Source organism: Rosa chinensis, chromosome 3, assembly GCF_002994745.2.
Source record: "Rosa chinensis cultivar Old Blush chromosome 3, RchiOBHm-V2, whole genome shotgun sequence".
NCBI classification, from domain to species: Eukaryota; Viridiplantae; Streptophyta; class Magnoliopsida; order Rosales; family Rosaceae; genus Rosa; species Rosa chinensis.
Genome location: NC_037090.1, coordinates 46,926,561 through 46,998,649, shown reverse-complemented (window position 1 = coordinate 46,998,649; position 72,089 = coordinate 46,926,561). Strand labels below are relative to the sequence as shown.

The 72,089-nt window shown below is 37.8% G+C and overlaps 4 protein-coding genes across 9 annotated transcripts; 2 read left to right on the top strand and 2 right to left on the bottom strand.

The window, feature by feature from the left end:
- Positions 1–6,893: 6,893 nt before the first annotated feature.
- Positions 6,894–8,440, bottom strand: LOC112193263 (isocitrate dehydrogenase [NADP]). 2 transcript variants are annotated; one of them, XM_040516741.1, is made up of 7 exons: positions 8,302–8,440; positions 8,110–8,219; positions 7,580–7,617; positions 7,369–7,446; positions 7,229–7,282; positions 7,055–7,156; positions 6,894–6,950 (listed from the first exon to the last, which is right to left on the bottom strand). In XM_040516741.1, exons 1-7 carry the CDS (start codon positions 8,368–8,370, stop codon positions 6,925–6,927), a joined length of 477 nt encoding a protein of 158 aa, XP_040372675.1. In that variant the 5' UTR covers positions 8,371–8,440; the 3' UTR covers positions 6,894–6,924. The 2 variants fall into 2 exon arrangements, with proteins under 2 accessions (XP_040372675.1, XP_024189106.2); XM_024333338.2 differs by having other exon boundaries at positions 6,929–6,975.
- Positions 8,441–27,422: 18,982 nt separating this feature from the next.
- On the top strand, positions 27,423–33,299 carry LOC112191825 (probable inactive leucine-rich repeat receptor-like protein kinase At3g03770). 4 transcript variants are annotated; one of them, XM_024331245.2, is made up of 9 exons: positions 27,428–27,885; positions 27,994–28,116; positions 28,487–29,961; positions 30,332–30,465; positions 31,033–31,273; positions 31,682–31,887; positions 31,961–32,031; positions 32,391–32,502; positions 32,765–33,299. In XM_024331245.2, the coding sequence occupies exons 3-9, from the start codon at positions 28,626–28,628 to the stop codon at positions 33,035–33,037; spliced, it is 2,373 nt and encodes a 790-aa protein (XP_024187013.1). In that variant the 5' UTR covers positions 27,428–27,885; positions 27,994–28,116; positions 28,487–28,625; the 3' UTR covers positions 33,038–33,299. The 4 variants fall into 4 exon arrangements, with proteins under 4 accessions (XP_024187018.1, XP_024187019.1, XP_024187013.1 ...); XM_024331247.2 differs by having other exon boundaries at positions 27,433–27,885; positions 31,979–32,031; XM_024331250.2 differs by lacking the exon at positions 32,765–33,299 and having other exon boundaries at positions 27,423–27,885; positions 32,383–32,489.
- A 1,134-nt stretch (positions 33,300–34,433) lies between these two features.
- Positions 34,434–35,606, top strand: LOC112191828 (LOB domain-containing protein 20). The gene is made up of 2 exons (XM_024331255.2): positions 34,434–34,850; positions 34,930–35,606. Exons 1-2 carry the CDS (start codon positions 34,434–34,436, stop codon positions 35,251–35,253), a joined length of 741 nt encoding a protein of 246 aa, XP_024187023.1. The 3' UTR covers positions 35,254–35,606.
- A 173-nt stretch (positions 35,607–35,779) lies between these two features.
- LOC112191826 (probable zinc metalloprotease EGY1, chloroplastic) lies at positions 35,780–40,538 on the bottom strand. 2 transcript variants are annotated; one of them, XM_024331252.2, is made up of 10 exons: positions 40,158–40,538; positions 39,456–39,920; positions 39,223–39,363; positions 38,035–38,136; positions 37,432–37,643; positions 37,181–37,231; positions 37,032–37,101; positions 36,557–36,625; positions 36,170–36,220; positions 35,780–36,087 (listed from the first exon to the last, which is right to left on the bottom strand). In XM_024331252.2, the coding sequence occupies exons 1-10, from the start codon at positions 40,410–40,412 to the stop codon at positions 35,929–35,931; spliced, it is 1,575 nt and encodes a 524-aa protein (XP_024187020.1). In that variant the 5' UTR covers positions 40,413–40,538; the 3' UTR covers positions 35,780–35,928. The 2 variants fall into 2 exon arrangements, with proteins under 2 accessions (XP_024187020.1, XP_024187022.1); XM_024331254.2 differs by lacking the exons at positions 35,780–36,087; positions 36,170–36,220 and having other exon boundaries at positions 36,625–36,699.
- Positions 40,539–72,089: the final 31,551 nt, after the last annotated feature.

Below are 72,089 nucleotides of genomic sequence, written 5' to 3'. Positions count from 1 at the left end.
GCAGCATATTTGTCTGATCTCGTCACTTTTATAGGGATCGAGATGAGACATAGTGGGGACAGGCCATGACAATTCCTGTCATTCCTCCTGAACATCCGTGTTCTTATCTCCCCCTAACGACAGGAAGACTGTCTCATCAAATTGACAACCCGCAAAACTAGAGGTAATGAGATCGCCTTGCAAGGGCATTAAGTGGCGAACGATTGTTGGAGTCTCAAATCCAACATAGTTGCCCATTCGTCTTGTAAGGACCCATCATAGAGCGTTGTGGCGGGGCATTTGGCACATAAATGGCTCACTCAAATATGCGTAAGTACGATACTTGTACCCAATCACTAGCTGTAACGCAGAGGTACATTGAGTGGCGGTGGGTCGTAGACGAATTAGCATAGCTGCATGCGATATTGTATCACCCGAAGTGGATATAAGGAGATTGGTGCGCATTACCAATGTCCGGACTATCATCGTAGTCGTTTCCGTAAGACCATTTGGGTGTGTACATGGGAATATGATGTCCAACATTAGTCCCATTGCAATATCCATCGAAAGTCTTTCGATGTAAACTCTCTAGCATAGTCAAATCCAATTGACTGAATAGGATGATCTGGGGAGTGAGCCCGTTCTCATATGATATGTGCTAGGAGTGTAGCATAAGCAGCATTTATAAGTGGACAATGGCACAACACGTGACCAGCATGTTTGTGTGTCAACCAATATCATGAAATATTGAAGTGTCCGCAAGTTGGTTGAATCAATCCACAGAATCTCCATGGATTCATGTAAGAACATAATGAGTATGTTCATTTCCTTTGCATAGGACGGTCTTAGTCCTAATTTCCCTAAGGAACGGGCTTTGTAAAATGAGCGAGAGGCTTTAGAAGTAACCAATGAGAATTTTGGTTAGGCCTGAGCGTCTGAAATGCTATTTGAAGCAAGTTGGTGATTACAGCATCACCTGGGGCGCCATCACCATGATGGACGCTATCCATGGTGTCATGGATAGGGACTGTGCCAGCCCCAGGCTGGTGGTGGACGGAGGCGGTGCCCTAGGCAGCAGCGTCGGTCACACTTAGTCCAGAAATCAACTTTTGATTCATGCTTCGTTTCGCTCGAAAGTAATGATGTCCATGTGAAGTCTTTAGTAGACGGATCATCATATCATGACTAGGATGATCTATCATGTCGTGACAAAGCTAATATGTGTCTAAATCCAAGAGATCTTCTCTTATAACTTTATTGTATTAATAGCTCGAATAGTGACATAGAATCCACTAGAGAGACACATAAACTTCTCTAAGATGCGCCTTTGTTCGCAATCATTAGAGATATTGCAAAGGAACTCATTTCTGTTCTCTACATGCGCTTTCGCATGGAATCCGTTGGCTATTCATAGGTGTGATTCGCCCTAGAGGCGTAGAGATTTTCTGTGACAGTAATTAAGGTACCATTTGGCAAGTGGAACTTGGGCTATTCCATGTCCTTGAATTAATACTAATGGCCCAGCCATTGTAGTCACAAAAGTCATATGCTCAGAATCAAAATGGAGTCATAAAAAAACTCGAAATTTTATTCATAAGCCAATGGAGTTACATCTTTGTCTCTTTGACTAAACAAAATCTAATCCAAAATGATAGCTAATACAAAACAATGGTAGTCGTCTAACTTCTTTCGGTAATTCAAAAATAAATGTGACCAGGTGAGTAGAGAGATGTCGGTGGAGCAAGGCTCGCTTAAGTACCACTAATCTCATAACCTTCCTAGACGTCACACTTACTTTGAGTGAGCCTACTGTGAAGAAAAGCTAAACCATTGGCATTTACTACAAAAATATATGGCAATTACCTTACATCTCTTGGAAAAATAAAGACTTAAACAGAATTGGCGATCTATTGATCCCAGCCAGATTTGTAGTCTTTAACCCTTCACTCTAGATCATCTTCTTGATCTTCTTGTTCCATATAGTGAGCTTCTCTTGCTTCACAATATGCTTTGTAGGCGATGACAATTTCTCCATGAGCTCTACAAATGTGTGCCCAATGATCAGACACTCCACATCAAGAACATACATCTCTTTGCTCAAACTCCATTGATTGAGGTGCTTTGAAAGCGTCATTTAGATGGCTCTTAGTGTTGGTGGAGCCACCAACATGGCCAGAGGCGTTGCCTCCCTCTCTCTTTCCACGTTTACCTCTTCGGTTCCGTGTTCACCTATTTTTGGCGATTACCTTCCCAAGTAGAGCAATTATATGGACCAGAACGTCCAAATGTATTCCTAAGATTAAGGTTTCGCTCTTGGCACCCTCTCTTTAGGGCGCGACTATAATTGGATTGCGGAATATGCTCTGTTCCCACGGATCTCTAATTATAGTTCTTCACAAGGATGTTGTCATGCTTTTCAGCGACATTCATAGCTCTAATGAGCTCATGAAACCTTGTAATTCGTCTTGTAGTGACATCAATTCGATAGTTCTTAGCAACCATCAATGCAGAGACAGGGAAAGTAGAGAGAGTCTTCTCAATCAACATCGCATTTGTGATCTCTTTACCACAAAATTCCATTAAGGATTTAATGCGAAGTGCTTCAGAGTTGTAGTCAAGAACTGACTTGAAATCACAGAAGCGGAGGCTATGCCATCTCACTTCTAGGTCAGGAAGCAGGGAGTCACGGACGTTGCCAAATCTATCTTCGAGTGAGACCCACTGCCTTCTGGGGTCTTCTTCATTCATACACTCGTACTGGAGCGAATCATCCATATGACGAGTCATTAGGATGATAGCTTTCGCCTTATTTGCCTCTAAGGCTGCTCTATTTGCTTCCAAAGCCTGAGCTTGCTCAACAGTTAGCACGTCCTGGCTAGGCTCGAGAATCGTATCCAAGATTCCATCGGCCTTGAGATGCTGGCAGATATCACGAACCCACCTGTGATATTCAGAGCCAGTTGTTCCCAATGGATCAAAGTCCAATTTGTTTAGGCTACTCATCCTGAAAGAGAACAAGGAATTAGGGTCAGTTTCAGAGCGAAAAAGGCTACCACGAAAATAAATAAACTTTCTGAGCGTAGTTGCTTCCAAGAAATTAGGAATTTCCGAGCGTAGTCGCTTCCAAGAAATTCGATTCCAAGAGGGGTTGGATTAGATCGAAACAATGATGTTTGTGGTCGATCGTTTTATCTTGACAAACTCTAAGTTTGGAGTACTCTACAAGCTCCAAGCTTGGAGTGAGCACGAACCCTCACAGTTCTGCTTAATTTGGTCTCCCCTATGATAAAGAAAGGGGGGTAGAAGAAAGGATGTTGCAAGTCCCGGAAAAAGAAGAGAAATTGAATTTAAAAACTCTAAAAACAGGAACGTTTAATAAAAAATACCTCGAAATAGGTCACCAGAAAAATTGGTCAGAAAAAGTCGCCCAAAAAGTGGCCGGAAAGTTGTTGACTGGAGGTTGATCGTTGACCATTGACTGTTGACCTATGCTGACGTGGCAGTGGGTCAATGTATGCTGATGTGGCAGTGGGTCAATGTATGCTGACGTGGCAGTGGGTCAGGGTGCTGATGTGGCAGTGGGTCAGGGGGCTGACGTGGCGGTGGGGTCTGCATCAGTGGGCTTGGGCTTCTGGCCTTCTGGGCTTCTTTTGCTCTCTCCTGTTTTTTTCTTTTCTTTTCTTCTCTTCTTCTTTTTTGCCGGTTCAAGATGCAGCAGCTCAGGTGGCCCGTTCACGCCTTTTTAGGTCGGTTTTTTTACTTTTTCTTCCGGTTCCTGAAACGTCAGATCAATAGGCTTCTGCTACCAAAATTTGGTGGAAATTGGAGGTCTGGAAGATGGTGAACCGGTGGAATATTTGCTACGAGTTGTATGGAGCTTCCGGTGGCCGGTTCGGTAAGTTTCCGGCCAGTTCTTCGGGTGGGGCCGCCGGTTCTGGACTCCTGGGATCGAGTTCTTCAATGTGTGAGGTGGAGGCAGAAAAGGGTTCAAGGTTTTGTATTCGGATTCAAGGTTTTTAGCTTCTTGAATCAGGGTTTGGCTATTTGTTTCAGGGTTAGGGCTTCGTACTGATAATATGTTTTAGGGAATCAGAAATTGAGAGAAATTTGCTGTGTAGTCTCATTGATAATAGGGGCCTCTTTATATAGAGGATTACAATGCATAGAATCTCAATCATACAAGGAAAGTAATCGTACATTGAATAGGAATCTAAATCCTTCTAATTTCACTACTACAATAAGTTAATCAGACGACGGGTATTTGTAGTTGTGTGATGACCAGCCTTACTGTGGTCTAAACGAGTGTTGTATGATTGAAAAATCAGACAACGGTGATTTCACCGTTCTGTGACAATACTTTGCTCAACAGAATATCTGTTTCCGTTGTGTGAATTCTGCGCAGGCATGTGCCTAGCATGGCATGCGCGGGGATGTGCCGGTACATTCAGACAACAGAAGAAGGAATTAACCGTTGTGTGAGATTCATAACACACAACAGATATAACTCATTCTTTGTTGTCTGAGGTTCATAACACACAACAGATATTACTCATTCTTTGTTGTCTGAGATATGTAACACACAACAGATATTACTCATCCTTTGTTGTCTGATATTAATAACACACAACTGAAGTGAAATGATCTCCCTTGTCTGTTGATTACTCAGACAACAAAGATGATTTCATTTCTGTTGTGTGTTATGAATCTCACACAACAGAACTTTGTTTTCTTTTGTTGTTGGTTGTTAGTTCACACAACCAATATATTTGGTTAGCTATGGTGTGAATATTGTAATAAGATTGGCTAATAGCCAATTACTGTTGTAGGAGAAGCCTTAATTTTAAACTCGTTTACAATCATACAATACATTGTTTTGTATTGTGTTGTATGAGATCAATGCTAGGTGAAATCATCCAAAATCAATGCTAGAGATTATTACCAATGAACAATAATTTTATATTAATGCTAAAAGTAACTTAGATACGTAAAAACAAACTCCAATCGATTCACTATATACAATTTTATAAGCATTTAAACATGTCATTGAACGAAGCCTTCCAATTTCATAAGCTATACAAGACTATGTTCGATCCTCACCCACAAGCAATGTTGCAATACGAGCAATCCAATTTCCATCTTGTGCAGCATATGTTCGATCCTCCAAGAATGATCCTTCGCCTATCAAATTCAGGTAACCTCCCCGGCAAACTTGACTGTCGCACAAACAATCTGATGCTTCATATTCTTCCTTACTCTGTAAAAAAAATAGACTTCAATTGTCAAATACAGTCATGTAAATTGCAATCGAGTAACACATGAGACCCATAGGCAAAAGAGTCAGACCTCTTTAATAGAGTTGTAGTCTAATGTGATCTCTTCACTGTATTGAATCTTACGTACAGTGTAGATTCCAATCTGGTAACGATCATCTACAGCAGTAACTCTACATTAACGAAAGTGTAAATGTTTATAGAACTAGTAGTCAAAGTTTGGCCAGACTAAATTCTAGGATTAGGATGCCATTGATTACTATAGGTACTTGTGTATATATAAGACATAAAGAACTGCTAATAACACATATCTTGATAGCATACATCAATCTAATTTGTATTTCCGGCGTTCTTAACCACAGTGCTATAATACTTACTGAAATGGCAATCTAAAACTGCATATTCAAAAAATAAATATTCTAAAATGGAAAGTTTTTCTTACACCAAAGTATAAAATAATCTAAACAACATAAAGTACAAAAGCTCGAAGTACGTACAAGCCAAAAGGTAACCGTAAAACATAAGTAGCAACAAAGAACTTTTAACTAGATGCAGCACCATATATCATGGGGATGTAACAATTACTAGTCAAAATCACAACTTCGTACTGCTCTGTAAAATTCCCTATATGCATGGTGGGACGAGGACGGTACGATGACTAACAGAACAAATTTAATAGAACTTACTTTGCTTCACAATTAGGTCGGCACGAGTGACAAATTCTACTTGCATAGGTTGCTTTATGCATGGCATCAACAACAACTAAATCATACCCATCAGCATCACCCTGCCAAACAACAATCAATGATAGGCACAAATCAGTAGAGCAAACAGTAACTACCTATGAACTTGGGCAACAATAAAGCACCTTGAACTCTTTAATCAAGCTTCAATCTCAAACCTTGAGCACTTGATTGAGCCCATGGATATGTCAATTTCAATCATATTTTCTTCCTCATTGATCTCAGCTAAGAACTCAAATAAAGTATGCTGTTGGAAAATGGCCTTCTGTGACAAACCTGACATTTTCTGTTGCAGTCTAAAGATGGACTCTTCTTCCTTGTCATGGCTAACATAATATCCGTCGGGGAGGGATATTTCGATGAGGCTTCAAATCTGGATCTCCAATGAGTTTCATAAATTTCCTGGAAGATGTCCTTGAATCTTCATTATAATCCAAGTGTAAGAAAATGACATAAGCAAGAAAAAAGTTGTGTAGTGCAACATCCTACTGACCCATAATGTAACATAGGTAATTAGTTTTGTCTTGCATATGTAGGACTTTGCACTCCTATGCTAAGGTGCATGAGGGGCTTTAGTGGTTATTTTCCAATGGTAAAAAATAGGACAATAGATTACATAACAAAAGAAGAAAGGAAACACTGCACTGGCATACCTTCCATCATATTTCTTGAGAATAGTATTTTTAGTGCTAAGATAAAGTGGCCACTTTTTCTGGTAGGCAGTATTCATAGATGCATCCGCAAAGGATCAGATAGACTGCTCAGACAGATTAAAACATAAACAATAGCTGTTAGAATTGTCTAGCAACTCATTTATGCCTGTAATAGACATTGGAGGAAAAAAAAAAAGAAGAGCAAGTTTCAACCTCATCAGTGTTATACATTGACAGAGCTACCCCTCCAGCACCAGTAAAGTTGAAAACCTCATATTCTTACTTCTCATTGGACCCATCAGGTACTGCAAATCACGTCACACACAAACACTAAATTTCAACTCCTTTGCAAGAAGTGTCAAAATCAAAACTCAGAATTTTGAGCCTCTTAACGCAGATAATCTATTACCAAAAACTAATTTAAGTTTCCCAGGTCCTTTTATGATTGCATCAGTTGCTTGGTACTGATCACCGAAAGCATGCCTCCCAATGCATATTGGCCTCGTCCAACCTGAAAGAACACAAAACTATTGGCTTTTGCTTTGTTATGGAGGCAAATTTAGAGGAAAAGACTATAGCAAACCTGGAACAAGGCGGGGAACATTTCTGCAGATAATAGGTTCTCTAAAAACAGTACCTGAAAAGGACAGAAAATGCATTTGCTACTTAGAACTGATCAAACACACAACAAAGTTTGTTAATATTAGGGAAAAGTCTACTGACCATTTAAAATGTTCCGGATTGTCCCATTTGGACTCCTCCACATCTGTTTCAAGTTGAACTCCTTAACACGAGTTTCATCTATTGAGATCCCAATAAAATGATTCAGATCGTCAGAATAGTACGTTAGCCAATGATTGTCCATGGAGAAGGATATATATGTAAGTATATAGGCCCGTTCTAGAGAGGACCTCCTCAAACTTGAAGATCATACCAGGAGTTATAGTTGCACACTTGATTGCTACATTGTACCTACAATGACAAGAAACATAGAAAATAAATTATGCAAAGACGATTGATCAACATCTTTTCATGATAAAAAATTGGTTTAACGAATATGAAATGGTCATATAAAATTATGGCAATATTTGCCTTGGCAACCCATGAGCCCTGTAATTCTGGTCAAGTATAATAGAACATAGACAACAATGTCATGCTTAACATATTAGCACATGTCATACGCATGCCGTCTAACCAATTTTACATTGCAGTTTATTCAATTCAATACCAACTTACTTCAATATTTATGATAACCAGAACTACATAGTTCATACAGGAATAAGGTATTAAATGAAACAAGACCAAAATCGAAGCTTTATTTTGTGATTTCTTAAGCAGACTATATCAGTCAACATCAGAGAAAGAGAAAGAGAAAGAAATCAAAAGAAGATAGAGAACATTAGTTTTCTTCAACAGTACTGTAGTCTAGCAAAGGTAACATGAAGGCAGAATGATAAGGCATACTTAAGAGTAGCTTCTGCACTTTCAATTGTGACTCTATCACTGGTGGCATCACGATTAGGGAGGCCAAGATCAAAGTACTTGATATCCAGTTCCAGAAAGGGCAAAATAAGCTGTGAAACATGGAAACAAGTTGCAGATTCATTAAGAACATGAAATGATGAAATCACCTGATGCCATGAATATCACAATTACCTTATCTTTTATAGATTTCCAGAAAATTCGAGTCATTTCATCTCCTGCATCATGGAAACAATGCATCATTGCCACACAAGTAGACTGAGATAACAAGTCTGCCTCAGTTCTTAACTATATATAGATTAGCCATATGGTGATGGGCATTTCCATAATAAGCATATACACTACCAACGCAGGCAAGTGGTATACAATCTCAATTTGGATCTTCGGCCTAACTCCAAATGATGTGCTGGACACACATTCTGGTTTACATGAACAAAATAGGATCGAAACCATTTAAACATATTTGAAACAAGGTCCAAGTTAAACACACCATAGCAGTGATAAGTAAAACTGGAAGATGCCCTTAAAGTAGCCTAACTGTGTAATAGCTAAAGTGATCAAATTTGGTTAAAGAAGTACGTTGACTTTGTGAATTGAACTCAAAGATACATACTTTTAACTTGATGAATGTCTGTTCAAGAAAAAGATATACACTCTTTCTGATTTTCAGATAATCTTGACAAGAGGACGTTCAATTTTCACTCTTTCTGCTTCTCTAAAGCAAAGAAGAGAGCAATTGCAAGCAAGCAAGGTAATTTTTCCCCCAACTGCAAAGCCAAAGCAAAACCTAATTGAGATCTGCAAACCTAAATTCCACAGAATCATTTAACTATGCACACACACACACACACTGTTCTCAAAGTAAATAAATTGAAAGGGTGCCAAGGACCAACCGGTGCTGTAGAGGCCATGGCCGACCAAGAAAATCAACCAAACAACAAGACGAATATAAATACCACAGTAGGGAATGAGATCTGGCGGCTCTGTTTCGGTGGAGCCCGTGCCTCACCGCCATTGCTAATCGATACCTGGAATTCAATCAGCTTCAATAGAAAGGGAAAAAAAAAGGGATTCATTCCCTATTGGATAGAACGATGAGGTGTTCAGAGAATCAGAATCCATCGGTAAAGTAAAACATGAGTGAACCCAGGTGGAGGAGATGTGGGGATTTGGGTCAGTATATCAGGGAAGAAAGTGAAGTGAACCAGATGGAAGATTGAGAGAAAGGTTTCACGAGAGAGAGAGAGAGAGAGAGAGAGAGAGAGAGAGAGAGAGAGAGAGAGAGAGAGAGTGAGTGTGTCGAGAAACCATAGATTGCAGATTGATGATATCGAATACGCCATTGCTAAACCTCCAGGGAAAAACCTCCAACTGAACACTACCTTCAGAGAGAATAGGTTAGGATTGGGGGTTAGGGTTATGAGGTAGAAGGTCTTGGGGACTGTTTGGGGGAGAGGTCGATTCTCGGAGAATGTATGGGATTTAGAGAAATTGAAGTTCTTTCGGGGCCAGATCCATGTTGATTCAAGATAGGTCGAAGCTTTAGGGCCAAAGATCGAAAATTTGGGGGAGATTTGGAGAGAGAGAGAGAGAGAGAGGGGGACAGAAAGAGGGATATTAGGAATGGAAGAAAGATAGTAGAAGAAGAATACAAACAAGAGGTGGCATAAGAAAGGTGGAGTGAACCTTGATCGAGAGTATTGATTTCTATAAAGACTACATAAGTTGTTTAGCACTTTAGTGGGAGACTTCAAGTTTCTCCAACAACAGAAAATTAACGGACCGTTGTATGAGTATATGATTACAAAACAGGCTGAGAGGGAAAATTTGCCGCTTGTGACTCGTTTCATTTGAGTTAAATTAATTTTGCCACGCTGTGCAATTTGCTTCCATGCTCAGACAACATGTAACGTCCCGAACCTAAATCCACGTGTTTACTAGTCATTTGGACGGTAAACGACCTTTACTTTCACGTTTACTTTCGGTTTAGTACTTTTAGTGGCCCTAAAAGTTGACTTTTTGTTCGGGTAAAAAATTTGAGAAAATGTTCTTCATGAAAGTTGTAGGGGACGTTAAACCGAGCGCGTGCATATGTGGTACGTAAAAATCGGACTTCGTATGTGAGAGTTATGACCAAAATTGTAAAGTTACTGTTCATGGTAACTTTTGATAAAAATGGAAAGTTACCCGGGTAGGTTTCCATTTCCGGAAACCACCCCAGCTCTTTCTCTCTCCTCTCCCCCCGAGCTCTCTCTTCTCCGGTTCGGCCTCCTCCTTCCCCCTCCGATTTCCGGCGATTCCGGCCACCACAGGGCGTGCCACCGGTCACCAGAGGAGCGCCTCCTCCCTCCGAGCACCCCAGCAGCCTTGGTTTTCCACGATTTGGCCGGAAAACCACGGATCGAAGCCTAAACCACTCCGGCTGCAGTTTGGGACTTTTGCCGATTCCCGGCGATTTCGGCCACCTCCGGTCCCCATTTCTTCGTCGAAGGTTTGGTTTTTACCACTGATCATTTCCCCTATGGTCTTGTAACGCGATTTGAAGTGTAGAGGCCGGATCGAATTAGGGTTCTTGAAATTTTATGGGTTTGTGTTCTTGGATTGATTTCGACTGTTTCTAGTTGTTATTTGGAATTGTTGTAGTTATGAAGTTGAATCAGTGTGTTGAGTAGGTGTTGTATCTGAAATTTGGTGGTCGGAGGTGGAGGTTGGCCACCGGCGCGTGAAACCCACGCACCGCCACTGTAGGTGGCGCGTGAGACAGGGTTTTGGCCGGGAATTTTGACCTGTTGTAAATGTAATTAATCAATTATACGTCTAGGTTATTAATCGTAGCTTGGAAATGGATTTGGAGTTGAATTGAATATAAATTTTGATGGTTAATCAAAGAATGGTGAAATTGTTAATCGAATTACGAGGAATCCATCCATCGGATTTCCTCGGTTTGGCCTTTGAGCCATACATTAAAGGAATAATATTATTGAAGAAGATTGGGAGAAATTGGGCAATTAAAGTTGATGTTAGGGTTGGTTTTAATTATCCCAATTTAGTTTTCCATCCGGTAATTAAAGTTACGAACGTTATATTGTACAGGACGTGAGGAGGATTCCCTCGAGGAGGGTTTGGATCGACGGCAGGCTTAGCCGTACATTGTGAGTGGACGTTTGTTTTAAATAAGTGATGCATGCATTTATTTATTAAAGCATGTTTTATTTTATCAACATATTATTTTCCGAGCATATAAAGTTGATTGCAAATGATCTTATGGATTTGCTTTTAAATAATAATTCTCATGAACAAGTATGATTTATACCGGTTGTGAGTTTTGGTTATGAAGATGTTATGCTCGGATTCGAATTTATAATTGATGTTGATTTTCGACGAATTATTTCCGAGGTGATTTCCGGAATTATGCTATTTTTATTATATTCCTATTCGTGGATTTGAGATGTTTGGAAAGATTTTCGAAATGGGATTTCGATGGAATTATTTTCTTGTTTATTTATTTGATCATTGGTTTTGGCATTGGGAATGCCTCATTGACAACCTATTTATTCCTTTAGCGTGTGGGACACGCTGTTAATTTATACGACTTTACGAGAATTTCCGGGTACAGTTGGGAATCGTACCCGTGTTTTCTTTGTTCGTGGGATATGGGGAAGCCTTAAAGATTTATGGGATTTTATTAGTTTTTACCCACCATACCTGGGTCGTTATATATATATATTTATTGCTAGCTAGCCTATTAGAACTCCTCCCCACTTACTATGTGTTTGTGGGCGAGTAAGAGCAGAGCATGGGATGCTCCAGAGTGTGGGACACTCCGACCCGAGCCTAAGAGGCTCCCTTATTTCGTATGGTGAAATTTCTTCCCCCTATTTTATTGTTGCTTGACTAGCGGGGCTAGTCCGATTTTTCACTGTATCCAGCGGGGCTGGTCTTATTTTCTTGAGAAATGAGATTTCGGTTTTACGATATAGTTTTCGAATGTGGTGACTAGCGAGGCTAGTCAATTTATCGTTTTGGAATTCTGGGATTTAAAGCTAAATGTATTTTTCTAATTGTTGCATGCATCGGTTATTAAAGAGAATAAACGTGGGAAAGTATGAAATCCTTTTTCCTTTAAATTGTTTATTTTTGTCCACTCACGCTAACGTTTTTCGTCTACTTTCCCCTGGGCCTTTCGGTTTCTAATGCCCAGTTTGCAGGCGAATTAGTGGAGGTCGGGCGTACATGACATTTGAGGCATAGTTGTCACTACTTCCGCAGTGTAGGATCACTTGATCCTTTACTCCTCTGTTATATCCCTGTGTATAGTAGTATTGCTCTGCATAACCTTTGGGATTTGTATATTTGAGTTTTGTGTGTTTTACAGGTTTTCGGGTAGTCCATTTTAGAGGTGACTCTGCCGAATTTTTGGTAGAGTTATCCCTAAGGTGGGCCCCACAGGGCCACCTCGGGTTTCAGGGTGAAATTCGGGGCGGGTCTTGTCAATTTGGTATCAGAGCATTAGGTTGTTAGGTTCTGTAGACTCGTTTCTATTCTGTTACCTTATATACTTGGTGTTGCCCAGTACCTCTCGAGTGATGGCCCGACTGCAGCGGTTCCCCATCGTGTACTCTTCGGTGCTGTGGTATTCATCAAGTGTGTAAGGTACAAAGTCAGTTGGTTTTCTTCTGGTGCTATGCCTCTTGTACGCCGACCTCCTAGGACTTTCTTTGCGTATTCGATTGGTTAACTATCTTGTGCCTATCCCTGGTGATGGTAGAGTAAAACTACTCTACAGTTTCGAGTTGTGCTACGAAATGTGATTCGAGGAAAATGCTGTGCTTGTCTTTTCCTTGATGCCAACAAGTTTGTTGGGGCAGGGATTAAGGTGCGGAAACCAGAGTTCGAGTTGTGTTTGAGTGTCTGAGACGAGCGACAATAGCTTTGGGCTGTCTCTAGATGATATGATTGCTTCGGAAATCAGGATTGTGGGTGGAAATGGACTTGGTAATAATGGTGGTTTTGACTTTGAACCAAGTTTCGGGAAAGGTGTTTTGTGATGTGATTGGTTGTTAAGTAACATTTGAAATATTATTGGAAGTTTTTGGTGGTTCTTTGGGAACCTCAGTGTTGGAACCCATTTACAGAGAAAATTGAATAATTATTCTGGGTTGTTATGGCTAGAGTCTTTGTTTTCAAGTGACTTTGGTCACTGATGATGGCAAGTGAGAAGTGATGATAGTAATTGAGAGATATAAGTAGGACGAGATTTTTAGAAATTGTCATTTTGGGTCGTTGACCTAGCCAAGGTGTATGAGCATAGTTTTGCTCGAAATAAAAGAGATTGATTTTTTGATACCATGACTTACAGTTTTGTCTATCTGAGTCTTGTATGGTAGCGAGTAGGGAGATTAACAAGAATGGGCTTTTGCAGTTATGTGCTTGAAGTGCAAGAATTGGAAGAATGCTTAAGGTTTTATAATAGAGTTACGACTTTGGTCGGTAAATAATTGGGAGAGTTGGAATCAACTCTTCGTATGTGGTATTATGCAAATGGATTCTTTTGTTTATTCATTTATGAGTGAAACGGTTGTACGTAAATTTGGGGAATAGTGATAGTGATATAGTTGGGTGTTCTTAGAAGTTCAAACGGAATTACTTTGTGATACGGAATCTGATTCGAGTTTTGAATCTCAGAGCCTTGAAGGTTGAATTGTGATAAACTCTTAGTGGAAGTTTGCCGGACGAATGGGTTGTGATATGATATTAGTGGATGGTGGAATAACTTTAAGGAAATAAGTTTTCAGTTAGCTCCGGAAATATTTTAAGTCAAGGTTTGATCTGGACCTTGTTATTTTGGGTGGAAGGTATTGTAGCATGCTTTTAAGTGATGTACTTCAGTGATGATTACTTTGAGGAAATTGGATCATTATTGTGGTGGGACCACGTTCGGATCCGGATATCGCTTGGTGTGCTACAAGATGTTGGACGGGTGTCCTATGATTTATATAAAGGAAAGATCTTGTGAATTGTGTTAGCTACCTTGGGGGATTGATTATTGCTTGAAGCAATTATGTGTAATGGATTTCTTTGGAGGAATTGAGCGAACTTTGCCACCCTGGTGACCTTTAATTGGAAATGTATAGGAAGTTGTTGGTATGAGTGAAATCCGGTCACCACTTATCTTAAGTTAAGACAACTTGAACAGGAAGTAGGAGTTGAGTTGAAATAAATTGATTGGGCTTATGTTCTATCAAGGGTTCAATAGATATTTAAGTACTAATTGTTGAGCTACTATGATTGAGTTATGTTATTGGAATAATTCTTGGTGAGAAGATTTGGAAAGTTTTTGGTGCAAATTTGGTTAGCACAGGGAAGTCATAGGAATTCTTGTTGTAGCTGAAATTTTATAAGTTAAGCGTCGATTGAGGAGTGGATTCGTGGTTATCTTATCCTCTTTTCGGTAAGGACAATTGTTGTTTATCAGTTTTGGCCTTAAGTTAAATAAAAGGAGTTGGCTATATTCTAGTACTTGCAAGTTCACCGTTGTTTTACATAACTTATTTCTAGTGATTCTTGTAACATCAGACAATGAACCTCTTCGATATCTTGTTTTCCTGTCTTGGGAAGTAGACTCTGTTTCTATGGTACGCAAAGTGTTATTTGTTTAATTAAGTGACTTTGAGCTTTTCTATTTGGGCTCTTATTCGACTCTCTCCTGGTTGTTTTGAGCAAAAGAGTTTTTGCAAATTGTTGCTTAGGAGTGGATAAGACTTTTTGGTAATGCTTGAGGGCATATCTATACTTTAAAACTGTTGAGTAACTAAAGGATGCTATTTTATTTGAGTTTGATCAGAATTCCAGTCAAGTATTTTATAATACAGATTGTGGTGTTTTGGTTGTGAGAATTACATTGGTATATGAAGTAGAATTATCAATTGTGGCATTAGAGGACAGCGAGAACGACATGAATTTAACCAGATTTCTGACTTATGATTATTAAAGAAGTGTAGCCTTTGTTAAGAACAATTTTAGTGATGCATCTCCTCCTGGATTTGAGTTTTTGGGCTGGAGTAGAGTGAGTAGTAATGGTTTTTGCTTTGCACCGAGTTTCGAACGACTGGGTACTCGTTGCGTACCGTAAGTACTATCATGTGAGGAATTTTAGCAGTTTTGATTGGGGACGTTGGTAATTAGTAGATTCCTTGAAACACATTGAGTCAGAAAAGTTTTCCACCACATTATTTTTATAAGAAGTTTTCAAGAGACAATGTTAGTTAACCAGTTTGAGATACTATAGGTGTGGCCAGCAGGGCAACTATCAATTGAGTTTTCGTAGTCGACTTGGAACATAATTTCAAGGCTGGACCAATGATTTTTAGTCAGATATCAGTGTAACGCAGCAGAAGTGTAGTGGCCCCATAACTACATGATTAAGAACTTATAGGTTGTTCGGAGCTACCTTTGTTATATTTGACAATTGTGGGATCTTTATGTGAATGATATTTGATCAATAATCTGTGCACAACAGGCAAAAGAGGAAGTGTTGTTTTGGACTTGTTGGTTAACAGTGATTATTTTGTGGCATATTAGTAGCGGTTGGGTTACCCCCATGAACGCACGTACGAAGGGAAATGTATTAAGTATGGAATTGATATATTATCACAATATTATTGGAGAACGGGGTGGATCTTCACTGTGTGACGTATTTGAAGAGGTTACGAATGCTACTATTTCGACCGAATGGCTTGTGACGTCAATACCTCGTGCTATCTGAACTATAAGCATGTTTTGATTTGCTTGAGTAGTTGGAATTATAGGAAAATCTTTGGGGTTGTCAAAGTAGTTGACTTGTGATTGTAAGAGAAAAAAATTGACCAAGGATAAGTCGACAAGCTTCAAGGTTTTGGAAACATTGGATGAGATATTGTTTTGATTAGTCTTTTGGGAGACTATGAAAAGAAGTTCATTCTGGTTGTGGGTTATATCGTTATTTCCACATCTTGGTTTTCTTGACGGGCGAGACGATTATTCCTTATGCAGTATTCAAGATTACAGTGACTGGTCATATTTCTACTTGAGGACTGTTCCTTTTTATATGTCGATTCCCTTATTTTATTTGGCCGCCTCTTGGACTAGATCTAAAGTTAGTTTCTACATGAGTTGAGCAGACTTGCATATCGATCGTGCGATATCATCCCCACTTTGTTATGATCTGAGTACTACCTTCGTTGAGGATGTTGCATTGCAGATTAGTACATGTGTGCTACCTCTATTTTAACAATATGAAATTTCGAGGACAAAATTATTATAAGGAGGGGAGATTGTAACGTCCCGAACCTAAATCCACGTGTTTACTAGTCATTTGGACGGTAAACGACGTTTACTTTCGGTTTAGTACTTTTAGTGGCCCTAAAAGTTGACTTTTTGTTCGGGTCAAAAATTTGAGAAAATGTTCTTCATGAAAGTTGTAGGGGACGTTAAACCGAGCGCGTGCATATGTGGTACGTAAAAATCGGACTTCGTATGTGAGAGTTATGACCAAAATTGTAAAGTTACTGTTCATGGTAACTTTTGATAAAAATGGAAAGTTACCCGGGTAGGTTTCCATTTCCGGAAACCACCCCAGCTCTTTCTCTCTCCTCTCCCCCCGAGCTCTCTCTTCTCCGGTTCGGCCTCCTCCTTCCCCCTCCGATTTTCGGCGATTCCGGCCACCACAGGGCGTGCCACCGGTCACCAGAGGAGCGCCTCCTCCCTCCGAGCACCCCAGCAGCCTTGGTTTTCCACGATTTGGCCGGAAAACCACGGATCGAAGCCTAAACCACTCCGGCTGCAGTTTGGGACTTTTGCCGATTCCCGGCGATTTCGGCCACCTCCGGTCCCCATTTCTTCGTCGAAGGTTTGGTTTTTACCACTGATCATTTCCCCTATGGTCTTGTAACGCGATTTGAAGTGTAGAGGCCGGATCGAATTAGGGTTCTTGAAATTTTCTGGGTTTGTGTTCTTGGATTGATTTCGACTGTTTCTAGTTGTTATTTGGAATTGTTGTAGTTATGAAGTTGAATCAGTGTGTTGAGTAGGTGTTGTATCTGAAATTTGGTGGCCGGAGGTGGAGGTTGGCCACCGGCGCGTGAAACCCACGCACCGCCACTGTAGGTGGCGCGTGAGACAGGGTTTTGGCCGGGAATTTTGACCTGTTGTAAATGTAATTAATCAATTATACGTCTAGGTTATTAATCGTAGCTTGGAAATGGATTTGGAGTTGAATTGAATATAAATTTTGATGGTTAATCAAAGAATGGTGAAATTGTTAATCGAATTACGAGGAATCCATCCATCAGATTTCCTCGGTTTGGCCTTTGAGCCATACATTAAAGGAATAATATTATTGAAGAAGATTGGGAGAAATTGGGCAATTAAAGTTGATGTTAGGGTTGGTTTTAATTATCCCAATTTAGTTTTCCATCCGGTAATTAAAGTTACGAACGTTATATTGTACAGGACGTGAGGAGGATTCCCTCGAGGAGGGTTTGGATCGACGGCAGGCTTAGCCGTACATTGTGAGTGGACGTTTGTTTTAAATAAGTGATGCATGCATTTATTTATTAAAGCATGTTTTATTTTATCAACATATTATTTTCCGAGCATATAAAGTTGATTGCAAATGATCTTATGGATTTGCTTTTAAATAATAATTCTCATGAACAAGTATGATTTATACCGGTTGTGAGTTTTGGTTATGAAGATGTTATGCTCGGATTCGAATTTATAATTGATGTTGATTTTCGACGAATTATTTCCGAGGTGATTTCCGGAATTATGCTATTTTTATTATATTCCTATTCGTGGATTTGAGATGTTTGGAAAGATTTTCGAAATGGGATTTCGATGGAATTATTTTCTTGTTTATTTATTTGATCATTGGTTTTGGCATTGGGAATGCCTCATTGACAACCTATTTATTCCTTTAGCGTGTGGGACACGCTGTTAATTTATACGACTTTACGAGAATTTCCGGGTACAGTTGGGAATCGTACCCGTGTTTTCTTTGTTCGTGGGATATGGGGAAGCCTTAAAGATTTATGGGATTTTATTAGTTTTTACCCACCATACCTGGGTCGTTATATATATATATTTATTGCTAGCTAGCCTATTAGAACTCCTCCCCACTTACTATGTGTTTGTGGGCGAGTAAGAGCAGAGCATGGGATGCTCCAGAGTGTGGGACACTCCGACCCGAGCCTAAGAGGCTCCCTTATTTCGTATGGTGAAATTTCTTCCCCCTATTTTATTGTTGCTTGACTAGCGGGGCTAGTCCGATTTTTCACTGTATCCAGCGGGGCTGGTCTTATTCTCTTGAGAAATGAGATTTCGGTTTTACGATATAGTTTTCGAATGTGGTGACTAGCGAGGCTAGTCAATTTATCGTTTTGGAATTCTGGGATTTAAAGCTAAATGTATTTTTCTAATTGTTGCATGCATCGGTTATTAAAGAGAATAAACGTGGGAAAGTATGAAATCCTTTTTCCTTTAAATTGTTTATTTTTGTCCACTCACGCTAACGTTTTTCGTCTACTTTCCCCTGGGCCTTTCGGTTTCTAATGCCCAGTTTGCAGGCGAATTAGTGGAGGTCGGGCGTACATGACATTTGAGGCATAGTTGTCACTACTTCCGCAGTGTAGGATCACTTGATCTTTTACTCCTCTGTTATATCCCTGTGTATAGTAGTATTGCTCTGCATAACCTTTGGGATTTGTATATTTGAGTTTTGTGTGTTTTACAGGTTTTCGGGTAGTCCATTTTAGAGGTGACTCTGCCGAATTTTTGGTAGAGTTATCCCTAAGGTGGGCCCCACAGGGCCAGCTCGGGTTTCAGGGTGAAATTCGGGGCGGGTCCTGTCACAACAGAACTATGACAATCTGTTGTGTAAATTTGTGCAACTTGCACTAGGTGTACCTAGAGGATTTCTCAAGGTTCATGCAACATTCATTATACAACAGATATCAAAAAAACGGTTGTGTGAATAATTCAAATTGAGCTCCTTCTGGGAGGGAATTATGTGCTCATTTCCCTCCATCTAGGCCTCATATTCACACAACGGAAACTTCTTAACTTAGTTGTGCAATACCTTCCTAAGAAAAAAGTTTTCAATTTTCTTACATTCACACAACAGAAACATATTTGTACCGTTGTATGATAGAGTTTGTGTTAACACACAACAGCAAATTTTAGTTCTGTTGTGTGATGAGTGTTGTGTGTTTCGATTTTTGTAGTAGTGTTTAAGCCTATTACTACTAGAGCAAGTAACCTAGAGTTTGGGCCAAACACAAACTAGGGTTTTACTTGAACATCAATAATATTCTTCCGGAACGTAGAGAATATAAGGCCACATTAATGGTAAGTTCAGTACCATTGGACAATGTTAGGTCCATAATTACCTAGTAATTATTCCTCTAATCTTGCACTTTTGCTTAACCTTTATGTTTATTTATATATATTTATTATGTTTTCCTTATCATGGTAGGAAATCATGGAAAAGCTTGGAAATGCCCTAAAAACCCAACTTTAGCACATTTTCCTACTCCGGCTAGGAGAAACCGAGCTATGCAAGGAAGAATGAGCAGCAGACTAACCAAATGAACTCCGAATGAGTTGAAACTTTCTAGATCCATTATAGACATCCTAAGGATCATTTTTTATGATGAGTTTAAGAGCTAGTTCGGAGTGGAAGGCCTTCAAAAGATCGGTCCAATTTTCTGACTAAAAGACTAAAACTGCAAAACAGGACCTATACTGATTCCGGCAGCATTTCCAGCCACACCACAGTGAACTAAGCTCTGAAATTTTACCAGGATGATCTACACTCATGGAGGAACATTTCGTATGAGGAGGTCGGAGCCAATTCCGAAGTATCGGTAGAGATTCAATTGAAGGAAGATAGGAGAAGAAAGTGCGCAAACGGACATTTCCGGCCGAGTTGGCCGATCGAGAACATGTGCGGAGGACATGGAAGATCTTATTAGGGTTAGAGACTTTAGGTCTAGGTTATTTTGAAATTCAAAATTTGAATGATGACAAATAGTTCCATTCTAACACCTTACACTTTTGTCTCCCATTTATTACCTTGTTCCCTTACACATGACCCTTCTACCCTTACTTTTTCTTTTCTCCACGAAAATATCTATGGGCTTTCTAGGTCATTTCTATGTGGAGTTAAAGACTAGATCCACATTTTGTGCTTACACATTTGTCAATCACATCTAGCCCTTCATTTCTTTTGATTTCCACCCTCTATTCATCACTTTTGGCCTATAAAAGCACCCTCCCTTCATTTGGACGTTTTTCATCTTCTCTTCACACATTTCTCTTAGTTTCTTAGCTTTAGTTCATAGTTTCTTAGTTTTGTGTAGAGGAAAGTGTAAAGTGTCTTGGGTTTTTACCCAAAACCGAAGATCCTTTACATCTTTGATCAATCACACCTTAGTTTCATCATTTCAAGCCTTTGTTCTTCAAGTTTCTAAGAGCTTTGTGGATTTGTATGGCAATTTGGGTTTGAGAAAACTGAAATTTCCATATTTTGAAACATCTCTCACTAGTTTTGCATCAAGGGGAGCTAGTTTGGTAACCAACCACTTTCTCCACTCTTCCTCTCTATTGCTTGATGTTATTATGTATATGGGTTTGATTTATGTAACTATGGTTTGTGAGTAGAATAAAATTGGGGCTAGGCCGTAGCCCTAGCCAAACTCATGTATAAAATAGTGTGATCCCATGTTTTTTTTTTTTTTTTTTTTTATGAATATGCATGTTTTGAATCCTTTAGCTACTTTACTTTAATGCTTTCTTACATGTGTTTTTGGATTTGTCACCTAGAAGCATGTTGTAGGAATTAATGAAATCGGAAACTTAAGCTTGACAATCTTTTGTAACCGAGAAGCATGTGTAGCTAATAGGGTGGTGGTCTAGCTTATTCTTACGGGAACAACTAGATTGCTTGGGTTTCTTACCTAGAAATTAAAGCATGATGTTGTCGGTTTCGGTTCCAGAAGAATTTTAGGCTCACGGCACCATAGGCCATTTAGGATCCGGAAGATTTGAATGGTATAAAAGTTGTGTAATTTAGCTTTGCTTCGGAAGAGATTGTTAAATTGCATGACTATTTGGTTTCTTGGTAGCTTCATCAAAGCACTAAGGGGAAATTTATCAAAGCATGTTATTACATTAAATATGGGTTACATTTTGTGCATGAGTAATGTTAGGTGCGATGCCTAAGTCTCTATTATCCTCATTGATTTTGTCTCTACATTTTTATTTGTTTATTTTATTTTATGCAACTTAATTTTCTTTATTTAAATTAAAATCAACCAAGCCGCCCACCACCACAATTGTTAATACCATTCTCATGATCTTTAGCTTCCAAAGGGCTAAGGTTGTGAACTTGTAAAAAGGTAGATTTTACATGTGTTTTCTAGGTTTATTTTCATGGTGATCTAGTTAGGGTAGAGTTACTCAATCCCTTGGGTACGATACTCTTTACTTTTTCCCTTTACTAAAACTTGACCTCCTATAATTGGGAGTAGGACACATCATTCATAAATTGCATACACTTTCATACTCAATGATGTCCCCAATAGACAACATAAAGTGGGCTTTGCCATAGGCCTCTATCAGGTTGGATTGGCTTGATATGGTTGTCACAGAGGTATGAATAAGCAATAAGTTTGAAAAATATCTCCGATTGGGAGTATGGTGTGCGTAATAGCACTTTTAGCCAGACAGCAAACTTCACCACATAATATGCCTATTCATTTATTTAATTTAATGAATCACATGTATAAATAAGTTTACTAAATTAAATATATTCAAACATAACCACATTTACATAATCCAAAATAATTGAAAACACAAATCACCAAGATCTGAAGACAGAAACATCATTCATTAAGATGAAATAGATATGGCATAAGGGGCCAATCATACCTATGTCTTTGAGTTTCTAATCCTCGGTATGTTTAGTAACTGCTTGAAAATCCATGATTTCTAGTGTGGAATCTATAGAAAATGACCCTTCAACAAAGTTGGTATTTCAAGTTCCGCGACCGGCAAAATACTCATCTACTGCTTCTGCTATCGCACCTACTACAGTAGGTGTGGGACCAGCAGTCAATTTATCCACATCGATAACAAAGATCATGCTGATTTTGGTGGCAGCGGGCCAAACCAGTGTTCCTTTCCACTTTGACTTTTTGGGCAGGGGCACTATAACATGGGGCCATGTTTTGGGCCGGTTTTATTGGCCATTTCTAGGCCTACCTCTCTTTCCTCGTCTCGAAAAATCAGACTGTTTGTCCCTTACACGGCTGTAATTTCTCCTTTTGCGATTAGGTTCGCGATGAGTGACATCATTTGCTGCAAGAAAAAGTGCTGCTCAGGTACCAATGGACTTGGCTTGATCATTCCTCAACAGAAGGTTGTTGTTCATTTCAGTGAGCAACAAGATAGCGATCAATTCAGAGAATTAGTAAAGTGCCTCTCCTTGTATTGTTTTTGGCAGATGTGCTTGTTCAATTTCTTGCCAATCATGTCTTGCTTCAGACAAGAAAGCATGCCAACTTTAGATAATTTCTTCCAGAAACTTTCAATTGCTAAAATTTAACATTAAATCGTGGATATTACTCAACCCTTTCGGTAACTCTAATTGAATATGACTAGGTAAGGAATGATGAAGTTTTGGTGGAGCGAGGCTAGCTTAAGTACACAGCCTCATCTGAACCTTACCTAGACATCACATCCAATTGGATGAGCCTACTTGGAGAAGATTCATAACATTTCGTGACTCAATAATGGGAACCTCAGGTTCTATAACATGGCTTGAGAAATCGGATTAAACATGTAAAATCTTCTGGCCTTATCATGTATGGTGAATTTATGTAGGAAATTAAACTTCAAGTTCCTTCTATGGTTTTATCGAAACTACGGATTCGATATTTATGTATAAACTTCTGGTTCATTAAGTACCTACATTTTCTACACATATATTCTAGTGTGAAAATTTAAACAAGTAGCAAAAACAATTATGAACAAAATAAGTTGGAATAACATCTCACAATTGCATAAAAAGAATTCATAACTTAAATGTCACAATTGGAATAAATGATGCTGGCACCCAATATATATAAAATATGGTTCATTAATACTAATGTGCTTAAATAACGCAGTGTAAAGGCAACTGTGTTACATATAGCTATGCTTGGGTTCGAATCCCAGAGATAACAGTCATTTTTTGCCTTTTATTTGGTGGCTCTTCTAGACCAAAGATGGGCTGGGCTCGTTCACTTGATAGTGAAATCTGAATATGCGCAAGACCAAACAGATAGTCTGGGCTCGTTCACTTGATGGTGAAATCTGAATATGCGCAAGACCAAACAGATAGTGGGTTTACTAGGCTCGGCCTGGCTTACTTGCACATGTGGCAAGGACAAAGTGGCGCGTAAGGGCTGCTTGGGCTTGAGCTTCTTATACGGCCTATATTCCTACAGGGATAATCAGCAGCTTGGGCCTGAGCTTCTGGCTTCTCTCACATGGATCTGGGCTTTTAACCTGGGTCCTATATTGCTTAGGACCAGAGCGTGTCAAAGGGTTTCTGGGCCTTCTGGGAGAGTCTTTCATAGTTGATGGAGTTCTCCCATGACAACAGTTGTCACTATAGTAATGGCATGGCGCCATATGAAGTTGTTATGTTGAGCAGAGGTTAGAGATGAGGAATAAATAGAGTCCTAAGTTTGTTCAGGAGACTACTGAGAAGAATCTCGAATCTTCAAAGGCAGGATTCGAACGGATCTGTGTAGACAGAAGGGATTATGCATATTTGAAAAGGGGAGATATGTTGAATTTTACGTGAGTGACTATATGTTCTTGAAGGTCTCACCCATGAAGGGTGTGGTGAGATTTGGCAAGAAAGGAAGGTTATCACCAAGGTTGTCGAACCTTTTGAGATTCATGTAAAAAGGTATGGAGATTCAATGTTTAGGTCAGCTATATCTCCAAGATTTTCTGTGATGTGACATATTTTCTTATGTCTTTGCTGATGATGAAGTCTACATTGGGTCTGGTGTGGTTGATCGTAGTAATTCATTGTTAGTGTTGGATTGCATTCTGTATGGACTACAAGGAAACCTTGATCAAGGATGATTGACTAGTTCAATATCTTGTGGAGGCTTTAAAGGGAGTGCTTTTCTTGCTGGGGAGCAAGAATTGGATTTTGAAGATGAGTTTATCCGTACTTGTTGGTGTGTAGTTCGTTTAAATTTCGGGATGAAATTTCTTTAAGGAGGGTAGAATGTAATACCCCAGAAATTCGTTATTATTTTCAGAGGATTTTTCAGAATTAATTTAGTGGTTGTTGGTATGAGTATGTCGTTCGTGGATAGAGCAAATGTGTTTCAGACGAATTTTTATTCGAAAAGTATGGTTTTAGGGGGGAAGTGGAAAGGTTGACTTTTTATACATTGGGTTTATCCGAAAACTTTCTTCATGAAAGTCGTAGAGCACCTCGATACGAGTTCGTGGACATGCTGCTCGCAAAAATCGGAGTTTGTATAAGAAAGTTATGAGCGATTGAAAATTGAGAAAATTCTATAAAAAGAAGAAAATTCCGGATTTTTTTATACATGAATAGCCACATTAATATTTACAACAAACTAAACTAGGAGTCTAGTGTGATCGAGGATCATAGTAGTGATTGAGGACAAGAAATCATTTGATGGTTTTGTGAAACCTTTTGGGTCTAGTGTGACCGTTGCGAGTAAGTTAGTGACATGTGCGGTGAATTAAAAAAAGTCTCAGAGTATTCTTCCTTTATCGTCCAAGAAGGACTTTGTTGTCTCAAAGGGACTATGATGTAGGCAACATGTGTGGTGATTGTTGTTGTAAAGTGTGTAAGTGGTGATGGAGTTAATTATTTTCATCGTAATCTCCTTAACTAAATTATATGCAGGGATTACGAACTTTCTGAATTGTTTGATTTTAATGTAATCTCCTCTACTAAATTATATGCAGGAATTACTAAGATATTGAATTGTGTGATTTAATGTAATCTCCTGAACTAAATTATATGCATAGATTACATTATGTTTATATTACTTGATTTTGAATTGTGTGTTTTGTGGTGATCTCCTGAACTAATTTTTAATGCAGGGATTACTGGTTTTATTTAATTTAATTTGTGAATGCGGTTGTGGTTGAGACTCGTAGTGAGTTGAAAAATGTTTTATCACGTCATTGTGGTGATAAATGCTTCTTGTCGAGAGGAAAGAAGAGTGAATTCTTGATTTGTTGTTGAGATCTCAAATGATTTGATTTGTCACGGTGGTAACTTGTGTTTTCCTTAAAAATAAAAGAATTTTGATTTTGGAAATAATCATTGTGTTGATTTGTTTCCCTTGAGTAAAAAAGGTGTTTGTTGTGGTTATTTGAGTTTACTCACACGAGCTTGCAAAAGCTTACCGGGTTTATTGTTTCAACTCGGTGCACTATTCCATGGTGTAGGGGTTATTGTGCAGGTCAGAGTAACCGTCATCGAAGCTGAAGTTTTGTTGATGTAGTAGCTTGGATGTAGATGTGTACTTTTGGTTTTAGTCTTCCACTGTGTAATGAGTGTGGTGGGTATGTTACTTATTGAATTGTTGTTCAGTTTAATTTGTAAACACTTGGTGATATAATATGTGACTCTAGAGAATGAGTGGGTATTGACATTTGTGAGTTCGATTTGTTTTATTGTTTTGTTTAAATGAAAAATTTTATGAGTGTTCTTTTTGGGCTTGTTAGGTTGTCGTGTTTCGGATTCGAATTTCTTTATTCGAAATTTGGGGCGTGACACTAGTCCAAATAGGTTTATGTATCCTAGTTGGAATAGGGGCAGAATCTTCTAGATATCCTAGTCTGAATTAGAATACGATTGCTTGTACTCAATGATCGTGCTTGTAATCCCCTATTATCAATGGAATACATAACAAACAACTTATCTTGAATCTCTCTTCTCCCTTTTCCCTTCATTCTACAACACTTACTATGTATTATGAAATTTCATACACTATTTCTTTGATGTATTTTCTCAATTATTAATATTTTTTACGTGTCATTTCTTTTATGTAGCTTATTAATTATTAATTACATATTGGCTAGGTACTAAGAGATGTCTAGAAAATTTATTATCTTATCATTTAGCCAGGTTATTATTTTAGTATACAAGAAAAATTTATTATTTAGTCAAAATTATTAATTTATCGAACGTTCATTTATCAATGTTTTACTATATATTTATTTTAATTATATTAGACAATCATTTAACTACAATATGAATTTATATATCATAAATAAATATATAATAACGTATCATCAGTAATTGAAATTTTCAAATAAATTAATAGGTCCTACATTTATCTTAATTATTTTAGACAATCATTTAACTATTATATGTAGGAGACAGAGAGCTCCTCCTGTCCTTTTCAGGTTATGAAAATCATAAAAACTTGCTTGTAGAATGGGTGATGGCAGTCTTATCACATTGACATTAGAAATGGCCCTAATTATTGATCGAACCACCACCTAGCTTAAACTCATGCAGCCATCCATATCATAAATAATTAACTTATGTAATCAATTATCAATAAATTATTTTATTATTTTATCTTGTGGTTAGACTAAAAAAATTGAATATATATATTTTTATTTTTATTTTCAGAATGCATGAATCTAAGTTATGCATTTTGAATCAAAAGAATTTAGGCATTTCATTTTTAGTTGGATCAATGTCTTTTTTCAGCCATACAAGTTGGGTCTCGCGGCTGGTTCACAGTGTTAATTTGGTTTTCGAATTCGGATTCAATCTCATTTTGAGACTGATTTAAAATGGGTTGGGGACCCATTTTTTAGGACCAAGTCCCATTTTTGCTTTTAACTTTAGAATTGGAGATGCCCTAATAATGCAGCGCACATTGTAGCAAGGAAGGCTTTAAAGGGTTGTGACTTCATCTGTTACTCTTTTAGAAGGAGGTCGGACCACCTTGGTTTCATGAGGCTTTGTTAGTGGATTGTCATGTTTAATGTATCAGAGCGGTACTCTTTTTTATTTGCTCCTATATATTGAGACCAGCTTTAGTTGGAATTGACCACGTTTATTAGTGAAAGTTTTATTCGATAAAGCATTTTTTTTTGGTTCCTGGCCAAAGTACGATGGAAGAGAATTTACTGTTAGCAGAAGAGAAAGAAGGAAAAGGCGGCAAGAGTGGGCCAGACGACATCACAAAGTGACAAGACAATGGAAAGCCAAAGCTTGCCAGTTGCCAGACCCAGAAAGCGAAAGCTTACATTACATTCTGTGCCTGCCTAGCTAGCTTCCTTTAATTCCTGTAGTGCACTCCACAATCAGAGCAGCATTATAGATTTCTTAGGCAGTGAAATAAAGCTACCCTTGTTCCCTGTAAGAATCTCTCTTTTCTCTTTTGCTTTTAGTTCCAGTCCAACTATATGGCTTCCCTTTAGTCTTTACAGGAAGCATATCAGAAAATAAAGAGAGAAGAATGATGGCTTTGTGGAGGTTTAATCTTGAAAGAAAAAGAAAATAGCATGTGGGACTGTTTGTTTGAACCTTGTTTGTCACTGGATAGATTGTCTTGTTGTGACTGTGATGCAAACAGAAAATGACTTCTGGAGAAGAAACCCAGCTTATGTGTCAGCAGCTAGGAAGATATTGAGGCATATCTGAAACAGGTCATCAATTGAACGAGTGGTTCAAATATTATTTGGGTTTGACTAAAGCAGTTAATTTTTCTTTTTCTCTAGCGGTGGTTTTAGAGTTTTTCTTTTCTTTCAATTCAGGGATTCTAGGAACTTGCTGCAGGTGGTCAGTAAGTACCAACTACATTTGCAAGTCACTACAGTTAATTTACCAGAGGGGCTTTGGCAAATGCTTCTGGAGGTGTAACTGGCCAATTCATTGAGGTAAACCTTCATGAATCCTTAATAGCTATGTCCAGTTATGAAATTAATACAAGGCTACTCTAAAGAAACAGACACGGGCAGACGCACAATACTAATTGCTTTCATTAGTTCTGGTACAGATCTTGGTAGAAATATGTTGACATCAAGTTGTTGATAATGTCAAGTTACTTTTGGCACGTACTTTGTTCTCACTGATCTAGGTCCAATACTGACTTAAATACTGAAATCTGACTATATAGAACTACATACACATCGAAAATCTTTATATATGATGCTAATATATGATTGCAGGGGTTTCATAGTACAATATTTGAATTTCAATCTTCAGACATATTAAAAATGATTACATATGATGCTGATATGATTGCAGGGGTCGGTTATGCTGCTAATGAAGCAGAGCTGTACTAATTGGGATCACCAATGCAGAGGATAGTCTCTCATTGAGGTTATCCCCGCAGCTCGTCCAAACTGGAAGCTTGGCCCCTCCATCTGGTTCTGCCTGTAGTGCTATGGCAAGAGTATCTCCCCGTTTGATGCATTTGGTTCTTGTTATCATTCTATTTTCAGTTAGTCATGCCAAAAATAATTCATCCTCCCAAGCTCTGACCCTTTTCAGAATTCAGCGACTTCTAAACCTTCCTGCTGTTTTGAGTAGATCATATAACTACACAGATTTTTGCAACATCGAACCAAGTTTGTCTTTGACCGTCATATGCTATGATGAAAAAATAACCCAGCTGCATATAATTGGTGAAAAAAATGCTCCTCTTTTGCCTAGAAACTTTTCAATTGATTTGTTCGTAACGACTCTTGTCAGACTTCCAAGCTTGAAGGTCCTCACATTGGTCTCTCTTGGTTTATGGGGACCTTTGCCTGGTAAAATCTCACAATTATCAGCACTGGAAATACTTAATGTGACTTCAAATTTCTTTTATGGTGTCATCCCTCAAGAGCTTTCATCACTATCAAGCCTCCAAACGCTCATACTTGATGATAACATGTTTTCTGGACCACTTCAAGATTGGATGAGTTTATTCCCTCTTCTTGCTGTTTTTAGTGTAAAGAAGAATTTGTTGAATGCTTCTTTGCCCAACTCATTCAGTGGTTTGGTAAGTCTTAGAGTTCTTGGGCTTTCTCATAACCACTTCTTTGGGGAAGTTCCTGATCTTAGTACTTTGACAAACCTTCAAGTTCTTGAATTGGAAGATAATGCTTTTGGTCCTCAGTTTCCCAAACTTGGCAAGAAGTTGGTGACCCTTGTACTGAGTAAGAATAAATTTAGGTCTGGCATCCCTGCTGAAGTGAGCTCTTATCATCAGCTAGAACGGCTTGATCTTTCTTTCAATATGTTTGTTGGGCCATTTCCATCATCATTGCTATCTCTACCTTCCATAACTTATCTGAATGTTTCACGAAACAAATTCACAGGAATGCTTTTTGAAAATTTGTCTTGCAATGCTGAGCTTCAGTATGTCGATTTGTCCTCAAATCTGTTGTCTGGAAGCTTACCTACATGTCTTCTGTCAGATTCTAAGGACAGTGTTGTCCTGTATGCTAGGAATTGTTTATCTACTGGAAATCAAAATCAGCATCGACTTCCATTTTGCCGCAACGAAGCATTAGCTGTTGGAATCATCCCTGACAGAAGCAAGCAAAAAAGAGCTTCTAAATCGATTCTGGCATTAGGTATAATTGGAGGAATTTTCGGAGGGGTTGTACTTGTCGGCTTAATTTTCTTTGTATATAGAAGAATGAATACCAACAAGACAATGAAGAAGTCTCCAGCAAGATCAATAACAGAAAATGCATCAACTGGATATAGCTCAAAGTTATTATCAGATGCAAGTAATCTCTCTCTCTCTCTCTCTCTCTCTCTCTCTCTCTCTATATATATATATATATATATATAACACATGGGGACACTAGTAGGCTAAGTGTAATTAGTTTATTCCTGCTCAAATTTGTTCTTGAAAATTTGATACCTTTTGTCTATGGCAGCCTTCTTTCCCAGTACATGAATCTCGTTAGCTTAGCTATATTAATAGTTATGGCTGTAGATTGAAGTTAGAAACGCCCTGATAGTAGGAATACAAATTTAATGATATGAGTGAGACACTTACAAATTTCTCCCCTTTTCCAAGTTATTTATGTTCGACAACTTATAGGCCTCTGAGATTGAAAATTCGGTTAACATTATATTTCCTTTCACCTGAAGGATATATATCACAAACAATGAAGCTGGGAGCGCTTGGCCTACCAAGCTATCGAACGTTTTCGCTGGATGAACTTGAGGAGGCGACAAATAATTTTGATACATCTACGTTCATGGGTGAAGGCTCGCATGGACAGGTATATATTATAAATCTTTGACTTCTGTATTGAAGCAGCATATGGTACTGATGAGTTTTTTATGCTGCTGAGTGCTATTTGGCCCATCAGTTTCTAAAACTTTCTAGAATAAACACTCCTCATAAACCTCAAATAACTTTGATACAACTATGCTCAGCTACTGATCACAATATAGAATTTCTTTACAGCTTAATAAATGACCATCCCCTGTCCCCTGTGCTGTTTTTCTTCTTCTACGTTTAAATTTATTCAGATGCAGATTTTCATAGTCTAAAAAGGATTACTGATTTTGATTTTGAAAAATTAATTAGTTTTATCCTTTGTTTCATTCTGGTGAAGAGATAATTTTGTTTCAAGTCCTTTACCCTTTTTTATTTTTTAAGCTTTTCACCGTCTAAGATTATGTTATTCATGGAGTGTATCTGGAAAGCATCCATTCTTCCGGTTTGGACTACCAGAACTATCTTTAGATTTCTACTATAGGAAAAATAAAATAAATTGTTGAAACTTGAGAGTAGTAGCCTCATTAGAGTATAACTCCATGTTTTGTTCCTCTGATTATCGCAGATGTACAGAGGCCAGTTAAGGGATGGTTCTTTTGTTGCCATCAGATGCTTAAAAATGAAAACAAGTCACAGTACTCAAAATTTCATGCACCATATAGAGCTCATTTTGAAACTAAGGCATCGTCATTTGGTCAGTGCTCTTGGACACTGCTTTGAGTGTTACTTGGATGATTCTAGTGTCAGCAGAATATTTCTTGTTTTCGAATATGTACCAAATGGCACACTAAGAAGCTGGATCTCTGGTAATTCATGAACTCTTTCATTCATATTATCTGATAAGGATACTGATCGAAGTGACTACCTGTAATAACTGTCATAAAATATTTAAGATTTTCTTTTCTGTTTTCCTGTTTTTTTTTCCTGAAGAAATTTCATTTCATACTTCTTCCTTGGAGTAATATTCTGTTTATGTCTCTAGAGATCATTTATTTGATAGGAAATTGTGCTACTGCCTAGGTGATAGTTAAGACACGCAAACTCTGATTTTTCTCCAGATAACAAATGGTTAGCATCTTTCTTATGTTTTTTGTAAGAAATACACAGCAAGTGACAACTAAACACCCCTTGTCTCATCCATCCTGAAACTTTTCCCATCTGTTTCATACATTTTTTGTTGAACTTATCTACCAATGTCATATTTTATTATGTAGAGGGACATCCCAGACGATTACTTACTTGGACTCAACGCATCTCAGCTGCAATAGGCATAGCAAATGGCATTCAGTTTTTGCAGACAGGGATCATGCCCGGTGTATATTCAAATAAACTTAAAATAACAGATATTTTACTGGATCAGAATCTTGTTGCAAAGATTAGCAGTTATAACCTTCCGCTCCTAGAAGAAAATATGGAGCAGGTAAGCAGAAAGTTGTACTGCATTGGGTTTTGAATTCAATTTCTCGAAACAATTATTTGAAATTGGATTTCAGTCCTCTTCATCTTTGCAGGTTGGTGAAGGAGTTTCTTCAGGTGGATCCACAAGTTCCCATGTTGGTGCAAGGTCTGCAATGGAAAATTTAAATGACTCAAGTTACATAGGAAACTAGTTTAATACATACTAATGCATGATCTTGAAAACATATAAAACTTTAAAATCTCTGTTAGGCAGGCAAACATCAGTGTATTCATATGTGCTATGATAGGTCTGGAGGTTTAATAATGTGTCCACTATAGTTGAATCTTATTACTTTTGATGATGATCTTTGCTTCTGTTAATGTTGAGATGTTGTTACCTCTTGCCTTTCTGAGAGAGCTCTTGACCCACATCTAGTCACTCTACACTACAGGACCATATATTAATTTTTTCGCTAACATGTATGTGTTATATGTAGTATTATAATCACAATAATAGTTTATTAGGATGAAACGTGAGGATGCAACTGATGTTCACGATTTTGGAGTAATATTGCTGGAAATGATCAAGGGGAGACCAGTCGAGTCTATGACTCAAGTGGGAGTTTTGAAAGATCAGGTAAAAGAACTCTGATTCGTTCTTATGATTTCTTTAGAAGCTCCATTTCCCGTTTTGTAAAACAAAACAGAAATATTTATAACTGACAGTCTGGGGGGTGATGAACTCTAAGCTGTTGTCATAAAAATAAACCAAATATCAGTCCTAGATGTTTGGGTCCGAAATCCAACTATAATTTGGAACACCAAAACAGGGTTGTGTGGTGTATATTTTTGAATGAAAACTAATTCCTGTCTTTTCTACATTTTTTAACCTCGTGCAGCTACAAGTGGTTATTGCAGCTGATGATGCAGCTCGTAGAAGCATGGTTGATCCAGGAGTTAAGCAGACATGCTTGGATCAATCATTGAAGACAATGATGGAAATTTGTGTCAGGTGTCTGCACAACGAGCCGGCAGATAGACCTTCTTTCGATGATATTCTGTGGAACTTGCAGTATGCTGCACAGGTTCAGGATGCATGGCAGCAGGGAGAATGCTTGAGCAGTGATGGTTCTCCAGTTTCACCTCCACAACCTCCACGCCTCACCTTTTAGTATGTAGCAAGTTACAGGTTCCAATTATCCTGTTTCTGGAATTCATATATCTGATGAACATATACCTATAATTTTTAACAGTATAGATCGGGCATCATTTGGCTACTAAACTTCTCCTAGTCTTATGAGTACAAAACTCCATCCAATGTAAAGGGGAGGAAAACAAAAAAAAAAAAAACAAAGACAAAACTAGAACATATATAATTATGGCACTGCAGAAGGAGCAGTTTCCTACATTCCACAAAGAGATGGCTTCATTTTCCTCATGCCCAATGCCCCACTAGTTTTGCCTAAATGTTTATTCTCCTTAACCCGTGTGTTTGTGTGTTCCTTATCCGTGCTAGAAAGGTACCTTATCCTCCCATCCAGCACGATATATTATTGGAAGACCCTAGGGATTCAATTAAATGACGAGACATAGGGGCCTTGTACTGCAGCTATCTGACTGGATTTCATGGTAGTACAGGATCTCTTTCGATCTCTCAAAAGTCTTGTTACGGTCTCAATTTTGTTTCTAATGACTTTCTTTAAATCATCGCATATTAGATTCACAATGCTAGAATTTTCCGTTCTCCAATGGGGCTCCTAGTGGTTTCCAGAATTTCTTCTTCGGATTGTACTTGTTTTCTGTAAGGGGAGCTAAATTTCTGTAAACCAACTTGAAAACATTGTTGGTGTATTCGTTAGATGTGGGTGGATGATATATAAATTAGTCGAGTCGACTCATGTCTCATGAGATGGTGCATATTGATAGTGTTGTACAAAGATTGCTAGGTAGCAGCTACTTGAGTGTGAGGGTGAGTGCAAGGGTGAGCCAGTGCCAGGCCATGCACTTTGAGTCGTTTCTATTTCGATCGCTTCCCACACGCCACGGGCAATACAAATCTTGTGCCCTTTCCATCAACAATACACAACACAACCAACCTTGTGCAAGTTCCATCCATACATGGCTCATTATTATATATACTCTGCTCAAAACTAACACCCATTAGTACAATATTTAATTATAATTAAAAGAATAATTAATACATTGCTCTCATGAGTCATGAGACATGGCCTTTGCACGTGCAGTTGACACCATGAAATTGCACTCCACATATTTCATCACTCCCCCAACTTCACCAACCTCATAACCTCTCTCTCTCTCTCTCTCTCTCTCTCTGCGTTGCCAACGGTTTCACGAGACTAGTGTGCACTTCTTTCCCTCTCAGTAAATTAAATGCTGCTGCTACATATGTATCTATATATAAAGGGACTAAGCAGCAGGCAACTAGAAAACCACCAGCAGCATATATGCACTCGTCTGTTTTGTTCCCTCTTAATTAATTAACAACAAGGCTCCATCTATATAGCTGCTAGACATATTCTTGTTTCTAGCAAGCTAGCTAGGCTTCCAATGGCTGATCAGCCACAACCACAAGGGAATCATCGTGGCACTTCTGAAAGCTGCCGTCGAAAGGCCACATCTGCCGCCACTGGAAAGCAGCAGCAGCGAACAGCGGTAGATCGTCATCTTCATCATCATCAATCCAGTAGTACTGCAGCTTCAGCTCCGTGTGGGGCATGCAAGTTTTTGAGAAGGAAGTGCATTAGCGGTTGCATCTTTGCTCCCCATTTTGGATCAGACCAGGGAGCCGCGAGGTTTGCTGCGGTGCACAAGGTGTTTGGCGCAAGTAATGTCTCAAAGCTTTTGCTGCACATACCTTTGAACCGCAGGAATGATGCTGTCGTTGCAATATCCTACGAGGCTCAAGCTCGCCTCTCCGACCCGGTTTATGGTTGTGTATCCACCATTCTTGCTTTACAACAACAGGTTAAAAAATAATATATTATTAATTAGTTACACCAACTCGTTCTGATCGATAATATTATTGACACTAGTTAATTTTTAGGTTGCATCTTTACAAACCGAGCTCGCAATGGTGCAAACTCAGCTGATAAACAGTAGATTTGCATTTGCAAATGCCATTCAAAGCTCGCAGCAGCATCAGGAACAACAGCAAAACATGGCATTGCTGCAGCCTGCCTACTCCAACAACTCATCTGCTTCGACTAACCCAATCAACATGAGGAGCTTCACCTCCAATTTTAATCATGATCTCGCAGCTGAGACAGCACCATGTTCCCACAGCTTGGAGCCTCTTCTGCTCTCAAGGCCTTCTCAAGACGAAGAAGAAGATGAGCAACAAAGTCAAGTGCCCCACCATTTTCGCTAGTGATCGATATACTTGATGTCCACAAAATAGTATTCGCTTCCTTCTTTCTTTTTTATTTTCTTTTATCTCTTAGCATACAAATATCCTGACAATATACAGTTATACTTTTAAGTCACCCATTGCTAAGTGATTTGCACTGGATGCTCGTAAACACCGGAGCCAAATAAAAACTGTGATAAGTATAAAATAACCTATGAAAATAGCATACAACAATGCACCTATATATCTATTTTCCTTATTCTCTGTTAAAATTGCATTTTTTTTTATTATTATGAAAAGCGTTTGAAACCCAGCCAAAAGAAGATGAATATGATCAGCGTTACCGTGCAGTCGGCTTGATCGCCTATGACGTCGAAAAGGAACTCTATCAATCGAAGGAGACAGATGTGGAGATGCTAGAAAAATTTATTAAGTTCCATAGAAGTCATACATGCAGTCTGAATGTGAAGTTTAGTAGTCTTATGCCCCCATTAAGATAAAGGTTAATCATATTCGGACCCCATTAAGTTTCTCAAAAAATAAAAAATAAAAAAGTTGTATCTACATGTCATTTAATGAATGGGTAAAATTTTTTTTTAAAAATGTACAGTACTAGCAATCCTCATTGCTAGTGGCATTTACCAGGCTGACTGCATATTCAATATCAGAGACTTCAGAGTTTCAGATATAAATACATCAAAATGTGCTAACAAGACCTATACCTAGCTCCTCTGCAAGCTCATCCCCTACCGGAAGGAGCGTCAGCACCACAAGGAAAATAGCCACTGTAACAATTGTTTTCCTCCATGTTCCAACCTCCGTTACATCATTCAGGCAAGGTTTCTCTGGAGTCCTCTGAGCATATAGTTCAAATACTATCATGAGATAGAAGATTGTTGAATCATGTAAACCAAATGTATAATTCTTATATGCAAACCTGGCATATGAGCACGTAGAGTCCCCATGGAAGTGACAAAGGTCCACCGAGCTGAAAGGATGGAGCAAATAACAAGATCAAATTTTAAATAGGAAGTAGAAACAAAAACTAACAAAGGCTATGGAGCAAATAACAAGATCAAATTTTAAATAGGAAGTAGAAACAAATACTAACAAAGGCTATGTAAGTCGGAGGTAGGAGTAACTAGGGACACGAATAACATCACATGCTTGATTACCGAATTTAACAGCTTCTATAGTGGGAAATAACTGAATTGTTATATTTGTGGAAACCCAGTATTGGAAACAAAGATAATATGTATTTTTGGAAACCCAGATTGGAAACAAGGATAATATGTTACACTGAAGTTGTAAAAATTGGACATACCACTCCCAATCCGAGCAACGTGTAAGTTGTCAAACCAAATGCAATCAGTGCATTTTTTCCAAAAGCACCCTGCAGGTATGTCATTAAATTTTCATGGAAGTCATACATGCAATAACAATCGGTGCATTTTTTCCAAAAGCACCCTGCAGGCATATGTCATTAAATTTCCATAGAAGTCATACATGCAACAACAACAATAATAATTAAAATAAAAAAATAGGTTTTTGCCAACAAGAGAATCCCGCAACCATCACCGTATCACATTTTTTTTTTTGAAAATATCACCGTATCACATTACTAAAAGACTAAATAAATTTAAATGAAGATTTTGTGAAGTCATCATAATCAAACTGGGGAAAAGATTGCTGCACAATCTTGCAAAACAAGATTTCATAAGCTCCATTTTACACTTTGCTTCTTCAGCCTCAAAAGATGTAATTTTACCAGTTCAAATCATAAGGGAGCAAATCATCACCTGCACAGCTCTTCCACCATCAAGACAGCCCACTGGAAGCATATTAAAAGCTGTAGTTGTCAACCCACACCTGCAGTTGTTGAACTTGTCACAGGCATGTTACACATTGCAATAAAGCTAATAAATATCAGTTAGAAACAGTAAGTTACCAGCCAACAATCATAAGAGGATGAATTGCAACAGTCGCAGCATGCATTGATCTGCATGTGTTCGCACTACCATGTCAACTAGGAATATCATGAAGAGAAATAAATTGAAACTAATTTTAAAGAGATAAATGAGGCTTAGATGTGAGAAAATAGTCCACTATTAATTCCAACTAGTTTATAGATGCCTTCTAGGTCATGTACAAACAAAAATCTTGATTCAATAGTGCTACAGAAGCAAAGAAAGGACATACGCATAACCAAGAGTAGCTCTACTGATGAGTCCTAGAAGCAAAGAACCTTGAAACAGCATGCTTGGAACCTGCACCAGCTCTTCTGTGGCATTGGGATTAGATGAGAGCAGCAGACCTACAGCAAACATTGACAATGACAGTGCAAAACCAGCAAACGGGCCTGCAAGTGAAATGTCGACTTTTGTGCTCCGATCGGGAAGAATGGATTTAAACTACAAAACCAAACTTAACTATCAGAAGATCATAAGAAATATGGGTCTAGACGCACATGTTATGAATATTCAAGCAAAGGCAGCCACGGCTATTCATCAAACTAATGCATCAATTATGGTAAACACAAATAATCACAATTATGACAAGAGTATAACAACTTTTAATCTAGAATTCCTTCCAGATCAATTGTAAGGAATTTCTCCCTTGTATACTGAAATCCCTAATATAGCGATTTCTTAACCAAATTATTAAACGAACCAGGTCAATTAAACCAACACTGCCAATTCAGGGAATTCATTCCTACATAGATTCTCTAATGCAGTATTAAAGATACTTTCAAACAAGTGCCATTACATGTTTTGAATTGCTATACATGGATAATTAGGATACCTGAGTGATTGCGCCAAAGCTGCCAAGTGTAATATTAGGAATGAAGTAAGGAATGCTAAGTTTTACTTTCTTTGGAAAAGCAGCCAGAAGATGCCCAACTTCCTGCAAGTAATCAACTAATCTGACTCCATCATAATCATATTTATATAAATCCAAACATAAAATTAATTGGAATCAGATATATGAAATATGGATTTGGAGTAAGGCTTAGTATAGGGATACATTTCTATTTTTTTCTTTTTTATTTTAATAGAATCAAACTGTTATTATCAAAGGAGGAAGAAGAAAATTGGGGACAAGGTGCCGACTGGATTTAGAAAGCTAACGACAGGTAGAGAAAACATTAAAAAAGAAAATGAATGAGAGGACACAGTGTAGAGCATATATTTTTTCCTTTCTTTCTTTTTTATTTTTTATTTTTTTATTTTATAAAATACATAGAGGTATATCTTAAAAGGAAAAAGTTGACAAATGAATAACTTATGATTATTGTGGCAGTCACTCAAACAACCTGCCGAATAAGAGACCTCCACTTCATGCATTTTTCAGATTCTCTCTCACTTTTAGACACACTAGTTGGCAAAGAAGTGAAGGACAGAAATAAATGTACTCTATGATAAAGTGTGAATTGATGCTTTTAGTTCAGAGTCATAACCAACATACTTTCTACAACATTTTGCTATCGCTCATATTTTCACTAAATTTTTACACATATTTTCACTATTTTAATAGAGTAAGTCAATTAATTTGAATGTCTCATCTGACGGGCTTCCAATGTAAGATCCGACACACTTACTATAGAAAAAATATTAAATGTCAAAGTGCCATAATCTGAAAACAACAAACAAATAGGCTAAATAAAGTAAATTACAATTTTTTCTGCTGGTTGCTTCCAGATGATATAGATTTTTGTGTGAAGTATACATATGATTAAGCTCATCAGTCAACTTGAACAACAGACATGAGCATATAATTACCACCAAATCTCACATCAGCCATAACAACGTAAAGCACTATTAGTCAGCTTTGTCTTATCTTAGGCCTCAGCATAACGGAGGGTACCAAACGGATAACTATGATCTATAACGGGGACAAAAAGAAGATCATAAAAAATTAAGGAAAAACTTGGCTAAAAAGCCTAGAAGAATAGCCATTTTATACATATAAACATGCTATTGATCTACTTACATGAAATAGCAAAACCCCAAGAACACCATAGGCTAGGGGCAAAGCTGACTCCACAAACGGGAATAGCAGCTCCATTTCTGGTGGGTCAATAGCATTTGGATCTGTAAAATACTTGACAACCTCTGGTGGAAGTCTATTTATCTGTTTGATAAATACAGGAAAGCACATAGTTACTTTAAAAATGAGAAAGAAATCAATTGCTGAACAAGAAGTTGAAAAATAAGGAGGAGAACCTGAGATGCAATTCCTAACTCTACAGATGATCCAATTGTTAGAAGAAACAACAAGAGCGCAATTACGTATTGCCAAAGTGTTGTTGGGCCTGGTTCTGAGACCTCTTTCCGGAGCAGACCAAAGCTAACACGAGGCCCACCACGCGGATCTAGATCTTCAGAATTGGGTTCCTCCACCATAAAAAGGTTGTACTTATTACCTGTAACCTCAGCTAGCAGAGTCTGGAATTTGGCAAATACGTCTTCTCTCTTTCCCCTCAAATTACCAAGGAAAAGAATGCCCTCCCCAAGGTCTCCAAATGGCTCCTCTTTAGTGACCCAAAAAGTAGAATAGCCAAAAAGCTTTTCCTTAATGAGCTTTACATCAGCAGCATCAACCTTCTCAGGTCCAAGGAGTTCCATCAGCTTAAAGGAGTCGACTTGGAAATTATTGTAAGCGGTTCCAAGTGGTGATGCAGGTGGTGGCTGAAGGACATATTGATAAATTATTGTTATCATAATCAAGTGTTCTAACTTCTAAGAGCATATGCATATATCTGCCCAGTTATCTACGAACGGTATTTCACTGAAGATATGCCATTAAAAAAAATAAAATTAAAAAGGTGCGCATGCACATGTATAATTCATGGAGCAGAACCCAGAAAATGCAATTAAAAACATAAGTTATGAAGAGAATTGCAGAGAAGAAAGAAAGTAAAATACCCTGGAAGTGGAAGGGAGGGAAGCAGGGTCGTTGCTGCGTGTATCTTCGGCAGCCTCGTCTTTTGACTTGTTGCTACTACTAGTCTTTCCCTCATCGTCGTTAGAAGAAGTATAACATCTCCATCTCAGCCTCTTCATGCTTCCTCCGCACAACAAGCATGAATTCTTGTTTCTCTTGCTCCATTGGAATCTTGGAATTTCTGGGTATTTCACTCTCAAATTAAAATCCACGCTGCTCAAACTAAGCGTTCCCATTTAACCAATCAAAACTAGAACACCATTTGCGATGGGAACTGGGGAGATACTGACAGACACAGCTGCTGTGCCCGGTTTTGCTCCTTTTGCAGTGGGCTGTGGCTACAAAAGAATATCTTCTGTGCACTAACCAGTTTTTCAAAAATATATATATTTTTTGGAATTATTTTCAGAAATTGAAGTTGACAATAACTTTTTTTTTAGGGTTTTTGTACATCTACTCCAATTCTAGAGATTTTTTTCTCACTTTCCCAAACAAGGTTTTTTTTAGCCTTACCCAAAACACTCTAAGGAGGTCTTCCCTAATACCTCATTAAGTTTGCTTTTTTTTTATACTATTTTGCCCTCACCATTTGTTACATAGAGAGAGAAACCATACCTTTTTAAAAAAAAATTGGCAAAAACTATCTTACTTATCCCATCAACAGATTTTTATTCTCATTAACCCAATTTAAAGAGAAATGACAACTTTGCCCATAACTTAATTAAGAAATTGGATCATGCCACTCTCATCTCTCTCTCTCTCTCTCTCTCTCTCTTCAATTCCAAAGTAAAGCCATGGAATCGAGTCTGTCTTCACTGCACGACCCTCACCATCTCTCTCATAACCTAACCTTTCGAACCCTAAGCCCATACTGAATCGCCGGAATCTCAACCTAGGGTTTCAAACCAATTCAACCATCTCTGTTTCCATCTCGAGCTCAATCTCCAAAACCAAACCGATCACCTCTTCCACACTCAAACCGGCCTCGAGCCCAGTCTACATTCCCACACCTTCTAACCGGGACCTCCGGACCCCTCACAGCCTCTGCCTTCTCTTCCATTTCATCCGGTGATGGAAAACAAGGCTAAGCAACTGCCGATAGAATCCAGGAATCATGAGTTCTGCGCGATGAGGAAAACAGGGCTGAGCCACCTCCTGGACGCCTCGTCATCTCCTTGGCATCGCCGATGGCCTCATGGACGCCTCTGGTGCTCAACCCAAGTTGTGGCAGAGGAGAAAGATGATTGGGTGCCTAGAGCTTTTCTCTGGGTGCCCAAATCAATTTCTCTCTTCTTCTTTTTTTGTGGTAAAATGAGGGCAGAAGGCCCAGTATGGAAGAAAAAATGAAAAAAAAAGTTCTATTGGGCCAATAGAAGTGTGTTAAAGGTCTATTGGGGAATAATAGATGTCTATTGGGGAGCAATAGATGTTTTGAATTGATGTAATCTTCTTCTTTTTTTTCTTTAATTAAAGTTTTATTTGTCTAAATCTAGGGAGATTAGTTTCCATTTTGGCGATTGAAAATTCTATTGGAGGGCAATAGACATCTATTAGGGGGTAATAGACATTTATTGCCCCTCTATAGGGGGCAATAGACGTCTACTAAGGGGAAATAGATGTCTATTTGGGGGCAATAGACATTTTGAATTGATGTAATCTTCTCGTTTTTTTCTTTAATTAAAGTTTTATTTGTCTAAATCTAGGGAGATTAGTTTTCATTTCGGCGATTGAAAGTTCTATTGGAGGGCACTACGCGTCTATTGGGGGCAATAGAGGTTTTCAGAAAAATCCGGTAGCCGGCGGCCGGTGACGGGAATCCAGCGACCGATGACCGGAATCCTGCGAAAGTTTGCTGGAATCCAGTGACCGGTGACCAGAATCCGGCGAAGTCTCTTATGGTTTTTCTCTCTCTCTCTCTAATTAACAAAGGGGTGACGGTAAATGGTATTAAAAAATAATAATTTAATGGGGTATTAGGAAATACCTCCTTAGTCCTTAGAGTGTTTTGGATAAGAGGGAATTAAAAAAAATTAATGAGGTAAATGGAAAAAAAATCCCTAGATGGACAAAAACCCTTTTTTTAACCCACATTCACCCTCTGTATGAATGTTTATTTGGTACAAGTATCTCTTCTTCTTTTTTAAGTAATAGTTGATTTTGCCAACTCATGTCAAGTCACTAATAAAAACACAAAAGAGAAAAGAAAAATTATTTTTTGTCTTTTCCCTTTCGGAGGTATGAAATCATAAGATATCCTCATGCTATATTTTCCCTTAAGTTTTTGTTATGGTCTTCATCCTTATCAAGAAGCGGAGAAATCAAGAGACCAATTCATTACTTTGCAGTTCCTCAAGTCAATTTCAGATATGCAAAATTCTCTTCCCAAAACACCAACAGACCACTTCCTCCTAAAATCATACTCATCAACTTGTGCGTACTGTTCCCGTCGAGCAAATTTATGAAACAAGGGAATCTTAGGAAGTTGAAGCAATGAACTGCTCTTAGCTTCTAAAGATGCATATGCCTACAAAATACAACAATAAGAGACAAGAGAGAGAGAGAGATATATATATATATATATATATATATATATATATAGATTTTATCTAGAGCGGAACTCCGCTTTGAAATTAACTTGTGAAGTTTGAGTTTTCAGTCACTTTTTGGTCGCATATCCACATCTTGACCGTTTAGTTTTTAGATACTACTGTATAGATCATCTCTGCAAATTTTCAGCCAAATTGATGATCGTTAAAGTATCTAACTCACTTAAACCAATTGACGGACTGAATCTGTCAACCTGAACTGTACTAGCTTTAAAGCAATTATCAACGTCTTAATGATCATCAATTTGGCTGAAAATTTACAGAGAATATCTATACACTAGTACCTAAAAACTGAACGGTCGAGATGTGGATATGCGACAGAAAAGTGACCCAAAACTCGAACTTCACACTTTAATTCCAAAGCGGAGCTCCGCTCTGGATAGGATCTGTCTATATATGTATATATATATATAGGATTTTTCTCAAGTGCGGACATCCGTACCGAAATTTTGGTACGGATTTCCGGTTTTCACCCACTTTCCGATCACATATTTTGATCTTAATTGTTCAGTTTTTAGGTCCTAATGTATAGATCATCTCTACAAAATTTCAGTCAATTTGGTGATCGTTAAGGCATCCAAAACTGCAATTTATACGAACGAATCGAATCTGTCGAACTGGAACCATTCATGTACATTGTTGTAATTTCCAGTTTTGGATGCCTTAACGATCACCAAATTAGCTGAAATTTTGCAGAGGTGATATATACATTAGGACCTAAAAACTGAACGGTTAAGATGTGAAATTGTAAACGGAAAGTGGGGGAAAATGGGAAATCCGTACCGTTCTCACCGTAGTCGGACTCTGTGTGTGTGTGTGTATACAAAAACAATATGGGGAAAGACAACTATCAACTGGAGGTTTTGTTATTATTATTTTTCTAGCTTAATTGTAACAAGAGTAAAATAATATTGTGAAATGTTCAAAAATTGAAGGAGGTCCAACTACCGATTTTGGAAGTATATGAATAGAACCTCAAAAAAAAAAAAAAAGGCTTTTATTGATATTATTAGACGATGTGTATTGTAAGAAAATTAAGGAGGTGTAGATAGCATATTGGTTATTTCTAAAAGTAAGTTGGAGGCCTATTAAGTGGGGAGGTCTAAATACCAATTTTGGAAGTATGAATAGAAGCTCTCTTTTAAGAAGCTTTTAGATATATTGTGTAAATGGTAAAGAAACTACTTGTTGGGGATATTCTTGAGTATGAAAGTGTATACAAATTTATGGATGATATGCTCTACTCTCAAGTATAGGAGGTCAACTTTTAGTAAAGGGAAAGTGAGAGTATCGTACCCAAGGGATTGAGTAACTCTACCCTATCTAGATCACCATGAAAACAAACCTAGAAAAGGCATGTAAAACCTACTTTTTTACAAGTTCACAACCTTAGCCCTTTGGAAACTAAAGATCACGAAGATGGTATTAATAATTATGGTAGTGAACGACTTGGTTAATTTTAATTTTTATAAAGTAAACTACGTTGCACAAAAATAAACTAAGCTAATAAAAATAAAATAAAGACTTTAATTAAAGAGATAAATAGGAGATTAGCTTTCGCACCTAGTCTCCCTCATGCATATATATAATGTAACCCATTTTCAAATAACCCTCGGTTTTCTCTAGAGAAACCGAGATACCAACTAATCATGCAACCTAACCATATTGCTCAAGCAAAACTAGATTACACAACCTTAGTCCCATTTACATTCGCTAAAACTTAAAAGGGCTTTGATGCTGCAAAGTCTAAGGCCTCTCGACTCTTAAACTCAAGGAACCAAGCATTAATTTTAAGGTAAGGAATCCAAGCAATCTAGTTCTTCCCATAGGAATAAGCTAGACCACCATCCTATTAGCTACACATGCTTCTCAGTTACAAAAGATTGTCCAGCTTAAGTTTCTGATTTCATTAATTCTTACAACATGCTTTTAGGAGACAAATCCAAAAACACATGTAAGAAAGCATTAAAGTAAAGTAACTAAAGGATTCAAAACATGCATATTCTTCAAAAACATGGCATCACATTGTTTTATACATGAGTTTGGCTAGGGTCCCAAATTTATTCTACTCACAATCCATAGTTATATACAATAAAGCCATAAACATAATAAACATCAAGCAAAAGAGAGGAAGAGTGGAGAAAGTGTTGGTTACCAAACCGAAACCTCAAGACCTCTATCTAGCTTAGGGCTGTCAATTCCGACACGACTCAAAACCCGCACGAAATAAAACGGGTTGAACCCGCACAATTAAAAAGTGGGTTGACCGTGGGTCAACCAACCATGACCCATTTAATAAATGGGTTGGCCACAGGTCAACCCGCCAATACCAAGTGAACCCGTATCACCCGATTATTCTATACTTCTTCTTGAAATTTTGGATGTTGGGAGTATTTAATCACAGGATTAAACAATTTGAAATATTTTGCTTCATAATTATTGGATTGAATTATTTATGAATTATATATAATTATTTATATTCTTCGTCTCTTGGAGTTTTTAGTGAATTTAATCAATTTATGCATTTTTTTAGTTAAATGGGTTGCATTGTTAACCCTTAAATGAGCCATTTTGTCCAACATGACATGACCTATTTATTAAATGGGTTATGCGGGTTGGAAACGGGTGACCCGTTTAATAAATAAGTTGGGTTTGAGTTTAAATTTTTGACACGATTATTAAATGGGTTGGGTTTGGGTTTGTATCTTGCGACACGACAAATAACTTGACCCTACACGACCCATTGACAACCTTAATCTCCGCTTGATGCAAAGCTAGTGAAATTTCAGTTCTTTCAAACCCAATTTGCCATACAAATCCACAAAACTCTTAGAAACTATGATGAACAAAGGCTTGAATGTATGAAAGCAAAAGTTGTGATTGATCAAAGATGTATAGACTGTTCTATTTTAGAACAAAACGTCAAAACCCAAGAAGCTATACACTTTTCTCTACACAAAAACTATGACTATGAACTACAAGATCAAGAACTAAGGAAAATGGAGAAAGAAATGAGATGAGATGGATGAAGGAAGACTTCAAAACGTCCAAAATGAGGGGATGGTCTATAGGCCAAAAGTGATGAATGGAAGGTGGAGATCAAAGAAAATGAAGGGTTACATGTAATGGACAAAGGTGTAAGCATAAAATATAGACCTATCTTTAAATCCACATAAAAAATGACTTAAAAACCATAAATATTTTAGTGGAGGAGATAAAGTAAGGGTATGAGGGTTATTGTACAAGGGAACAAGGCAATAAATGAGAGACAAATGTGTAAAGATGTAATAATGGAACCACTTGTCATCTTTCAAATTTTGAATTTCAAAACAACCTACATCATATCTTCCCATCTAAAGTCCCTAAGCCTAGTCAACTGCCCTTCTTTGCCCTCCACACATGCTTTTGGCCCGTTAACTTGGCCTGAATCCCGCGTTGATCCCTTTTTGTCCTTTTGCGCACTTTCATCGAATTTCCCCCTTCAATTAAATCTCCAACAAGACTTCGGAATTGGCCTTCGCTTTCTTTATACCAAATAATCCTCCATAAGTGTAGATCATCCTGGTAAAATTTGAGGGGTTAGTTCACCTTGATTTGGCCAGAAATGCTGCCGAAATCTATACATGTCCAGTTTTGCAATTTTTGTCTTCTAGTGCAGAAACTTGCACCGATCTTTTGAAGGCCTTCCACTCCGAACCAGCTCTTTCACTCTTAATAAAAAAATGATCTTCAGGATTTCTAGAATGTCTCTGTGAAATTTCATCTCATTTGGGGATCATTTAGTCATGATGCCACTTCTCCTTCATTACCTAGCAGGATAAGGAAAACATAATAAATATATATAAATAAACACAAAGGTTAAGAAAAAGTGCAAGATTAGGGGAATAAATACTAGGTAATTACGGACCTAACACTATTGTACCACTCTACATGATGCAGGCCCTAATATATAGGATATGAACTAGAGGTTGAGTAGGATAGCTAAAAGGATGAAATCTGGAACCTTAAAGCTCGAATGAACTAAGTTTTGATAAAGCTGTTTTCATTGAACTTTCATAACTAAAACTTACATTAGCTACAACTGTCACGCCCTTGATTTTATACACAATAAAATCGATATATAACCCCATAATTATATATGCGTGAACTGTTCAGCCATCAATACAAAATACTTAGAAACTTATTCCCTCTTAACCCAAGTACATATTGATGCCCTGAACCCACAATTTCAATATTGACTCGCTCCACAGAGTCACATAACACACGAGTTTACGAATTAAATTGTCAACAACAAAATAAAACGTAAATACTCCTCAGAGCTCATTACAAGCGGAAGTCTTTATAACGGTAAGGTCACAAAATTGACTTATTACCGTTAAGCTGCAAACACGCTACCTCAGCATCAGCTGCGATCAACCTGACCTGCAGAAATAACCCCTACACCGTTGGAATTGTGTACCGGGTTGCCACACAACAAACCCGGTAAGCTTTTGCAAGCCCGTATGAGTAACTCAAAACAACTCACACCAAATTAAGGGATAAAAGCCCGCACAACTCACGCCAAACACGAGGAAAACCTTTCGACTCGTGAATAAAGAAAACATACCATGCTTCCCAAAACAACACATTCTTTTCCTAAAAGAAACGAATACAAGTCACCCCGTGACAAAGTCATATTAATTGAAACTTTGACAATTAAATATGATAAACAAGTCCTCCCAGGACATTTAAAAGAAAGAATCCCTGAAAGTCTCTTTTAAAAACTCGTACTCATGAGCATCAGATAGCTCCCCGCTAACCCTCATGATGTACCAACAACAAATCAGTCCAACCTAGACACACAACACATCAACACAGATTCACCACGAAGCCACTAATACATGAATACGTATGTATATATATATATCCCATAATATATATATATATATATATATATATGTACACACATAGTCATTCACTCAAAAATGCCACCAATACATGAATACATATGTATATATATATATATATATATATATATATATCCCATAATATATATATGTACACATATAATCATTCACTCAGAAATGCCACCAATACATGAATACATATGTATATATATATATATATATCCCATAATATATATATGTACACACATAATCATTCACTCAGAAATGCCACTAATACCATCTATAGTCACAGTTAATTCCATAACTCAAAAACAATATGGTAACTAGGCTCATAACACAGATAAATCATTGGTCACCATCTGCAACCTATCACCGTCTGTGACTCTTGGTTTTCATACCCCGTCTGGTCTTAGAACCAACTGTTGGTCACCATCTGCGACCCATGCTTTTCAGACCCCATCTGGTCTCAAGTCAATGTTAAGTAAGTCACACCTGACCTAAAAACGTTACGACCATCTAGTTCCGGCTTTCCCCATCCCTGCTCACCATCTGTAACCCTTGGTACAAGGACCAATACATTTAAAATGAGTCACACTTGACTCCAAAATGTAACATCAAACTCAATACTTTTCAAACAATAGAAAACATCTTTTTCCACAATATTGCTTCTATGAAAAGTCCCACTCAACAATAATATGAACCCATCATGCATATTATTCATCACACATCATCCACAAGAATATATATATTTCACGTAAATATATATATACGTAGTCATTCTCTCAGGAATGCCTACTAATACCAACTATAGTTTGCAGTTAAATAATTAACGCCAAAACGATAATGGTAATTCTGTTCATTAATGAACCTTGTGAGATTATTCACCTCGAAACTCCCGTTGCGTCTTCAATACAGAACAAGGCATCCACACCACAAAACAACCGTCCAAGGATACCTCGTCAAGTACCTAATCACATACGGTTTCAACTTAGCAACAATCCACAAACCATTTAAGTTCGAAACCCCTGTTTTGAACTAAAATCTCCAAAGTGACGCCAATCGAGGTGAAACCACATCCGAGACCACCCAATGTCTCCGGAATATTTCTACGATTGTATGCCAAAACCACAAGTCGATCGGAAGCTCGAATCCTCACGGATCGAAACATCGAACGGTCCGAAACCGTAAAAATCACAACATGCTCATACGATCTCCAAAAATTACAAACAATATATCGAAATGCTCGTATCGATGAGTAGATCGAACTCAGGAACATAAACTATTCCTGAGGTGGCCGAAAACCGCCGGAAAACACCACCACAGTGGCGGCACCGCCGCCGGCCCAAAGTCGGAATTTGACAAAACTCCCAACACCAAAGTTCTTCATCTCAACCCCAATTTCAACTTTCATAACTACAACAAAGCCCAATTATGAACCAATCATCGAATTTTACCAAAACAGCTCGATTGAAACCCTAGAATTTCAATTCCAAAATTCGACCTCCACTAGTTGAATCGATGCAAGCCACTTTGTGGGAAGCATCAACGTCCTCCAAGATCCAAAAGCCCTCAAGAATCACCGGCAAAGGTGGCCGGAATCAGAAGTTCCGATCAAGGCGATTTCATCCCCGAAGCAGCCACTTCCAGTCGATGTAGCTCCCTCCACAGCTCGAATCTCTCTTCAATCCTTCCACAGACCTCAAGAGGGGATTGAGGCGAGCAAAACCCACTTTTGAATCGAAGCAAACGGTGGTCGGAGGAGCGAGAACGACGCCGGCGAAGTGGAGGCTGCGCGCTGGCTCAGGAGAGAGCTGGGTTTTCGTTTTTGGAAATCTGGCCTTCTTTGCAATTTCCGGAAAATTTCGTCCTTTTATACCAAAATGGAAAGTTTTTCCGAAGCCCATAACTTCTTCATACGAACTTCGATTCTCGCGCTCCGCATGTCCATGAACTCGTATCGACGCGCTCTACAACTTTCGTGAAGGAAGTATTTGGAGAATCTCAACGAATAAAAAGTCAACCCTTGCGCCCCTCCTAAATGACGCTTCTTGAATAATTATTCGCCCGAAACACTTCCGCTCCATCCACGAGCCACGAAACCGTCCGATACCCACAATTTAAATTCCGGAAAATCCTCGGAAAATAAATACGAATTTCAGGGGCATCACATTCTACCCCCCTCAAAGAAATTTCATCCCGAAATTTAAACGTACAACTCCAACAAGTACGGATAAATCATCCCCACATCCAATTCTCATTCCTCAACAACCTGTTCTTGTCTCACTGTACAACATACCTAGATCAACAACAGATTCAGGTACCCTACCTAGTATCACAGCACTAGGAATCTTTACCACACCGCTCGGTGGTAACCCAATCATTTCATGGATCTCATCCTCGTACACTATCTAACAAAGACTCTGTGACTGCAGCACTACACACAGATCACACAAGAATCCAGAATCCTGTTATCACAACAGTATCTGCATCATATCATCAATAATGCAAACCTTGCATTACAAGAATTGAAAATGAAACCTTCATTTCAACTCACCTCGAACCTATGCATCACAACTTAATAAGTGTCTACCCAACCTGGGAACACAAATCAAGCTAAGGTCTGGCCCCGCCTGATCCGCACACACATCATCACCTGTCATTGTAATTACAATCAAAATGGCCTCTACTACCACAACAATGAAGGATGCCTCACACCACAAACCACACTCGAAGTCTAACTTTAGACAACAGGGAAAACCCAACACAACACAACACATGGAAAGAAGTACACAACTATCACATATTATTCTAGCACACAAGCAGAATTAGATAAGGTACCTTCTTATCCTCACACACATCAGCTTGAGGAAACCATGCAACCATGCAACCCCCTTAAATAAAACAAACCCAACTATTCGTAATTAATGCTTCTAAACTCTAAAATCCTCTAGCTAAAAACTATAAAGAACACAAGAATAAAGACAGATAAGAAACATAATGACTGACACAAACAAAGCATTTAATGAAACTCTGGTCTCTAGGAGAACTCTTAGGTTTCTCCAAAGTAGTTACTGACTGCTTCATTCTCACCAGGTTTCAGAAAACTTGTCCTCGAGTTTGTAAGGGCTAAGGTGTTTGACATTGAAAACATCTGAAGCCTTGATGTGTCCGAAAGTTGTAGTCGATAAGCATTAGCGTTTATCTTCTTGAGAATTTTTCTGGGGCCAACTTTAGGGTATTTGAGCTTGCTGTAAGTTCCGTTAGGAAACCTATCTTTTGTCATAACTGCCCACAGCAAATCCCCTTTTCAAACACAACACTCCTTCAGTGTTGGTCAGCTGCAGCTTTATAATTCATATTGCTCTCATCAATGCTCTTCCTCACCTCTTCATGGATGGACTTGATATAGTCAGCCATTTCTTCTGCCCTCTTGCTCACTTTGTTTGGACTTGGAAGGGAGGTCAAGTCTATAACACTGTTTGGATTCTGGCCATGCACTACTTAGAAGGGGTTGCACTTCGTGGTCCGATTTTGCGATCTGTTGAAAGCAAATTCAGTATGGACTAACACCAAGTCCTATTCCTTAGGTTTGTCTCCGGCTAGACATCGTATCATATTACCCAAACTCTGATTGATAATTTCTGTTTGACCATCAGTTTGTGGATTGTATACACTGCTAAAACGCAACTTAGTTCCAATGATCTTCCACAAGGTCCTCCAAAAGTGGCTGATAAACTTTGGATCACGATCTAAAGTAATGAAGCTTGTTTGACGACATGGAATAAAATGAGCCATCTTTGAAATCTGTCCACCACCATTGAATCCATTCTTTTTTGAGTTCTAGGAAGGCCAAGGATAAAATCCATGCTCACCTCTGTCCATGAAGACTTAGGAGTAGGAAGTGGGGTGTATAACCTAGCATTTGTTGTCACCCCCCCCCCTCTGACACACATGACAATGCTCCAAATGTCTTGTGACATCTCGCTTCAACTTTGGCCACAAATAAGTCGAAGTGATTAGAGATAGGGTCTTGTCACGACCAAATTGGTCGTCTTGATAAAGTTCCTCGAAAATTTTCTCTCTCAATGAACCTTATGGAATACATAACTGGTCACCCTTAAAAGATAGCCATCATATACATTAAAACCAATTTACTGACCTGCCAATGTTTGCTCCCAAATGGGTGCCAAATATGGATCTTCCTTGTATTGATCTTTGAATACCTCAAACCCCTTCACCTCAAAACATTTATTGCCCCCCAATAGCCCTTTATTACGAGATAATAAAACATTTTTTTTTCTTTTTTTGTTTTTCTTTCCTTCTGGGCCTTCTGCCCACAGTTTACTAAAAAAAATTAATTTGGAAATGAAACGTTTCGTAATGGCAGAAACTCAAGGATATGAATAATGGCAGAACAACGTTTTATAACCCAACGACCCGAAAACTAAACAGATTGACAACCACATATTTACTGGAATATGATCTTATATCACTTTGTGCTCCAAGACCTGAAAACTAAACAGATTCAAGTATTCCAGGTTCGAAACCCAACCTTCCTACCCAATCTGGATATGATTAATTAGCCCTACCTAGCTCTGCCGCAGTCATTGTAATCAAAGCCACAGGGGCTGGAAGAGGGAGGAGTAGGTCGGGTCAGGTTACCATTACTTGGAATCAAAGATGCAGTTGCGTGGTGTGGAGCCTAAAATCGAAGATCTTCTTCGTGTGGCGGCGGAGCTTCAGAGCATGAGGAAGGTGACGTGGCTAGGAAGAATAGTGAGCAGAGACAGCCTGGGTTGAGTGCCGGAGCCGGAGGAGAGACTGAGAGACGACCTAGGTTGATCTCCGGAGCTAGATGTCAGGCCCTGATTTTTAAACATAATTAAAAATCAATATATAATCCCATAATTATACATGCGTGATGGTTCAGCCATCAATACAAAATACCTGGAAAACTTTTTCCTTTTAAACCAAGTACATACTGATACCCTAAACCCATAATGTCAATATATACTCGCTCCTTAGAGTCATATATTACACAAGTTTACAAATTAAATTGCCACAACAAAATAATAAGTAAATGCTCCTCAGAGCTTACTACAAGCAGAAGTCTTAACAATGGTAAAGTCATAAAATTGGCTTCCTACTGTAAAGCTGCAACTATCAGAACCAGCTTCAGCCACGATTACCCTGACCTGCAGGATTAACCCCTACACCATCAAATAGTGCATTGGGTTGCCACACAACAAACCCGGTAAGCTTATGAAAGCTCGTATGAGTAACTCAAAGCAAAGCTCCACACAACTCACACCAAACAACGAAAACCTTTCAACTCGAGAAAAAGGAACACACATACCATGCTTCCCAAAACAATATTCTTTTCCCAAAAGACACAACACAAGTCACCCCGTGACGAAATCATATTAATTGAAACTCTAACAATTAAATATGCTTTTCTCCAAAGAAAACAATAAAAGTCACCCCGTGACAAAATCATATTAATTGAAACTCTGACAATTAAAATATGATAAACAAGTCCACCCTGGACATTTAAAAGAAAGAATCCCCGAAACTCCCTTTTAAACCATGTACTCATGAGCATCAAGTAGCTCCTCACTACTCCCCATGATGTACAATGACAACATACTAGAACTCTAACTGATCGTATACATTCACCTGGCCAAAGGTGTGAAATCCCAATATATATGCTTGAGGTCACTCCCAACGACCCCGAATCCTTAGACCTCCCTAGTCGTCAGATCAAAACATTTAAAAGCGGTCACTCAGGACCAAAATGTTACTCAACTCTCCAAAGGAGATGTCACCCCATGACCTCCGATCATCAGACCTCCCCGGTCGCCAGATCAAAAGGAGATGTCACCCCATGACCTCCGATCATTAGACCTCCCCAGTTGCCAAATCAAAAGGAGATGTCACCCCGTGACCTCCAAATCCTTTTGACCCCCTGGTCATCAGATTCAAAACATTAAGCAAGTCACTTTGGACACAAAATGTTAAATCAACTCAAAAAGAGAAGTCACAACTCGTGACTCTCAAATCTTCACACCCCCGGTCGTCTGATCAAAACAATTCAAATCTCGTGAAAGCAACTCACACCAAATCTGATACTTTTCACACAATAGAAATTCCTAATTCCTAACACATTGTCTCCCGAAAAGTCACCCCTCAGAACAATAGAATGAAACCCATCAATCCATATTGCTTAAATCTTCCATCAACCCATAAGAATATACATATTTCACGTAAATATATATATATATATATATATACGTGGTCATTCACTCAAGAATGCCACTAATACCAACTATAGTTTGCAGTTAAATAAATAACTCTCAAATCGATAAGGTAAATCTGTTCGTAAATTAACATTGTGAGATTGCTCACATCTGAGTTCTGTTGCGTCTTCTATACAGAACAGTAGCACAACTACAAAATATCCGTCCAAGAATACTTTGTCAAGTACCTAATCACATACGGTCTCAACTTAGTACACAAATCACAAGCGATTAAAATCCGAAACCCCAATTTTGAACTAAAATCCCCCAAAGTAATGCCATTTGAGGCAAAACCTCATCCGAGACCACCCAAAGTCTCCAGAATACTTGTACGATCGCTATATCAAAACCACAAGTCGATCTGACAATCAAATCCACATGGATCCAAAACCGAACGGTTCGAAATCACCAAAAACCCTAACATGCTCATACGATCTCCATAAATTACTTATTATATATCGAAATGCTCGTATCGACGAGTATATGATAATTAACACAAGAAACTGCTCCTTACATGGCCGGAACACCATCACAATGCCGCCACAGGTGGTTACACAACCACCGCCGACCAAAACTTAAAACCACATTAATCAAACCGTCCAAAATGTCAAGAATACCAAGTAGAGCAACTTTATTACCTGGGGTTCAAGCCAACATTTACTGTTCACGTTAAGTTGCAGCAAACCACAGAGAATCAATCGAAACTACCACCAAGGATCGACAGAGGAGGCTACTGCCAGCTAAAAAAGGTTGGTTTCACTTTCCGCTATCGCCAGAGTTGCGATTTCTGATCGAGTCTGACTGCCTCAAACTTTGCCACCTTGCAGTGCTGCTGCCATGAGTGCGAATCGCCGCTAGAGGATGCCACAGGGAGGAGCGCACAGAGGAGATGAGTCGATCTAGGATCGTCCGGTGGTCTACCGTCACCAAAGCTGCGAGTTCCGGCCGGATCGGAAATGTGGGTTTGGGTCGGGTCGTACGGGGTTTAGGAGAGATAACGAAGAGAAAAGAGATTTCCAAAAACAGAAACTTTCCGAAAATATCAAATGATTTTCATTTTCGGAAACTTCTATTTATAGTAATTTCCAAAATTATTAGAAACTTCCGTTGGTCATAACTTTCTCATACGAACTCTGATTTCTACGTTCCATATGTTCATGAACTTGTATTGACGTGCTCTACGACTTTCGTGAAGGAAGTTTTTGGAGAAACCCAATACATAAAAAGTCAACCTTCGCGCCCCCCCCCCCTCCCTTAAACTGACGCTTCCTGAATAATTATTCGCCCAAAAATAATTTCACTCCATTTCCGAACCACGTACTCGTACCAACAATCACTAAATTAATTCTGAAAAATCCTTGAAAAATAATAACGAATTTCTCGGGTATTACATTGGAGAAGAGAGAGAGAGACGGCTTGGTTGATCGTAGGAGCCGGAGGAGAAAGGGAGACCGCTTGGGTCTGCCGGCATTGTGCTGGAGTGAAGAGAGAGAGAGAGAGAGAAGATTGAGTGGCATTTGATGTAGTTGTTTAATTAGACTAAGGGTAAATTTGTCATTTTTCTTTAAATTGGGTTAGTGGGAATAAAAATATGTTGTTGGGGTAAATGAGATAATTTTAGCCAATTTTGGTATTTTGGGTCAAGGACCCTAATATTTATTATTGGGTAGGGATGGGTATGGTGATGACAATACCATCCCCAATTTGAGTAATCGAATATTGGGGATTCCCGTCCCCAATTCGAGTCATCTCATTAGCCACACACTTCGTTTCACCAGTTGATCTATTTCTTCATTCATATATCTTTATGTTTTTTTTTTTTAATTTCTATACTTTGGGTAGTGTTCTATTGTGAAATACTGTTTTGATTTCTATATTTTTGTGATTTGATTGTTAGATTGTTCTTCGATATTTTTATGTTTGATATTAATTACTATTACAGCTTTTATGCGATTAGTAGCGGTTGTTATTCTTTTGGTGCTAATTTTTGTTCAAACTATGTTGTTATTTTGTTTAGGCTTTTTGGATTCTATGCAAAAGGGTGTATATCTGATTTTTGTACCACTGTTCCTCTGTGTATTGTTTACAGTTATTTCAACATTGTATTCTTCTATAGGTATGTCCTGTTGAATATATGATTTGTTTAGAGCTACTGTTTTTACAATGTCGGTGACTGATTTGAGTTGAATTTTGGATGAAATTGTTGACTTTGAGTTTATAATAGTCAAATTGTTGGCATGCATTTTGATAGTTGGATTCAGCTATCAATTTGTGACAAAGTTGTTTGTTGTGCTTAGTTAATGACCGACTTGATGTATTGAGGGTACCAAATGACATTGAAGTAAAATGAGGAAGAGAGTAACTTGATATAAACTAAGAACAAATAGGAATCTGGAAATTCAGTGTGTGTTTGATGATATCAAGAAATCGATTAGTCAGATGAAAACAAGCAAATGTATGTAAAGATTTGGTTAGTTATTGATAAACATGGTAATAATAGTGAATAAATTTTTGAACAGTGAAGTATACAATGTTTAGGAGATAGAGGAATATAAATGTCTGGCATTCTTTTATATATAAACTTTCCTAAAACTTGAAAATTGATTAGTCAACAGTAAAAAATACTTGAGGTTGGCTTGATTCAAATAAATTTAGTCACTGTTTTGGTGGAACTCAATTCAAACTTGATTTTTTTTTTTTTTGAAAATAAAGGGCTGGTGCTGCTGTCCTCAAGCCTTGATTAATGAAACTGTCGAATACAAGGGGGGGACATTGAGCCTAAACCCCTTATTACAATAAGCATCTAGAGAACTTCCTGAAATATTATCATGAGTCTCTACCAAATAAATATATTCAATAAGGCACCAACTAGCAAAGAGCGCTCTATTGGCAACTCTATTTGCTTTGACATAGCGGTGACATAACATAGCGGTGACATAACGGAAATATAATTTGATATGTAACTCGATTACAACATAGCATAATTACCATATGCACAGCTTTCCTACTATGTTGCCGCCGGAGGATAAATCCGACGACACTTAGTCTCACCTTGCCACTAGGAGGTAGCGACCATTTGACAAAGCAAGGAACTCGCTGTCTACCTAGAGCAGACAAGGCACTTTGAGTGCACACACAAGCACATAGCCTGACTAGCCCTACAGAACAAGGGTAGGGACTTATTACTCTCAAAATGCGCAACCAAACTAAACAACATAAATAAATACCAACTAAAAAGAAAATAACAACTAGGGTAGGACCCAAGAAATGAGCCCAAACCCAACCTCCAACCCTGAATAGGCCCAAAGGCAACATCCAAGCCCAGAAGCCCAAATCAGCAAGGGCATCAACCCTCCAGGCCCAAGGAAACATCTGCACCAATCCGTCCGCCCCACCTCCGGGACCGCTGCCCCACCACCGCTGCAGGGACGCTTCTCCGCCTACCTGTCTCAGCCCATTGATGTAATACTAGCCAGAAAACCACCATGGTTTTGCATCGGACATCAGATCAAGCCCAGCGCAGCCGTCGTCCCCCCCATCAGGACCTCAATCCCAGATCGCCTTTCTCAGATCACCCCACGAGGTCACTCTGACCCTGAAGAAAGGCAGCCCTCCTCCGATCTTAGCCTTCAGCCACGCCGCCGTGCCAGCTGCAGCCAACGTCCAGCTAGAGAGATGAATCCTAACTGATCCCAACTGCTGAGTACCGGATGCGCCTACCAGCACCACAGCCCGTCCGGCTGCACCCACTGTGCACAGGCGAGGCCTGCGGCCTGCGCCACCGCCGAGGCGCAGCTCGCCAGGTGTGAACTTCAACAACGGCATCCCTCTAGTTTCTCTCTCTAGGGGTCGATGTTTAATTCAATTCAAACTTGATTAGTTGTGTTCAAATTGGTTTGAACAGTATGTTCATAGTTTCAAATTGGTTTGAATAGTATGTTTTCTTTGTTGTTTCACTTCTGTTTTGCATTTAAGTTTCTATTTCTTATCAAACTAAGAATTTGATTCTAATTGTTTTAGTTGTTTAGTAACTAAATATTTTGAGTTTGTACCGATATCTGTTTTTTATTTTGCAGAGCTTTGGAACAGTGTGATGTCATGTTTTTTTGGCATTTCAGACTCAGGTTTTTTTTTTTCTAACATTCAAATTAATTTAATTAGGTTTAGAGAATAGAATGCATGCAACATGATTTGTGAATTTCTGACCTCTTTTATATATGATTTTCTTTGAAGATGAAATCTTTTTTGATCAACAATGCAGCTAATAAGGTCATGAATTTGTAGATTTTTTTTCCTCTCTTCTTTGTTTTCTTTTTCAGCTGTTTTGATTCATTCAGAATTGACTAAATGATGATAGCTTATTCCAGTTGTTCTAGGAAGTAAAAGTTATAAACAAATCGGGATTACCATACTGTCTACAAATTGACATAGTGTCTTGATAATTATTTATCATGTTGCTAGGACTTCTTATATGAGAACTTGGTAAAATGATTTTTCGGCCTAAATCACGACTTTTATTAATTCCAGTTGAAGCTGCATTGTAAATATCTTTAAAAATTGGGAAAACTACAAAAAATACCTAAACTTTGGAGGTCATTTCAAATAAGTACCCCATCTATAAAATCTTTCAAATAAATACTTGAGCTATTTTTAATCCTACAAAGTCTCAATTCCGTCAGACTTTCCATTAAAACAACCGTTAACTGCCTACATGGCATGTTTGACATTTTCAATTCTTATTGACTGGACCCACCAACGAGTGTATTTACCTGAATACCCTTTTCTTCCAATCGTTTGTTCTCTGTAAAATTATCAAATCCAATAATTAGAGTATGAATCCCAAAACAATATTAGACCTCCAGCAAACCCCAAATCACCATAGAATTGAACTTTTTCCTTAGAATTCAAACGCATGTCCTTTTCTTCTCCAATGGGCTCTTCGAGATATGTACATAGGATGAATGATTGGTGTCATTGGCGAGGCCATTGGTTAATACTGAGTCCTCAACGTAAAATATACTTTGGCAACCAAAATTACATAGAGTTATGCAATTCGATTTTTGAGGGAGCAAACAGAGAAGGTAAGGTTGATTTTGATTGCGAGCTCCTCTATGACTTCTTGAAAAGATGACATTTCTATCATCGTCTTGTTCCTTTGGGGGGACTATATATTTTGCACACATGAAAGACTCTTTGGTTTTAGTTCTGGTCCAAAGTTAAGCAATTTTTAAATTTAGCAACTGGGGGGTATTTTGTTATAACAGAGGATAAGGATTTTGTTTGTCCCACAGAGCAACACAACAAGAATACTTGCTCGCAGCTAGCTTGAGAATAATGCCTCTATTATCGAGTTTGTTCGATCATCCAAGTATTTGAGGCCGAAACCATGACAGAAAGAAGGAGTAATGTCCATCAACATTTGAGAGAACAGTTGTGGAAATAAAGGTATCAACTTTGGATGGCATATGACTACTAACTTTGAAAATGCCCCTGGAATCAAATTCTGCAATCTCTGCTTCAAATTGAAAAACGTAATTGATGTGTTAAGATAAAAGTGTGGAACCTGAATTTTTAAGAATACTTATGTGGAAGAGCATAATCAGACATTTTCTATTTTGGTTATGAGGTTGATGAGATACCACGATAAGAGACAATATATAGCTTAGGTATAGATTTGTTTTGGGGTCTAATACAATATAGTTTCATTGTGAAGTTGCTTAAAATTTTACTAGAGTGACAGCAAAAAAAGAAAGAGATTTTGGTATTGAGGATTGGTTCAATAGGAAATCAATACAGCTAAATGCTCAAGTTGTGTTAGCCATCTTAATGCATCTCGTGCATCAAACAAAACACAAGACACTAGCTTAATAGTAGTCTTGATCAGTTAATCTGATCCTGACTTGTGCAAACCAGCAATACTAGTCAACATGGTTTATTCAATCAGAGCCAAAATAACAAATGTCATGCATACTCACAAACATGGTAATTAGACTAGAATGCCACCAATAAGCTTATAAGCTTTACTATAGTAGAACCAAAGTTCAGATTCCACCAATAAATCCATTTGTCCTTTTCCTTGATATCAAATTCAATAAATGTCCTACAACCCAAGGTGGTTCACCATGACACCAAAATCTGGAGATTACAAGGCATGAGGAACTAATTCATATCAAAGTAATATAGGTTTAAATGTCATCATTTATGCCTTCTTTGGTGGTCTTCCTCTTTTCCCAGTATTGGATGTACGAGCCGTCGATGTTTGGCTTGCTTATATCATTGACATTGCACAGATTTTCAAGTCAAATCAAATATAAAACAAGTCAAACCTTTTAGCAAACTAATATATAAAGGAATACCTGAGTAGAGGCCTTTGATGATTTTCTACCAAGATTACGTTGCGGAGGTGCTAGAGTAGTGGATGGTGTTGGTGGAGCTATTCTTGTAGAAGTTGAGGAAGGTGGTGCAGATGTAGATGGAGGTATTGAAGTTGTTATTGGTTGCAGCTAAAAGACAATACAAAACATTATGAAGTCCATAAGCAAATACCAATTACATATCCTGATAGATTCGTTTTATTATTTTTCTTGGTCTATAATAATGCAATTCTAATTAACAGTACATATGACACCAACATACCACAAAATCAGAATTCTCAACTAAACTGGAGGTAGAATTCAATAACACAATTCACATAGACTAATAACTTACTGTAGTAGATGCACTAATTTGTGGATTTTTCCTTGGCCTTCCTCTAGGTTTTGGGGCAGGTTTTTTTTTTTGGAGGAAGATGCCTATGACATGATCTCAGATTGTGTCCTATTTTTACAAAGCATAAAACAATGTTTCTAAGGCTTTAATTTGAATGACAATTAAATTTCAATATACAATGACAATACAATCATGTTACCTGGTTCACGACAATGTCCACAAGTCATGACTGATCCAGTCTTCCTAAGCTTAGTTCTTGTTGGATTGTCTTCTTTCTCTAAAGGATCTTTAATATGTACGTACTTTCCTTGGCCTTCCTGGTTGCCTTGTATAAGAGGGTGGAACTGGAGCTGGATATCCTGTTCTTGGCCACATCATCTCACCATTAATTGGCTTGATAAGGTTGTTATAAGCCTTGAAATAAGTCTCTGTTAACAACTTTTTATCAACAAAGTTCTCTATTGACATTCCACCCATGTAGTGTATTGAAGCCATTGCATGCTTGCATGGAATACCTCCTAATTACCACTTTCTGCACTCACACATTGATTTCTCCAAGTCAACAACAAATTATTCACCTGGACCCTTCACTTGATATTCAGGTCCTCCTGACCATTCAACTGTCAATGCACCAGCTAGCACTTTTCTATGCTCAAACTTTTTAAATACTTTAGGACACACATTGTGAGGCCATTTCTTCATCTTATCCCTCCTTGTATGAATTCTTCTCATCAAAAGACACCTAATCAACTCAAGCATAGTGATAATTGACTTATCTCTAGCTTTAAGGATAGTCTTGTTAAAAGACTCACACATATTGTTCATTACCATGTCACACTTAACATAAGTTCGAAAGTGTGATTTGGACCAATTTTCTGCTGGGAACTTAACCAACCAATTGAAAGCAATTGTGCTTAAGACCTTCAGTTCATCCATATGTTTTTTAAACCAAGGCTTTGTAGTAGACTTTGCAACTGCCCGCAATTTTTCTTTTGGCACTTTTCCTTGAAACTTCGTCCTAAAGTTCGTATAAAGATGCCTTGTACAAAAGCAATGCTCAGAATTGGGAAGTACATCATCAAATGCACCAGGAAGTCCTTTTTGTTTGTCTGAAATGAAGGTCCAACCATATCGGTTCACAATGTTCAAATCATGCACCAATAGCTCAAGAAACCATGTCCAGGAATCCCTTGTTTCCAACTCCACTATTGCATATGCTACGACCCATGTTTCATTATTAGCATCAATGCCACAAGCAGTTAGTAATTGGCCTCCATAAACTCCTTTCAAATGGCAGCTATCTAATCCAACCAAGCATCTACAACCTTCTTTAAACCCCTTTTTACAAGCCTCCAAACAAATGTACAGTCTTTTGAACTTTGGTTGGCCATTAATGAAGTCGCATTGCATTTTAGTTGTGGTGCCAGGATTAGTCCTCTTCAGCTCCTCACAATAATCCCAAAGCCTATCATATTGCTTTTTCAAGGTTCCTTGTATTTCATCGATTGCTTGTCTCTTTGCTCTATATGCTTTCATTTTGGAAACCCCAACTATCCACTCATCGGAGGTAACATCTACTATTGCATTTGTTGGCATATTGGGATCTTATTTGTCATGCCCCTAATTTTTTTAACACAATAAAAATCTACATATAACCCCATAATTATATATGCGTGAACGTTCAGCCATCAATACAAAATACTTAAAAACTTTTTCCTTTTTAACCCAAGTACATATTGATGCCCTGAACCCACTATGTCAATATTGACTCGCCCACAGAATCATATATTACATAAACTTACGAATTAAATTGTCAACAACAAAATAAAACGTAAATTCTCATCAGAGTTTACTACATAGCGGAAGTCATAACAATGGCAAAGCCAACCAAAATTGCTTCCTACCTGCTCTGCTGCCAACAAGCTACCTCAGCTTCAGCCACGACTACCCTGACGTGCAGGGTTAACCCCTACACAGTTTGAATAGTGCACCGGGTTGTCACACAACAAACCTGGTAAGCTTTTGTAAGCCTGTATGAGTAACTCAAACCGCACACAACTCACATAAAAAACGAGGAAAACCTTTCAACTCGAGAATAAGGAAAACATATCATGCTTCCCAAAACAATACTCTTTTCCCAAAAGAAAACAACGCAAGTCACACCGTGACAAAATCATATAAATAATTAACCTAACAATTCAAATATCACAAATCGGTCCAACCTGGACAAAACATCAAATCGGTCCAACCTGGACAATACAACAAATCGGTCCAACCTGGACAAAACAGTAAATCGGTCCAATCTGGACAAAACAACAAATCAGTCCAACCTAGACAAAACATCAACACACATCAATCATACCTATTATTAACCTAACAAATAGAATATGATTCTTTAGTCCAACCTGGACAAAATACGTACCCAGGAGTCGTAAGTAACCTACTTACATCCATGAAGTACCATAGCAGACAGACTAGAGCTCTAACTGAATCGTAACCTGTCACTCGGCCAAGGTTCAACCTTACGATATAACACTGCTTGAGGATGCAACCTGCAACCTCGGATCCTTAGGCCAACCTGACCCTCAGATCAAAACATTAAACGAGTCACACTAGACCCCAAACGTTGAATCAACCAAAAGGAGAAATCACAACCTGTGACTCTCACATCCTCAAACACTTTTCCCAAATCTCAACGCTTTTCAAAACAAATCGAAATCAACATTTCCACAATCATTTGTTTTCCAAAAGCCACAACCCAAAACCAATAAAACGCATCATTCATGCCTATTGTTTTCATAAATCCACAAACCACCAAAACATATATATTTCACGTAAATATATATCTATACATAGTCATCTGATACGCTAAAAGTAAGCGTGCAATTTAACCCTGAAAATGTCATCGTTAGTATATGGTAAATAGGGATCGTTCTAACCGGGGATTGAGGGTACATCTGTCATTGTAAAACAAATAAAGAATTAAAATAAGTATAAAGTATTATTTACAAAAATATAACAAACAAAAGGGAGTTTTAGGATTATTAAATCAAAAATTAAATAAATAAAATAAAGAAAATGTAAAAACATATATACAATGGTGGAATGCAAGGAATAAAGATCAAAACCACAATCATATGCAAGAAATCCAATCACAATTCCTATAGTTGATTATCTATGTCATGAGAAAGAAGTTAACCATGTGAAACGTTAGAAAGCAAACGATTTCCCATTTTTTACTTTCCTTGAATAATTAATCTAAGTGAAAGCGCCTAAATCAAACCTATTGAACATGCAATCATAGTCTAGAAAGCTAGCTACTCAAGAACACATTCAATGCATGAAGAACAAAGAAAGGATGTCAACCAAACTGCACAACCTAGTTATGAATAAGTTCACCTATTTGCAATCCTTCTTAATTGATTTCGACTTTTGTCCAAAGCCTTCACTACTTAAATTAGCTCCAATTACATGCATATATCCTAAGTTGGCCACCAAAGAACACATACATATAAAAGTTTTCTATAATCCAAAATCAATCAAGCAATCTCACATAAGCAACATATAAATCAATGTAAAGAAATCACAATTTTATTTCAAAACATATAAATGGGCTTTAAACTTTGCCCTTAACGTCATGTTAATTAGAATTCATAACTCTACGAATCAAACAAAGGAAAACAAAAGAAAGTATGAAATACACCGTGAAAGATGGATGACATGGCCTTGAGACGAAGAACTCGAAGATCCTTGAAAGCAAGCAATCTTCTAGGGATGACACAAGGGTGGATGGCGGATAGGATCTTGATGTATTGCATGACTTCTTCTCCTCCTTGGTTGAGACGCAGAGCTTCTGAAGACCAGAGAATGGAGAGAATTTTTCTGATGTTTATTTACTGAGGGAGAGAGGTGTTTGTGGTGTGGTGGTGGTGGTGTTTTTAAAATTTCTAGAGAGGAGGCTATATATAGGGGAAGGCAAGGCTTCATGAATTTAATTTCCAAAGAATTTTCTGGTTTCACCACACAGCTTTGACCAATCACGTAGCGCCACATCAACTCTGTTGTGTCATCCAACCAATCAAAAAGCTCCAAAATCAATCCCTAATATTTTGTTGCTGATTTTCCCATGATTTAATCTGATTTTATTCATAATTTGTGGCCAAATATCTAGGCATGAACCTAGACAATGTATCTGGATGCATTTTGAACCTTTTCTCTCTTAAATCTCTCCATGGCTTTATCCTTAACATCCTCCCCTTGATTTTCTCTTGATTTTCACATTAAAATTGCAAATTTTATTCTCTAATTTGAGTAATTTCAGCCAACATATCTTGAGGGAATTAAGGAACGAATCTGGACTTGTTTTGAGCCATTTCTTGTTGCACAATCCCATGATACTCTCCCAAGATTTTCTCAACGTAATCTCCTTGATTTTCTCCTTGCAAAAATCAGATTTAATCTCCCATAATATCTCCCACTTCATCTTCAAGCCATGTGGTTTTCTAGTGCTATTAGGTTTCCTAGCTTCATCAGGATTCCTGCGTTGACTAGTATTCCTAGTTGGACCAAGAAAACTCCATTTCTTCATTTCAACTCATTTCTTCTCCATTTATTCCAATGTACCTAGAAAATAGAAACTAAATTAAAATTTATTTATTTAAGGAAATAACTAAGTAAAATATGAGGAAATAACAGTTAAAACGTCGCATAAAAAATGCTCCTATCATCATCCGCTCAGGAATGCCTACTAATATCAACTATAGTTTGCAGTTAAATCAATAACTCTCAAAACGATAAAGGTAAGCCCATTCGTGAATGAACTTCATGAGATTACTCACCTCGAAACTCCCGCTGCGTCTTCAATACAGAACAAGGCAACCAATCCACAAAATAGCCGTCCAAGGAGTACTACGTCACGTGCCTAAGGAATTACAGCTCTGATTCAGTCAACGAATCACAAGGAATAACTTTCGAAACCCTACATTGAACCAAAATTCCCAAGGTGACGCCAAATGAGGCGAAACCACATCCGAGACCACCCAATGTCTCCAGAATACTTATACGATCGATATTTCAAAATCACAAGTCGATCGAACGCTCAAATCCTCATGGATCAAATCATCAAACGGTCTGAAACCGTAAAAATCATAACATGTTCATACAAACTCCAAAAATTACAAACAATATATCGAAATGCTCGTATCGACGAGTAGATCGTACTCAAGAACAGAAACTATCCCTGAGGTGGCCATAAACAGCCAAAAAACACCACACCAATCCAAAGTCAGAATTTAGCAAAAGTCCCAATTCCAAAGTTCTTCATCTCAACTGCAATTTAAACTTTCATAACTACACCAAAGCCAATTATAAACCAATCAATCGAATTTTACCTTAGAACAAATGGGACTGAGTGAAACCCTAGAATTTCAAAGTTTCGATTCGTCCTCCACAAGTGAAATCGTCGCAAGCCGCTTTGGGAGAAGCATCAACGTCCTATGGGCTTCAAAAGCCCTTAAGAATCACCGGAAAAGGTGGCCGGAAAAAGAAGAAATGATGGAGGCGATTTAGTCCCCGACGAGGTTCTCTTCTCGGCCTTGTAGCGCCTCCTACAGCTCGTATTTCACTTCGATTTCTTCTACAAACTCGTAAAGGGGGTCGAGACGAGAAAAGCCCACTTTGTTTCACATCAATCCGTGGCTGGATGAGGATGATATGGCCGGAAAAACCAGAGAGGAAGAAATCTGGGCTCGGGAGAGAGAAGAGAGAAAATATTTCCCAAAATGGAAACCTGACTTTTTCTGATATTTTTCCGAAAAAATCTCATATATACCAAAATGGAAACTTTTTCCTACGGCCATAACTTCTTCATACGAACTCCGATTTCCGCATTTCATATATCCACAAACTTGTATCGACGCGCTCTACAACTCGTGAAGGAAGTTTTCGGAGAATCCCAACGTACCAAAAGTCAACCTTAAACCCCCCCTAAAGTCATACTTTCCAAATAATTAATTCGTTCGAAACACTTCCGCTCAGTTCACGAGCCACGAAACCGTCCAACAACCATAAATTAGATTCCGGAAATTCCTCGGAAAATAATTACAAATTTCCGAGGCATCACATTATTGCAGTCTCTTCTTGAACTTTTTAGCTAACCAATCTGCTGTACAAGTGCGATTTTCATAAACCCTTGAGCAAGAATGCTCTCCAACATACGTTTTTTTTTTTCTACAATGTATCATCATTAGAAGCTCTCTTTCCAGCATAAATTTGCCGTGGGTAGAACTCGCCTTTGCATAAAACTTTCAACTTAAATTCCTCATTCCTTTTCCATCTTATCTTTTAGCCGTGCAACATTGCATACTCTCAAATGGCTGCTGTAAAAACATGATAATCACTAAACAATATACCTAATTCAAATTTGGGGTCCTTCATATCAGTTTCAGGGTTAAATTCTGGCTCCCTTTTTCTCATATAATTATTTTCATCATCAGAATCATAGACACTTCTCAATTCCTCATTTGAAATATGGTGTTCTTCCTCTTCTACATCTTCCAATTGAATATTATTCATCACCATATCCCAACTTCCAGTTTCCATACTATGACTAAAATTATTTTTAACATTTGCATCACTCCCACAAATAGTTTCACCATCATTAACACCTGCATTGACACGAGCACTTCTGCCATCTTTCCCAGTAGCTTCAGCATCAACACTACTTGCTATCCCATCATTATAACCAACCTCGTCCGAATCGTCATCCCCACTGTAATCACTATCAATAAAATCAGCTTCAGGATCATAATCTCCATCTGAAATGTCATTATTATTGTCATCCTTGTTATTAGCTAATTCAGTCCACATTATATCATAAGCATTGTCATCTTCATCTAACTTTGACTCCTCAATCTCAATACTTTTTCTCTTCCTAGCTCCCACATCAGAACTTTTACTGAGATCTATTCTAAAGTCATGAAGGTCCCACCCAAAGTTAGCAGTATCACATGGAGGAGAGTCTAGTACATGCTCCAAGTAGACCTCAATTATCCTCACATCTGGCACAAAAGCCACCATATTAACAACATCAACATCCCTTTTTAACAAAGTCATGGCAACTCCAATTCCCATCCCATGCAACTTATACCAATAATTTATTATGCCATGATGACCTAATTCTGTTCCTATTGCAATAATCTCACACAGACATATTATCCTTGTCACAATAGTCAAAGTGAGCAATATCCCCATTTACATAGAACAGCGGTAGCATGTCACCATTGTGATACATTCTAATTGTGAATTTATCTTGATCAACTGCAATATTGAAATGTTGAATCACGTAAGTCATACTAAAGTGTATTATCTGTTAGTGATAATTACAATTTCATAACAGCTTGACATATCAGTTTTGTTTACAAATTCATAAACAAGTATGATGAGAACTTTGTTGTTACTTCACGAAACCTGTTTTCTTCAGCTTACATATTAAAATTTTGGAGAACAGTTTATGTGTTCATTTTACTTGCAATCAAGAATTCAATAAAACTTTTGGGTTAATCACATGAGAGGAAATAAGTTATACTAATCACATGTAGTTTTTTTCACCATCTAAAAATAGCGCACCATGAATTTAGTTCCCTTTATCTTTGAGTAGTATAGAAAGTGTAGACTAAATAAATATTACCTTCATCAGGCCATAACACAAACCCAATAGCAAAAGGAACAAGAAAACCTCATAACAAACAAAATGAACAATCTCAGGAAGATAGAATTGAAAACTAACCATATCTTTGTTCATCAAAATATCCGATTCTCAGTGCCCAAGCCATCAAAAAATCTAACGCAAACTAGCTTAGATCACCAGAGTCAAGCATAATACCTTCACGTACAGCCAAAAAAAATACCCATCAATAATGAAAAGAAAATATTTTGGATAACAAAAGTGTATTCCTCCCTACCCTAATTTTCACTTTGCAGACACAATTTTAGTATCTGAAAAGGGGTTCTCCCATTGCATGTGAATCGTTACAAGAACGGCAGAGGAAACGTGCACAATTTGTTGTGGGAAAGGGTTGAAAATTTAGGATTAGTGGAGATATGAAGCGGGAAATAAATTTTGTGTTGCCTAAAATATCCTCGTTGGTGAGTCCAGTCAATAGGAATTGGAATGGTCAAACATGCCACATAGGCAGTTAACGGTTGTTTTAATAAAAAGTCTGACGGAATTGAGACTTTGTAGGATTAAAAATTTATTTGAAAGATTTTATAGATGGGGTACTTATTTGAAATAACCTCCAAAGTTCGGGTATTTTTTTGTAGTTTTCCCTTAAAAATTTCACTTGGATTATTTTTTATTTTATTTCTTCTAATCCAATCTAAACGACTTTCCTCAACAGTTGCATAAACATCAAATAAATATTGTTGAAATAATCGTCTGTCTTTTAACAAAGTACTCATTTTATTATTTCTATCTTGAAATTGATATCTGATAAAAGCTCGCATTGATATCTTTTACCTTTTTTGTGTACAATCTCCTGTAATTCGTTGCATTGGCAAATTTATTTTATATCCGTCTTCACCGGATGAAAAAAGTATTGGATATTATAACGACATATATTTTGGATGTATTTTAGAAACACATTGTAAATGTCCGCTATTTGATTCAATAACTATATCTTTAGTTGAATCATATTCTCCAACGTCACCAACCATTAAACCAGCTATTTCTTCACTTATTGGTCATTCATATTGTTTATTATCAGTAGGTTCACGATTAAGTATAGTCATATTTAACGAAGGTAAAGAATGAGTTTCAAATTTATCTCTCACTGTTCGAAATTCTTTTACTAATTCATTAAGTTCGTCAAACATTTTAATAAGTCCTTCTACAATATCTGGCTTAATATTTGTGTTAATATAAGTAGGATCAATAGCATTAATGCGATTTGAAATTTCATTTTTTGTATCATATATATACAATTGGGCATATTTGGGACATTCTCCATCAGAATATAGTATAGAATTCATTAAATGATGTATTTTTCCACTGATTTTAAAAACATAAGGACCTGATCTAATATTGATATTTTTATCAATTGTTGCTCCCATTGCTATAAAACAAAACATTGAATTATAAAATCTAATATTTTCTCTAAAAAGCGTACTATCTAAGTCATTATTCGGATTTAATAATTTTTCAAGAAAATTTGGAGCTGGTTTTCAACTGTGCAAGTTTGATTTGACCTTTTTTGCAACAATTTGTATAAATAAGAGGTGCATTTGTAGATGATTGTTTAATAGCTTCTCCATACCAAAAATTCGCACTGCAATGATCACATACATGTATGTTATCACCTAAATCTTGATATCTCACAGTCAATCCTACAATAATAATATTACATTTGTTTACTTTAAGTTTGAGCTTTCTAGCATTTCAGACGAAATATGTGAATTCAAATTATCTCTATCAATTTGTTTGTACAATTGATTAGGAACTAAGCTATCATCATTTTGAATTGATGTCAACAGATCTTTTTATTTCCTTTGATTATGTATTTTACAAACTTAATAGTTTATACCTGAAGTCACCAACTCATGTGCATAAGAAATTAAGTTGATTTTGGGAGTTTTGCTGATTTTGAATCAATTTGGCACCTTACAAATGCTAATACTATACTATAGTAAATGCTGATAAGAATTGCCTAACAATCTATTAGATATTGGATTAATCCATTGAGCTAACTACATACATAATTTGGATTTTTGTAATCTTTCCTCTTTCGTGTTTGGTAATTGAGTTTAAATTTCTGTGTTTGAAAATTTGCCCATCTTCGATTCTCCTTAAAGTGTAAGTATCTATTTCAATTCTTTCATTCAATTAGATACAGTTTGGGGAAAATTTTAGGGTTAAACACTCTTTAATTCATAGTCATATTTAGGGATTATCTCTGGTATTCTTACTGTTAAATTGATTCAATCTCACTGATGAATATGTGAATAGATGATCCGTTGGTTCTCGGCCTTCTAGACGTCTGTTTGTTTAATCTTTAGTTGTTTTTGATAACCTGACAATTGTTTGTGAGTAAACACTAATCATATAAAAGATTACCCTTTAGAGTTGTAATAGCTGAGATACTTTTTATTTTCTGCACAATTTTAAATACAAAATTTTCACTATTCCTACATTCTTTAGAACCGACCATCTCTATTGAATATTTAAAGGTAATTAAATCATCTTCCAGACTATTGTTCTTATGAATTGTACTATCTCCTATAGTCAAGAACCAATCCATCCAAGCCAGTCAACAAAATTTAGCTAGGATTATGAATGAATCCTACCAAAATTTGGCTGGCTGCCTTAGATGGATCAGTTCTTGGCTCTAGGAGATACTACCATTTATGACAACAATAAAAAAAGTGAAATCGATCAGTGTAAGTATGGTATATGCTGCACATATTTTTCTATTAGTTATATTGCAAACAAACATCAGCTACATTAACATGTTAAACACTATTTTCCATCTTTTACTCATTCTACAGAAAATTGCCATTCTCAGTTCCAATGATGCTCCACAAACCAGAGTCAAGACCTCCCTTTGCAACCAAAGTGATATAGCAACAACAGCTGAAGCTAAGCAGCAAAAGAATTGAAAAGCTTTGAAATTATGAATCCTGAGGAGAAATTTTTGTAACATATACTAATCATCCAGCTAAAGAATTGAAAAGGTAGCTATACCAACCTCAATGGGTACGTATACCTTTTCAATTCTTTAACTGTATGATTAGCACATGTTACACAAATTCCTCCACAGAGTCATAAGTTCAAGTTAAACAAAATAACGTACATCAACCATATTATAATCTACTAAACCAATTCCTAACCTAAAAAACTTCCACAAATTCGTGTCTATGATCATATATCAGTAATTCCTGCAGTAGAGCGCGAGCAAATATTGCTAGTGAATAGTGAAATGTCAAGTTTTGCCAACTTGTAATTAGTTGGATTCATTAATAAAATTATTAATTTCTTAAAAAAAGAAACATAAAGTTCTCATTAGAAAGAACCACGTATATTCTTGTTGTTGACAAAAGCTAGAAATTCTGATAGGGAAACAAAAGATGAAGAAGCAAGACATAATCTTAAATATAGGATATAAGGAAAAAAAAAAAAACTTTTGTCAAACAAATTGGCAAGGTCATTTACAAAAGCATTAATTAACTACCCAAAAATCACAAGTTCTTTCTGAAATCGATGCATGTACATAGCTACTCATCATTCTCCTCTTCCTCAAGCTCAGGGTCAGGGCACTTGGCAAGTCTGCAAGAAAACATGGATTTAATTAATTGATTACATCCAAAGGGAAAAAAGTAAATACTAAGGAAAACCACGTATCATGGATAATAAACCTATCTGC

Bases quoted from the DNA above. Each gene is read 5' to 3' on its own strand.
- LOC112193263 (XM_024333338.2), bottom strand. From the start codon at position 8,370: ATGATGCATTGTTTCCATGATGCAGGAGATGAAATGACTCGAATTTTC. The intron at 7,618-8,109 runs GTATGCCTTATC...TTGTCATTGTAG, and splicing joins AGTGCAGAAGCTACTCTTAA to GTACAATGTAGCAATCAAGT. The intron at 6,976-7,054 runs GTAATAGATTAT...GTTGAAATTTAG, and splicing joins GAAACTTAAATTAGTTTTTG to TGTTTGTGTGTGACGTGATT.
- LOC112191825 (XM_024331245.2), top strand. From the start codon at position 28,626: ATGGCAAGAGTATCTCCCCGTTTGATGCATTTGGTTCTTGTTATCATT. The intron at 30,466-31,032 runs GTATATATTATA...TGATTATCGCAG, and splicing joins GTGAAGGCTCGCATGGACAG to ATGTACAGAGGCCAGTTAAG. The intron at 32,032-32,390 runs GTCTGCAATGGA...ATAGTTTATTAG, and splicing joins AGTTCCCATGTTGGTGCAAG to GATGAAACGTGAGGATGCAA.
- LOC112191828 (XM_024331255.2), top strand. From the start codon at position 34,434: ATGGCTGATCAGCCACAACCACAAGGGAATCATCGTGGCACTTCTGAA. The intron at 34,851-34,929 runs GTTAAAAAATAA...GTTAATTTTTAG, and splicing joins TTCTTGCTTTACAACAACAG to GTTGCATCTTTACAAACCGA.
- LOC112191826 (XM_024331252.2), bottom strand. From the start codon at position 40,412: ATGGGAACGCTTAGTTTGAGCAGCGTGGATTTTAATTTGAGAGTGAAA. The intron at 39,364-39,455 runs GTTCTCCTCCTT...TTTATCAAACAG, and splicing joins AGTTAGGAATTGCATCTCAG to ATAAATAGACTTCCACCAGA. The intron at 36,221-36,556 runs GTATGTCCAATT...CCATCCTTTCAG, and splicing joins CGTTGCTCGGATTGGGAGTG to CTCGGTGGACCTTTGTCACT.